Below are 72,089 nucleotides of genomic sequence, written 5' to 3' on the forward strand. Positions count from 1 at the left end.
ATAGAGAGGAGAAATAATAAGAGTGGGTATCCAACAAATAGGCATGAGAAAAAAACATGAGCTTGGGTACAGCTAATAGGAGCAATTTGCTACAGCAGATGGTTTATAAAGTAATAGGTGATTAGAAAGGAAAGAGAAAATTGGGTCAGATTTTGAATGCTATATAATGTTAATGAAAATTTCTGTCTATGGCTATTAAAAAAGGGTTTTTAAAAAGATGAAAATATAGCAATGTGTCGATTAGATTAGCAACCTATTGCTCATTGTGTCAAATCTACTTTTTTCCAGCTAGCATTCAGCACTGCACCTACACACCCTTTCACTCCTTCTTGGCTCCTCCACCACTGACAAACACATCTGCTTAGTGTCTACTGCTAATCATCTACTTCTCTAGCCCTCTCCCTTATAATGAGCGCCTTATTCCTTTTAATTTATATCCATAATGTATTTATTCTAATCATGCCTTTATTCTGTATTCCTTCAGCATGGTAGCATTTTTTTTAATTCCTCTTTTTTGTAAGGGTACTCAGCTGCATCTAATAGTGTCTTTTGTAGGAGAGATGCTCAAAAACCATAAGGGTTCTCTCTTCCTTGTTTTCATTTAACATACTCTGTTAAAAACAAACTTTGCCCTTTGGTTTTGGAGAAGTCTGAAGAATCTTTGAAAACCTAAGTAGGAACTCAAATATTCTGACAAAAACCCATTAATAAATGACTTCAATACCTTAAGTCATTTATTACTTTAATTTGGGTATTGGAGGTTTTTTTTGGGGAAGGGGAATAAACAGTCCAGATCTACGATGTCTTGGGGTGTAATCATATCAACTAGTCTATAACTTGTAAGAGGGAAAATTTAGGTATTTATAGATATATATTAAAATTATGTGGCCGCCAGGAATCAACAATTTAGGTTGATTCCGTAATTAAATCAGACCCAAGTCAGCATCGGGTTGAAGAGTTTATTTACAGTCTGGTAGGTAAAAAGTAGGAATAAAGAGAAAAAGGAAGAGGCTAGTCCAGGCCAAAGGCCTGGACGGAGAGAGAGGAAGGTTATAAAGCTTAATAAATGAAGCTGTAAGCCACAAGGCCCAACAGCCAGATAGGCAGAGTTTAGAATTGGCCCAGCTAGGCCAAGGAAGTCAGCCTAACTTACCCACGTGACAATATAGAGTGTAAGCGTTCTGTGGTCTCAGGAGACGCTTCTTCTTCCAGTTTGAGACGGCAACTGCCCCCACAGGAAGTTCACTAACTTACTTAAAGAGATAGTGTCTTTCATCACTTCCTGTGGTCCACCTCTAATTCAAATGGACAAATGGCAGTTTCTACATTGATTTGGACTGCCCAAAGGGCAGTCCCTTATTCTTGATTTGTTACTTATTGTCACGTGTGGGTAACTCGTCTCCCCTCCCCACTAAGGGAGGTTAGGGTGACATCATTAGCACGCCTAGGTTAAATAGAATTTTGACTATTAATGGGCTCGAGCTAATTCTATTTACACAAACTTAATATATTAGGGAGTTTGGAGAGAGGAGGAGTGTAACAAGAAGCAGGATCTGAACCCAGTATGTTTGAAAATTGATCTTCACAATCATAGCAGAGTTCAATAAACTACAAAAAAGAAAAATCTTTCCAAACTGGGTACTTTCTATTTTAGATGAAGTCATTTAGAATATGGTTTAAGGTACAAATTTAAAGCAATACTGAATTTCTATAGAAAAAAATATTGGAGCAGATAGATGGCTCAGTGGATAGAAAGACAGACCTGGAGTCAGGAGTTGGGTTCAAATCTGGCATCAGATATTTTGCAGTATGACCCTAGGCAAGCCACTTAACCCCAATTGCCTAGCTCTTATGCACTTCTGCCTTGGCACTGATACTTAGAATGGATATTAAGAGAAGGTAAGGGTAAAAAAAAAAGTCAAAATAACTAAGAAATATAATAACCTAAACCCAGAAAATAAAGATCTCCTTGTGTTGCTCATGCATGTGTCTATTTGTGTACATGTGTATAAAACAAGTTAAAGAATGAGGTTAAGGCTTAGGATATTTACGAGTTTTTATATTCATTATAAAATGTTAATAAATTCTTAGAATTAAAGAGTTTACTCTTTTATTAAAATGAGAATTAAGTTATTATTTCTTGATGCTTCTCTACTTCATCACAGTAACAAACTTATTTTGAAACAATACATTTTAATATTGAGTGAAACCATTTATACATCTATTTGCCTGACTTTTTTGTTCTCAAAGGACTTTGCATTTGGTATAAATACATATCAAATTCTTCTCATTATTTCTCTAATTTTCTAACACTAATCTTTCCCTATATAATTTTCAAATATCAATTTATTTATGCCTTACATAATACTTTCCCCACAGCACTTGGAAGTATTCCTCATTTTATTTCCAGTGATCAGATATTTAAGGAATCTAATCATTTTTCCATCTGTCTTTTTTATCAATCAAATATTTCAAATTTATTTATTCAGTGTCTAAAAATGGCAAAAACAGATTAAATGAGGATCACTCTGAAAAATCACCTTAAATCCTGAGCAGGCAATACACTTCTGTAGCCAATAAAAACTGAGGTTACAGAAACTGTACAAATTATATATTATTAAGAAAAACAAAAACACCTGCTCTTCTTTTTACACTGAGCCAATCATAGGGCTTGGAGGGTAGGAAGGTGAAGAAAGCTTTCCTAAAATTCTTCTTCAGCTTGCTTGCTGCGAGACTGCTTCAGCTGTTGCAACCTCTCAATTGTTTCAGAGACCGTCCGTTCTCCATGCACCTTGTTATCTCTTGTACGGATATTCACAGTTCCACTAGTTTTCTCTTTTTCACCAACAACTAAGAGACACAAAACACAAAATCTCCATTAGACTAGACTAAGAATAAATCTAAAGATACTAATTAGGGTTTTCTTGCTTCTTTAAAAGGACATAATAGGCAGCTACATGGCCCAGTAGAAATGGGAGGTTCTGGGTTCAATTCTGGCCCCAGACATTTCCCAACTGTATGACCCTGGGCAAATCACTTAACCTCAACTGCCTAACCCTTACAGTACTTCTGCCTTAGAATCAATACCTACGATACTCTACTGATTCTAAGACAGAAAATAAAGGGTTTAAAAGGGGGGGAAAAAAAGACAAGAAAGACTACCTAGTTATATAAATTTACATCTTGTGATTCACTAAAGAAATGATAACTACTGTATAAACTCTTGCATTCAATCTTTGTAAATGTTACTGGCTCTCTCACTAATGAATGATGGGACCCTGGAGAAATCTTTTCTCCTTGTAACACAGTTCTCTCATACAAAAAAAAAAACAAACAGATGTATTATCTAATTCATAAGGTTATTGTGGGGGAAAAAAAAGCATTTTATAAATCTTAAAGTCCCTTGTAAATATGAACAGCTGACTCTAATTGAGATCCCTATTGCACATTGACATCGAGTTTTGACCTATCAAGCATGAAGACCATCTAACACAGTGATAGGCCACCTTTTAAGCTTGGTGTGTCAAAATTCGCCAACAAACTGAGCATAACTTTGAGGGAAAAAAACCCATAATTTTGCAATATTTATAGTTTAAATAACATACTTCTCTGTATGTGGCCGCATGCGGCCGTGTGTCATCAAAAATGGCTAGAGGTGTCTTAGGTTTGCCATCAGGGATCTAACAGAAAAATCTTGTGTTCACTGAGAAATATATGAGGTGAAAGGATATGAAAAAAAAAAATTAAACATTTAGATATCTTTCTCTACAGCAAAATATTCTGTGATGCTCTGAATTACACAGATTTGTAACAAATATTTAACAAGGCCCTTAAACTGGCCAATTTAAAATGAAATGGTGTTTCTCTCACCCCACCCCCACCTCCTTTTTTTTTTAAACCTTTGCCTTCCGTCTTATATTGATTCCAAGCCAGAAAAGTGGTAAGAGTGGGCAATGGGGGTTAAATGACTTGCCCAGGGTCACACAGCTGGGAAGTGTATGAGGCCAGATTTGAACCTAGGACCTCCCATCTCTAGGCCTCTCTCTCAATCCACTGAGCTACCCATCTGCCCCCGTCCCACCCAACCCTCTTAGGGTATTCAGCCTCTATCCAGCTCAACTTTTTAAGGGACTATAAATGGCCTTTAACAGTTTTTATTTTTACCTAAAATGAAGTTATATTGGGCTAGCTGTGCATTTCTGATCTTCTTGTTCAATGTACAGCCTGGATCCAAATCACTGTCAGTCATTAAATTAGCAGCGTGGAACTGTTGTTGTACCTAGACAAGATAGGTTAAATTTTTAGACTTCATATTCAAACTGTATTTTGATTAATGATTTTATAATTAGTGGCACTTAATCTCCTTAATCTTCAAGAAGGTAGTGTACAAAACAACACTAATATAGCCTGACGGATATACTTTAAATATTGGATTAAAACAATGCTAAAGAATATTTTAATGATAATAAGAAATTTTGCTCTATAAATGAAAGCAATAGCTGAATTAACTGCTCACTTGATGAGATACAAAGCACAAACAGAAGTCATCACTGACCATGAATAAGCTAATATTAGCTTCCATTTGGTATCTATGAAATGGCTCTAATTCTTTACATAGGGCCGCTTTTTCTATTGAATACATTATGAAGATTCATGATATCCAAAGTAATCAACAGTAACTATTTATAGCTGACTCTCTTTAAGAACAACTATTAACTTTTTTTTTTTTGCAAAAAGCAAAAATGCTGAGTATGCACAATCAAAAAATGGTAACAACTTCTATTTTAAACAAAGTGAAGGAACTTCATCTAACAGATTAACAGAAATTTGTCCTGCAGCAAATTACCAGGCAAGGCTATCTCTTGAAATAATTTAAATGAACTTGAAGAACACATCCTAGTTATTATGTTTAAAATATATGTATAAACAGATCTTTTTATTACAAACACAATTTTTCTTATGAAAACAAGATGAGCATTAAATGAAGGCAGCTGCTGTTGCTACTAGGTAATGACATATTTAGTACAATGCATTTCAAATGCAATTTTAAAGAAATTTTAAAGCTTGAAAACCATAATGTGTAAAGAAGAGAAATCAACATTCTGGAACGCTCTTGGCAGGGAGCTCTTTAAATCCCACCCCATGTCCTTGCCGCTGACATACCTCAAACAAACACTCATTTACCTTTATCTCCCAACAACAGCTCAACTAGGTTTCTCTTGTGTTGTTTTTTTTTCCCTTAACTATCCTGTATACTTGGTTATTGTGAATGTTTCTACCTATACAACAAGCTAACACTACTGCTACTTTGAAAGAAGTATTTGAATAAAGCCATTTCACAATGTCTTCTACTTTTTAAAAGTGAAAAATTCCAAATGAGCCATGCTTCAGGAAACTTCTGGGACATGTGACCACTCAAATCTCTTCAAAATAGGAATTATGCATACAAGATAGACACTAAGAAGCCTAAAGAGGTAAAAACTTGATAAATGAACAGCACCAAAGGTAAATCCCTTTCATCACCCACCCAACTCACTCAGCTGTCCATTCCTCGCTGCCCACCATGTTCTAACACAAATGGCCACATAAACCAACCCAAGGATCTTCTAACAAACTTTATTACCCTCCTTCCCATGCCCTCCCAAAAAATTGAGAAACAAAGGCAAAGGTTTGCTCCAGTTGGGACTGCAACACTTGGTGTTAACAGTCTTCTGAAAAGAGGCAAGTCATCAGTGCCAACCTGAAGCTAAGGGCCCAGCATTCAGCAAAAGTCAATTCTGTCTCCTAGAAATCCCTTAAAGGTAGCGAGCACGGCTAGTAAAATGTGAATTCCTCCCAACATGGGAGGAAGCTGAAACAGTTTTGAGGTACATCCCCCTGGGAAGCCACAATCAAAAAGGAAGTGAGTGAGAGAAGAATATTAGGAGAAATTATCACAATTACTAAAGCTCTCGGGAGGAAGAAAACCCAAATAAAGATTCTGAATGGAAGCACATCAACCAACAGAGAAAATAATAATAAAAGATGGGAATACAGTCTCCAGATCAGCTAAATGAGTCTAGATATCCATGAACAAATAATGTAAGACAAAGGAAAATAAATCAATTCTTGATGATGCAGAAGATACTGTGGATTCCTAAGAGAATGTAGAACTAAAGTAGAATATTCCTAAATGGTTTAAGAGAGAAACAAGAATCGTGAAAGAATTAATGACCTACTCAGCTGAAAAAAACTTGAATTTATTGTGGTAAATCTTACCAAAACCAAGCAACCAACCCCAAAACTAATAGGGAATTAAACAGACAAAAGTGAGGAACAATCTAGAAAAGAAGCTAAAATCAGTAACATTAAAAGAAAACAGGTCTTCCACACAAGAAAAATGCATTGATCTTGAAGACTGAATGTAAAGATAAACCTTAAGGATTATCAATCTCCAAGAAAATAAATAAAAAGCCTAAACACCATAATCCAAGAAATACTACATGAAAACTACCCAGAACATTTAGACACAGAAAACAAAGTGTCAAACAAAAGAATCACAGATTTGCTGCTACAGGGACAAAAACAAGCAAACAAATTTCAATGAAGCAAACTCCCAAGACCTGTAGTGGTTAAATTAAACAATTCCAGTGAGGAATGCTTCAGTGAGGAGTTTATTCCTATTTTTAAAAAACCATGAATAATAGGGTAATTTCATAGATCAAGTTCATATGGGGATTAATTTATTTATACCACACTAGTCAAAAACAATCAGGCTCAAAATTTTGATCTGCAATACCCCTAAGTTAATAGATCTGCTTATATACTGCATCAGCAGTATCCAATTTACAAAAGCCCTAACCCTGAAGGTGCAAAGCAGAGGAATCCAAATCTGTAGTTTGTGTAAATGGAATTAGCTCACCCTCATTCATTCTTTAGACTTTAGCCACCAGGAATAATGTCACCCCATCCAACTTGGAATTAAGTGGGGAAAGTCTGTGACCCACATGTGATAGTAAGTGACAAATCAAAAACAAGGGACTGCCCTTTGGGCAGTCCAAAACAGTGTTGAGACTATTTGTCCACGTAAAACTGGAGGTGGACGCAAGAAGTGACAAAAGATGCTATCTCTTAAATATGATGGTAACTTCCTATGGAGAAGTTTGAACTTGATGTAGAAGGATCTCTGGTGAGACCTCAGACTGCTTCCCTTTGAACTGTCACGTGGGTAAGTTAGGCTGACTCTCTTTCTCCTCCCTTGGCGTTTCTGGAGGCTCTACCCTCAAGGAGGCCTCTCTTGCCTCTCTAATTGTAAAAGGCCTTGTGACTAGAAGCCTTGTTTAATTAACCTCTGTGCCCCTCTGCTGGGGCCTCTCAGCCTCCCTGGTTCGGGCCTCCGGTCCAGGCTAGAGTTTCTCTCTTTCATTTTCCCTACCTTCAACCGTCCTAAGTATAAATAAAGCACCATAAAAGTCATCTTGACTTGGGTCTCTTTTATTTTGAAATCGAGTAATCGATTTCTGGTGACCAAACTTTACTATCCAGTCCAACCATAATAATTTTCATTTTCCCCTCTTACAAGTTTTACTTCCCACAGGGTCAATTAAGATTTTCTAATTCAGAATATATGAGGAAAGAGTGACTTGAAGAGGTGGGGTTGCTCTCTTCTATGCAAAGAAGAGATTTTAAAGTTTCCTGGTACCTAGAAGAATACATGCCCAATATAGGTGGTAAAGAGGAAGCCAAGGGAGGATATGTACTGTACAGAGCACTCAAAATGAATTAATAGAAACAGTACCATTACTACACCAACACTATTAATAATAATAATAATAATAATAATCTATTAAAGCCTCCATTTTAAAAGCTAATTGTAGTTTGAGGATCTTGAAATGTGTGGCCCTGGGTTCCTGGAGAATGTTTTAGGGATAAAAGCTTTACTATTAGGTCAGGCACAAAGCTGTAAAGAGTAAGTCTAGGCCTAGATTTGGACTAGATGCCTGCTATATGGAGACCAACCTCTCATTAAGTCTAGAGACAGGCTCACCAAGGGACTGGATGTCACTTTTCAGCCATCACAACTGAAAACCTTCTTACTAAGTTCTGGAAGACCTGAGATCCCCCTCAGTGTGGGAAGTACTTATACTGATAAAATCACAGGTTGTTGAAATGAGTAAAGTTGATAAAAATCTGCATTTAGATGCCACTCTTAAGGTTTACAAATTGCTTTTTCTCAAACAAATAAGGGAGAAGCAACATTAGGTGGCTAAGTAAAAGTGAACTACAGAGGCAGATCATGGACATAAAGGAGAAAGAAAATGGATTCAAGGCCAAGGTTGGTCAATTACTAGTCCTGTGTATGATTCTGGGCAAGTTAGCATCTCTTTTGCATTTCTGTATTCTCATCAGTAAAATGAGGATAGTAGTAAATGTTTGACCAAGCACAGACATTTATTATCAATAAAATATAAGAGTACTCTGAAAACTATAAAGCTCTATAAAAATGATACTGGTATCTCGACTATATTTCAAGCATATTTATTAGTTAACATGGTTTTTGTAGACTTTTCACAAAACCTTATTTCTGTCAGAAAACGTAGCTCAAATTTCCAAATGCCTAACATACACTCATTCATAAACTGTAGCCTACCTGTAGTAGACAATTGTATGACAATGAAATATTTTACAATATTTAGAGTTATCTAGGTACTGTATTAACATTTATTTCCCAATTTAAATGACTTTTAAAATCTTTGCACTTCATGAGTATTGGGATAAGTCAAAAATTTTCAATGAAATCATGTGAAAGGACAAAATATCAGTTAACCAAACTAAAAGTTGACATTGGCAACTGAAGCACAACAGCTAGATGATATATAAATAAGCAAAGTGTTTTCCTTGCTATGGACATTGGTCAAACATGTTTTTACTTACAAGGTCTTCAAAAGGCCAAAAGAGATTTGTGTGGAAAATAAAACAAGATTGATTTTTACATTGCAGTCAGTCTTTAAATTTGTTAACAACAATAACATTTTCAAAATCTAGTGCTAGATAAAGCTTTCTTCTGATCATCCAGCAATTACCTTCCCCAAAGAAAAAAACTGAATATATTTTGACTGTGAGAATCACATTTAGCTTTGATCTGGGCAACCTATAAGAAAATCTACAAACAGTTCACAAAGGTCTGCCAAGGAAAATGTCAGCAGTAAAGCTTATGCCCCCAAATTTGTTTTATGGATTACCTTTTGGGCATATTCATCACATGTTGGTCCCACTGGTACCACCATTACTTGTCGAGGAGACAGCCACAAAGGCCTATGGGAGAAAATGAAAATGTTAGGCATATTAGTTGTTAGTAACAACAGTATAATTTTCCTTAGATCTGCTCTCAATACAATTCTTTTTTTTCCTGAAATACATAATGGGAACTTTAAAGTTGCTGAGCCTTCCACAGATTTTCTTTACAATGCCCAATTAATATCTGAAAAGAATTCTACTCATAATGATGGCAAAGCTTCAAAACCTCTGATTAGGAATAAACTATCACTCACTGACATTTTAACTAAGTTTATGTCTTGTTTTCCACTCTCTCTTTGAAAGCAAAAACTATGCCATATACTTTGCATGTGACTTGGTTGGGGATGATATCCACGTTGTGAACCTGGGCAACAGAGAGGACAGTGGAGTCCTCAACAAAAATAAGAACATTTGTAAGAAGGGCTTGATTTAGGGATGAAGATAATGAACCCCATCGTGGAATGCTGAATTTAAGATGTCAATAGGACATGCAAGCAGGCATGCTAAGAAAAGGCAGTTGAAAATGAGATCCTAAAGTTCAAGAGAGAAAATAGGGTTGAGAACAGACTTGGGAATCATATAGGTAGATATGATCACTAAACACACAGGAGCAGACAAGATGCCCAAATAAAATGTGTAATAAAAGCAGATAGCTCAGGAGAGTTTTAAAGGACATCCATAGCTACTGAGGGGGAAATGGAGGATTTTAAGCAAAAACTGAGAAGGAACGGTATGGTATCTACAGAGGAAAATTATGAGAATAATGACGTGAAAGTTAAGCAATAAGAATATCCAAGTGGTAAAACTTGGTACAGAAAAAAAGGTACAGAAAAGTCAAATAAAATGAGAAACGTGCCCTCAGATTTAGCAACCAAATTCCTGCAAACTTTGGAAAGAATAGTTTTTGTCAAGTAATGAGATCTGAAGTCAAATTATACAGTTTAAAATTGGGACGGAAGTAAGGAGATGGAAGCAATGAGTCAGGAGGGGAGTTTGGCTGTGAAAGGCAGACTAGAAATAGGACAATAATCTTGAAGTGATTAGCAAGGTCAAGTGAAGATTTTTTTTAAGGAGGAGGATTCCTGCATATATTTGTAGGGAAGGGTTCAGGAGAAAAAAAAAAGATTGAAGGTAAAGCTGGAGTGAAGGGCTACTTCCTCAGAAACTAGAGGAAAGGAGGAAGGATAACAGGGCGCCTAATAGGAAAGAACAGAAAACAATTTCATGATATAACAGGGTGTTAAAATCCTCTATTGGGTGAGAGAGAAAAGGATTGTATAGGGGACTTAAGGAAGAGGAAAGAGACAGCTGTCAAGATTATGATAGATGGCATATAATTTTTATTTCACTCTTATTTCAATTGTCTTTCCATCTACTTTTTAAAATGCCTTTTCAGTTATTCAGATTATATTGGGGTAAAGCTTATTTTGCTTTTAATTGAGATTTTTTTTTTTATCAAGCATGTACACAGAACTGTATTTGTGTACTTTCTTAATCTCAGGCATCATAGACACCTTCAAAAAGAAGTGTCTCCTGTACTCATTTTGATTTTGTGGAAAATGCTATGTAACTGAAAAACAGACATGTCTTTTATTTCACTAACAGTACGACAACAAATCATATAAAGTGCAATACGTCAACAAAAAGGCTCTCCACTTCACAAAGCAAAGTACTTAAAATCAGACATTAATTTAGTCACATTTTCTTTCTAAAACAGTTCATGTTTCTTGTATTTGTGTTATTCCAGTTGTTGCTAACCAAGAAAATAAAAGTAAAAAGGTAGTTGGGAAGACTCTGAAGTCAGAGGTTTTAGGTCCAAATAATATATCAGATGGATAATATCCATGAAATCTATGTGGACATACACACAAATGCCACAAATGAATATATGCACATGTATAACACACACCCATTAACATGTTTATGTACATACATACATGCTGTTTGTTATGATTATAATAACAGATAGTTCAGAGAAGCAGCTAAATGTTTCAGGGCCAAATAGCGCTTTAAGTTAAGAGCCAGAGATTGACAGGCTACAGTGAGGAAAGGAGGGGGCTAAACACTCCTGGCTCTCAAACCCCTCCCCCTCTAACTGCTTCTGCTTCAGTTGGTAATGAAGGCAGGAATAGGATTCTTCTGGTAAGTTTCTCTTATGGCTGAAACCCCAATAATGTTCCTTTCTTAAATTTATATTCCTCTCAGGTCAGTTAGAGGAGATATATAGAAATTATTTATCTAACTGTTGAGGACAGAGGAGATCTTAAACTGGCAGCCAACAGGATTCAATCTAGAAGTTCAGACTGAATTGTAAGTATCTTCCAAATAATTATCAGGCACAGATTTGAAGGTAAAAAGTTATATTAGAAATTAACAAGGAAAATTATATAAATCCATGAAGGGTTTAGGATAAATGAAAGGTGACCCTAAACTGTTAAATTGATGCCCCATTCCCCCTCCTCCCTGAAGGGATGAAGCACTTAACTAAAACTGGCTCTCTTGCTATAGATAAATATCTTACTCTCTAATTACTAAATAATTATATAATTATATTAATGAAGAATAGAAATGACAAATAGGCTAACTCTATGAGTAGAACTACTGGCTTAAGCTACAATGGTTTCTCAGGAGAAACCCCAAGTCAGGAGAAACAAGCTAAGTCTCTCCTCACATCCAATCCCACAAATTAACTGTCTTCAACCCTTCTCAACTGCCCCTCCCCCAAAGTTCTCCAGGGGGGTCCCCTGGAATTCTGGGTGAGGCTCTCCCTGTACCTTTGCAGGGATTCCATGCTTTGCATCTGCACACAACACTTTTTAAAAAAAAAATCCTTTTCTAGAATAGCACTTTGAATTAAAAAACCAATACTTATAAGCATGCAAAAAGGCAAAGCTAAGCAGGTTAATTTTCAAAAGTACAATCATTTTTGGCTAGAGATTTTTATCTTTTTCACTACAAAGTACCATATCCTTAGATGTGACGATGGTGACATTTACAAATTACTTTTGAGATTTACAAAGTCTTCCCAATGACCATATGACATAGATACTAGAGGGCTTATTTTCCTTATTTTACAGATAGGAAAACTGAAGGATCAGGTGTTTATACAGAGCTGATGAACTCTGAATGCAGACTGAATTATACTTTTTTAACTTTCTTTGGGTGTTTTCCTTTGCAACACAGCTTACAAAGAAATGTTTTACATGACTTCACATGTAAAACCTCTATCAAATTGCTTGCTTTTTCAAGGAGAGGAGGGGTGGAAGGAAGGAAGAAAATCTGGAGCTCAAAAACATTTTAAATGAATGTTATTTTCTTAAATGTAATTGGAAAATATTTATTTTTAAAAATGAAAAAAAAATATTTTTTAAATCACGAAAAAGCTATGGATCAGAAAAAGCTCAATTAAAATACTCTTTCTTCCCACCCTACAGAAAAACACAAAAGACAAAGATATTCCTGAGGTTACCTTACATATTTAGATATAAGGAGCCGCATGGTATAAGTGGAGAGGGAACAGGTCTTGGAATCAGGAAGACCTAGCTTCAAGTCTTGCCTCTGACACATGCTGGCTATGTGTAACCTTTTGGTGCTCTCGGCAACTCTAAGTTACAGAGAACGTGCCAAACCTGCATCGGTAGAATTAGGTTCTTCACCAGGAAGTTCCCTATACCAAGTGAAATCACAGGTCCAGTTGGCATCCCTATCCAGATACTACCATTTATCTATATAGATGGATATAAATATATACTTAGTATATATGCTTAGTTCCAGCATAAATTTTGTCTTTGTATTCCTATTCCAGGGACACAAAGACTAAAGTAAACTCAAATTTACTAAAGTAAGCTCAAATTCTTAATTTTAATTGATATCACATATTTATATCTAACTTACATTTCCCAATACATCCCTTCCCACCCCTTCCCCAGAGGGCCATACCTTATAACAAAAAATTAAAAAGAGACAAAAAAGTTAAGTAAAACTAATCAATCTATTAACCCAGTTTGACAATTTATGCCAGTATTACAGTAAGTAAACATGCCTTACCATTTGCCTCCATAGTTTTCAGTTAGGATAGCAATCATTCTTTCCACAGATCCTAAAATGGCTCTATGAATAATTACTGGCCTTTTTTTATCATCACCATCATGACTACAAAGGAAAAAAAATCATTTGCTTATTTCATAGTAAATATACACACAAATATATTTCAATACTCTAAGGATCTATAATTTCCTTGATATCAGTGCTCCCTCTACTGGCACAGATCACAACCCCTATATAATTTAGTAGGCAGCTGCTTAGAGATGCCCTGACTAAAAACTTCACATTTTATGACCAACCTAATCATGTGAATCTACAAATTAACCAGATAGGTCCTAGGAAAACAGACAGAGTCCAAACTGGGGCACATAACTCAAAAGATTTCCCAGCTAGATTGGCCCCATGAGCATTAACTTCCATTTATATTGCCTTCAAAAGGCTGATGTTCCCTGTAATATGATGAAACATCACCAGGATGCTTTATTGGATGAGCCTTTAAATATTCCTTAAATAAAAGACTCACCTGGGAAATGACACAGATGTACACTTACCTCACATAAGTAAGATTAAATCTAATTGGCAGTTGAAAATCTAGTTGAATTGTTGCACACTGGTGGTATCGACCAATAGCATCTTTAATCTGAATATCGATCTATGAAAGGAAGACCAAATTTACTATAAAATAATCTCCATAGTAATAAAGAACAGTAAAATGAGTTTTTTGTTGCCAATTTCTCTTTTAATCAAAACTGAGTAATAATTAAATTAAATGTATATTGGATGTACAACACTATGCTAGGTGTTACAGAAAAAAAATATTAATGCTAAGATTCCTGCCCTCAAAGAATATACCTTCTTGAAAAGGGATAAGATGTATACACAAATAAGATAAATTAAAATATACTAAGTACAAGAAAGATACTACAATATTAGCTAATATTCACAAAGTACAAAGTAATTTACACACATCTCATCTAACTTCTTTTTTTTTTTAAACCCTTGTACTTCAGTGTATTGTCTCATAGGTGGAAGAGTAGTAAGGGTGGGCAATGGGGGTCAAGTGACTTGCCCAGGGTCACACAGCTGGGAAGTGGCTGAGGCCGGGTTTGAACCTAGGACCTCTTGTCTCTAGGCCTGACTCTCACTCCACTGAGCTACCCAGCTGCCCCTCTCATCTAACTTCTGAACAAGTTCTACATGAATTATTAGCTTTATTTTACAAGTGAGGAAACTGACATTTGGAGAGTTTAAAGTGACTCAGTCATGGACATCCACAATTGGAGGTTGGAAGCGAACAGATTTTTCCTGACTCTGAATCCAGCTCTCTTTCTACCACATCCCATTACCTGTCAGGTACAAATGAAGGGCTGTGAGAATTCCTGAAAGGGAAAAATCATATCTGGCCTGTGGGTATTCCTGGAGTAGCTTTGGGAAGGATAATGAAGGGAGTCTGAAGAGAGGAAGGTTTAATTGAGGAAGAGATATTTGAAAAAGGCCTTAAAAGATGGACATGTTTTTAGAAGACAGAAATGAGGGCTGGAGGGCACAGGGCACAAAAGCCAAGTGTAGTGGAGGACACCGACAAAGACAGAGGCAGGAAAACATTGGACAGATTAAAAGAATGGTGAATGACAGAGTAGGGCTAAAATATAAGGCAGGTAAATGGGATGAAAGGGGAAAGAGAAAATTGTACACTGAATTTCCCCAACATTAGGAGGATCAGTCCAGGAGCTATGTGCAGAACTGACTTCAGAAGGGAGGGGAGTATGACTCAGCAGGTAACAAGAACCAAGTAAAGGACCTGGCTGAAACCACACTAAAGGATCTGAAGGCATGGAATGTGATATTCCAGAAAGCAAGGGAATTGTGTCTGCAACCAAGAATCAACTACCCAGGAAAATTGACTATATTCTCATAGGGGAAAGTATGGTCATTTAATAAAATAGAAGAATTCCAAGCATTCCTAAAGAAAAGACCTAACTTAAACAGAAAATCTGATGCCCAAACACAGAACTCAAGAGAATCACCAAAAGGTAATTAAGAAAGGGAGGGGAAAAAAAGAACCAAGTAAAAAGTCCTTCAGTCAACATGCAATTACTTAACCCAAAAAAGTACTGTACTAAACACTAGTGATGTAAAGAGAGGCAAAAAGCCCCATCTTTAGAGGAGTTCAGTCTAAGGAGGGAGACAGTGTGTGAACAACTAAAATAATTACATACAAACAGGATATGTGTGTACAGGGCAAGCAGGAGACAAACTTCAGAGAGAAGGTACTAGGACTGAGGGAAGCCATGGAAAGGTTTCTTATAGAATATAAGACTTTAGAAGACATGAAAGCCACTAGACAGAGGTAAGGAGAAGATTAGCCTTGGAGGGCAGTCTGTAAAAATGTCAGGTGTCTGGAATGGAGTGTTTTGTACAAGGAAGAGGTACCATAATAAAGTCAAGAAAGAACAAATTAAGAGTGGTAGCAGTGAGAATGGAAACAGGAGACATGGGAGGGGAGGGGGCCACAAGATTTGTCAACTATTTAGATATGAAGGAAAAAGAAGGAGGTGGGATCAAAAAGAATGAAGTTTTGAGAGACTGATATCATTTGTTGCATGAACATTAAAGAAGTGCCTACTACATACAAAGAAATATAAATTGGAAGTGTGTCATTTCATCTCCATTGCATGTTTCCTCATCTGTAAAAAGAGGACACTGGGATAAGAAATATCTGAGGTTCATTAGCTCCGAAGCTGAATTATAAAGTGCAAGTTTGGAGAGGAAAAACTAAGAAGTTTGTCTTGGATGCGTTAAACTTCAAAGCATAGATAGATGGAACAACCTGAATAGAAATATCTATTTGGCATTTGAAAATACATATCTGGGAGAGATGAGGGCTAAAAGACATGGATTTGGAGGATCATGAGGGAGTGATATTTGAAGCCATAGGAGTAAATAAGAACAGAGATTTGGAAGAGAGAGAAGGAGATATAGACAGACAGAAAGAAAGAAGACTGAGAGCTGGGATTTCTATAATACTTATATTTATGGGATTAGAGAAGTAAAAAGAAGAAGGAGCCAAAATGAGAAGGGTCAAAAGGATCAAGTTCCAGAAGGGAGGACAGAATAAAGTCATAAGAAAGATGAAGCCAATTGTCAAATAATATTGTCTAAAGAAAGAGACTGAGAAAAGACCACTCGATTTGGTGTTTAGCTTTCAAAACCCTTCACCACCTGGTCCCCGCTTATCTTTCCATTACCCTTCTCTGGCACTTTTTCATCCAGCCAAACTGACCTTATCTCTGTTCCTCCTATGTGACTTTTCAATTCCTGTCTCTATACTTTTGCCATTCCCACTGCTTGTGATGTACTCTCTCCCTACCTCCACCTCACAGAATGCCTTTCTTCAAGACACAGCTTAAGCATCACATTCTACATGAAGGTATATTTCCTTTCCTGATCCCAACTACTTTGGTACCCTTCTTCCCTAAATAAGCCATGCAAGGCATTGCTCCTTTAAGATACTGCTCTTTAATACAGAGCCATAAAAATTACTTTTACATAAAGGAAATGACTCAAATCAATTGGTAAAGAATGAAAGACATTGCACCTCTTTGATAGATGAACATGTCAGCATTCAAAAGGAGGTAAAGAAACAAATATTGTGGCAAAAAAGAACAGAAAATGAACTGTGAAATATAAAGACTTAAATCACATTGTAAAGGATGAGGGTGATCATTTGTTTATATATGACCAGTTGGATGGTTAAATGAGAAAGAGAAGAAATCCATTAGTCAAAAACTGAGAAAATATAAATATGAAAAAATAGTTGTCAGGAACATGGACTAAGAGAGAAACTAATATTCAATGAAGCTGAAAATACAGTGTGGATAGGTTGTAAAGAATTTTAAAAGCTAAACTGCTTTTTAAATTTGGTCCTAAAGCCAGAAGGAAGATACTATCCATTGGTTGTTCTTCACTCTCCCTACATGAAAAGCCCACATCCTTCTCTCATATCTTCCTGATGACATACTATTTGCTATCTATATTTTTAGAACTATTATACCATGAAGAGTTAAAACAAAAAAAATTTCAGTGGCATTAAAGATAAATACTTCAGAAGTGAGAATAGGATGAAGGTTATGTTAATTGTCTCTCCCAGTCACCCGATGTTATGTGGAGTGAGGTGGGAAAGGAACAGCTTCCACTGAATAAAATTGTCAAGAATATAATTTCATCAGGGGGCACCTGGGTAGCTCAGTGTGTTGAGAGCCAGGCCTGGAAACAGGAGTACCTAGGTTCAAATCTGGCCTCAGACACTTCCCAGCTGTGTGACCCTGGACAAGTCACTTGACCCCCATTGCCTACCCTTACCACTCTTTTGCCTTGGAGCCAATACACAGTATTGACTCCAAGATGGAAGGTAAGGGTTAAAGAAAAAAAAAAGAATATTATTTCATCAGAGAAAAGCCTTCCTCCAATTGCACACATCAACATTTTCATGTACTAACCTTTGGTCCATAGAATGCTCCATCCCCTGGGTTTAACTCCCACTTTTCACCAAATTCATTAAGGCTGCTTTCAAGTTGCTAAAGTTAACAAAACAGATTAAAAGAAAAATCTGTTTAATTCCCTTCAATTCTAATTTGAAACTAAAGATACTTCCTTATCCATTCACATGCTACAAATACCAGTAAATATAACAATCGCTTCTAAAATAATGTATATGTTTTTTTAAATCAATTAACCAGGCAATAGCTTAATTTTCTGTATTATATGGGTTCCCCAAAGAGAACATCCAACATCCTCCTCAAAGCCTCTTGCTTTGGCTCATTTAAAAACTGGATTTCTTACATAATGCTCAGATCAATTCAATCACAGAAGTTTTCCAATAAAATGAAAATCCCATTACCTTTTCAGCTTGATTCCAGATTTCAACATCTCCAAGGAACTTTTCTGGGCGAGTTGACAGATTCAGTTTAAAGGAAAATCCAAACACATTATATACTGTACGCAAGAAGTCCAAACAATTTTTTATCTCCTCTTCAATCTGTTTTGTTTTTTTAAAAAAAATGGTTGAAAGAATGTATTGGTTACTTGCTTTTACTTAAGTTGTGGCATTTAAAATGTGACTGCATAGGACCTAATGAGTACCTGCTCCATGGTACAAAATATGTGAGCATCATCCTGCTGGAATCGCCTAACTCTAGTGAGCCCTGTGAGAGCACCTGACAGCTCATTTCGATGAAGTACCCCAAAGTCAGCTAATCGCAGGGGTAATTCTCTCCAGGATCTGGGCCGATGATCAAACATAAGGCTGAAAATAAAGAAAAAGCATTAAAATTCATTGATATTCAAGTCTGTAAGTAGCAAATTTCTTCAGTAGCATTGGCCAAAATGTTACATTAAAACAATGGTTCTCAAACTTTCCTATTTCAAGACTCAATACACTTAAAAACTGAGAGCTTTACTTTATGTCGTTATATCTATCCATATTAAATATATGAGAAGTCAAAAGTATCTTGGGATTATAATAAAAAGTCTCACCTTCACAGATCCCCTTTGGCAGTCCTGAGATCACATTTTGAGGACTACTAATTATAATTTGTAGATTCCTATAGAAAACTGACAGAAAGTCTTTTCTATTTCACAGTAATAAAAGCAAATTCTCTCAAACTTTGAGTTACTGAGTTATTCACAGACTATTGTTATCAGACAATTTTAAATGCCTTGTTTAAAGAAGTCTACAGAAAATACATTATGAAACAATCAGCACTAGACAACAGTAATTTATTTGCCTGTGTGAAATTAACATAAAAATATAACTCATAGTTGGTACATCTGCATTAAGGTAGGATGCAGAGTGACAGTGGAGTTTCTGAAATCCAGAATGAGACAAAACGGAAGGCCCACCTGCATGGCTTCTGACCAGGCATGGCATGATTATGTGCCTGGATGTCAGAACACATGACCCAGATTGTCCATTCAAAAGTCAAGTAGGTGTAATGTCATGGGCAAGATATGAGAGCCAAGACAAGAAGGATTTTTTTTTTTTTTTTGCAGGGGTGGGTTGAGAGGGGAGGGAGAGATCTTCACCATTTTATTTGGCTTGTGAAGAAGCAAGCAGTCCTGGCAGTTATATATGTAAGTCATCTCTGGCAAGCTGCTTAGCAGGGGGTCAGCACAAGGCTAAGCCAACGGGGATCACACCAAGCTGGGAATCCAGGAACTAAGCCTTGCAACCATAGCTGTTGACTTTGGATAGTTAGGCTGGTAACCTTATTTCTCTCTTTCTTTCTCTATACTTCCAAATTTAGTATAAAGTCGTAGGGATTAATTTTTATTTTTTACATGCAGAAATCTGAGGAGGCAAGAGAGCAAACTGCAAAAAAATGAGAGGCCCAAGGTTCAAGTCAAGCCTTTGTCTCTAACTGTAAAACCTTGGGCAAATCAATTCCTTTTCCTGGGCCTCAGCTTCCTTATTTAAAATGGGTTATTAGTCCAGATGGTCTTTGAGATCCCACTGAGCTCTAGATCTATATTCCTATAAAGTCAGTCCTTCAGGATCACTGATCATGAATGCATTCAGATCTTATTTTGATTTTTTCCTTTGAAGTTTCAACCATCTGACAAGCCCCTCAAATAGCATCTGCTATTGTGGAACCAGACTGCACAAGTCCTACTATCTTCAGGTTTTAATTTTTTAGTTTTAATTTTTAAACATTTTTTAGTATGTTTTCCATGACTTTACAAGTATAATGGGTATCATTAATACTTCTATTAATAATACTATTAATACACTAATACCCTGCCTTCTCAAAGAGGAAAGGAGAACCTAGAGGGAAAGAATTTTTAACTCAAAATTAAAAAAAAAATTTAAAAAAGAAAACTATTTTTTTGGTTGTAAGGACCTATAGAAATCTTGAAAAGCCTTAGGAAGATGGGTTGATAGTAAACTCCACTTGGTTCTGTGAAATACAGTTCAAGCTCCTTTAGCAGGTTTTGTTACTTCATTTCCTATTTGGGGAGCTAGTTTTCATCTGGAAGGTAATTCTTGTCTTTGTATCTCTAGTTCTAGCATAATTGTAGAAATGAGAAAAGAAAGCCTGGGCAAATTACAGACCCACAGCTCTTCCCAACCCCATGTCAAGCAGCCCTTCCTCCACAGGAGGGGGGGGGGTATAAAAAGGAATACCATTTAAATAAGAATATATATTACTCAATTATTTTCCAAATTTCTAGGGAGTTTTCATATACTTCTCATGAAGGTGTTTATCTCTAGATCCTTGGATCCAAGTCAAAAAAAGACACTTTCATAACATTATACTTAGCCACTTAGCCAATTTCCCAGAAGAACATGTAACATATCTCGAATAGAAAATCTTTCCAGAAAGAGAAAGCAGATTCAGTCTAATTATAATAGTCAATAATATTTTGCTAGAAATTCAAAACAAGCTATATATACCAGTGTCCTGGGCAGTTCATGGGCTTCAGAGCAAATATCTCCTTTTCGACTTCAAAAGAGAACATGTTTTCACTGTAGTGTTGCCAGTGTCCTGAAGTCAGCCAGAGTTTGCTATTATAGATATTTGGAGTGACGACCTCCTGGAACCCCCTTTTCCTATACTCACTCTGAAAAGCAAACACCCAAAATAAAACCAAGATCTTAAAAATAAATAGCTAGAAAAACAATTACATTGTACTTTAAAAGATTTGCAGCATATAAGAATAAACTCACATTCAAGTTGTTTTACCTCCCCCTCCAAAATCAAAATTATTATTCTCTCCCCTCCAATAGTCCTTAAGTTAAGTCAACTTAGACTGTGAATTAATTAAAAATTATTAAATTATTAAATTAAAAATTAATTTAAAAAGTCCTAGGAAGGTGGTTTGGAAATAAATACAATGAAACAATATGATTTACCCTAATGAAATCAACAAGTGTATTATAGATGTAGGCACCCTTTGGCAGGAAAAAACAACTTCCAGGACTGAGCTCATGGAAGAAATAGAGTTCCTGATCCTAGATAAGAGAAGAAAAGGAAAATAATAAATTCATCATTATATACACATATAATATATAAGGTATATTATCTAAATATTCATCATCAAGTATACCATCATCTTTATCAATGTTCATGTAGCATTTAAAATTTTTCAGAGTAATTTAAATAAATTATCTCATTTGATCCTCAACTTTGATATTTTATTTCATAAGTTATCATTTTAAGATATCTCAGTTTTATAGATGAGAAAATACTTATCCATACTTGCAAAGCTAGAGTCAGATACAAAGTCGGACAATCTTAATGCAGACTTTCCTGACTCCAAATCCTGCATATTATCCATTAAATGAATCAATTGATATTTAATAAGCACTTACTATGTGCCAGGTACTGTGCTTAGCTGGAGATACAAAGAGGCAAAACATTCTCTTCCCTCAAGGAGCTCATATTCTAATGCAGGGGACAACATATAAAATAAGCTAAAAAGCTGAAGGAAGTGGGGATTGGAGGATATCTGGCCTGGGGCATGATGAAGTCCTATAGCCAAGTGGGAAATAATGAACTATCTGCCCAGAGCCCTGCTTCTTAGAGGATATGGATGGAGCTCTCTCATGTATACCTTCCACTCTCTCCAATTAGATGTGGGGGCCCAAAGGACAGGGATTTCTGAGTTTCTGGAAATAATGGTGAAGTCCAAGAGATTTAGGGTTCCTATTCTAATCTCCTCTGGTGAAATAGTTTAGGGTACATATCACTGGTATATTACTCAGCCACTAAACCATCTACTTGTGTATACAATAAAACAGGAGAGGAAATGCTGTCCATTCTCCATTATTTATTATTTCAGTTCTTCTGGTTTCTCAGCACAGCTTCACTGGACTGGCCTGCCTTAGAAGCTGAAGCTACTAGATGCCTATCAAAGTGAAAAGTTTCTTTGGTCAAAAAAATGGTAGAAAGCACCATATTCTGAACTCTATTGTAGAGACGGTATCTTAGGAGTCAAAAGTTAAAATGCAGGGGGCAACTGGGTAGCTTAGTGGATTGGGAGCCAGGCCTAGAGATGGGAGGTCCTGGTTTCAAATCCTGCCTCAGACACTTCCCAGCTGTGTGACCCTGGGCAAGTCACTTGACCCCCATTGCCCACCCTTACCACTCTTCCACCTAAGAGCCAAATGCATAGAAGTTAAGGGTTTAAAAAAAGTTAAAATGCAGTAAAATTAGTATGTGTTTGAGTATATTGCAGACAATGTACTATATTCCTGCAGAAAGGATATATTTTTTTTTATTAACATTGATTCATAATCAGAGTTGTTAGTAAAGAAGATATGAAATTTGATACTGTTCCAAATGAAAATACTTTGGGGACACATCTCATTAATTACCAACACACCATATTAGATCATTTAACTTACCCGGCCAATCTTTCTATGATCTCTATTTTTTGCTTCCTCTTGGAATTTCTCCCACTCTTTTAACATTTTAGGATCTGGGAATGAAATGCCATAAACTCTTTGTAGAGTTTCCATATCAGCTTTGCCTTCCCAATATGTAGATGAATTCTGCAAACAAGCATCAGTGACATAATAGTCACTTAAACATTTTTTTGTTGCACTGAAATAGCCTTCCTATTTGCCAACACCTTACAGTCTTCTCTATAGCCATTATAAGTTCTCATGACCACTTTCACTGGTTAGGAAACAGCCATTAAATGGCAATTACTTATTACCTGTCTAAGAACTAACTTTAATTATCTTTGTTCTAATAAAACAGATGAGAACATTCAGTATCAGAAGTAGTACACATCCAGCTGTATCATGACCATTGTTTTCCTTCCATAATACTTAGTGTTCAGCTCTCTACAGCAAAGAAACTTTTGCTTAAAAATTCATTTATAAGATGAATGCTGTATTATTATTATTATAAGCTTACTTTACAAGCAACCATTAAGTTAAACCAGAGGGAAAATACTTGCCATAATATGTGTAACTTTCATGTAAATCAAATCTCATTTTTTAATCCATGTAATATTTAAATAATAGTATTTTTTCATAGATAAATTTCTTTCAAAAGAAAATTTGAATATGTATTAGTTTTACTAAAGTCAGATTACCCATCACTATAACTAGAGTAAATCAATTTTTTTTTAGATAGGAAATTGTGTAGATATTTAATATATTTGATATTGTGCCATAACTCCTCTCTAACAGGGTACTATCTTTTATTTATTGTCTAAACACAATAACAGTTAACTTTTCATCAAGCTTTAAAGTTTATGAAGGAGAAATATTTAATGTTACTTTAAAATTTGTATTAAAATAAATGAGAAAAAAATCTGTTTCAAGAATTTTGCATGAGGAAAATTACCTCCACCCTACTTGGTGGTATCCCCTGACTACAGCTTAACCATCTGGCATCAGGGTAGATGTCTGACATCAGCTTAAGTGTACCCTGTCTGTTGTAATAATGAGATTAAATCTACACTGCCCATCTTTAGATTTAATCACCAAAGGTGAAAACATCTCCACTTAACTCAAAGTTGGGAGGTCTGTAACCCACTTGTGCTAGAATGAGTGACAAATCAGAATTTACTGCCTGCCTCCTGGGTAGTCCTAAGAAAAGTGTCTGTTGTGATTGGACACATAAACTAAGAGGAAGGCACAGGAAGTGATGCAAAAAGAGGCCCCTTTAAAAAGAGAGTTCAGTGAGCTCATGTCTCAATTCTTGACTGGGGCTTGAAGGAGCTCTGGACCTTGGTAAGATTGTTCTTAAAACTTCCCTTTGGAATTCCACATGGTGAGTATTAAGACTGAATCTTCCTGAACTTCTCTTAAGGAACTTCCTTTTTAATAGAGACTCTGTGGCTGAAGCTTTTGCTTCGTTTGCCTTCGAGGACCTTCAGGCCTCTGACTTTCCAGCCTTGGGATCAAGGCTGGATTTCCCTCCGCTGAGGATTAATTAGATCTACTTGGATTGAACTAGGGGATCAGAGCAAATTACCTAGTGTGTTAGATTACTTATCCTATCTTATCCTCTCTCTCATTTCCTTATTTCTTCTTCCTCTCCTCATTTGTAAATAAACTTCCATAAAAGTCATTTTGACTTGAGGTTATTCTCTAATTGGGGATTGACAATTATTCAATTCTCTGGCAACCAACCATTTAATATTAACCCAATCAAACCCCCTTTTTACCCCTTATACTGTCCCCTGGCTGTCAGTGTACAATGCTACTACAGAGGGTGGAGTCAGAAGGGTATATCAGTTCTCAGCCAGGAAGCACAGGGCCTTTTCTACCTCCATATTGGAACTGCCGGGGGGGGAAGGGGGGGGTGTCCCACTCTAAGGCCAGCTAAATGGAGATGCTATAGTTAGAATAAACTTTCTCTAAATTCAATCTACTACAACTTCTCACTCTCTCTTATCTCTTACCTTTGCTTTCTATTAATAAAATATTAAAATCTATAGCCAGAATCCCCATTTTAACCTCAACATTATCTGAGAATTTCTGACCATTCCTCAAGATCATTTAGGATGAGGGAAGAATGTAACAAGAGATTAAAATGACAACGAGGTAGAAATAAAGGAGAAAAGCATTAAACAGAAGAGTAGCAAAAAAGCAAATATTATAATATACTAAGCATATAGGTAAAACTAAAAATGAATTAAATATAAGAGGAAAGAGAGTAAGAAAAATCAAAACAAAGATTCTAATAACATTCAAACCTAGGTTTAGAAATTCTTCTAAAAAACCTTCTAAATAAAATATATTTTAAAATACATTTTGAGGCTTACCTTGTGAATTTTCAAAGTCTTTATCTTGCCAGTATGTCTGACATGAGGACCTCTGCATAAATCTATTAAGGGACCACATCTAAAAGAAATAATGAAGGCAATTTACACAAAATTTTAAATGGATGGATTTCTATTAAACTGAATTAACTATAAATTCTTATTGAGCTATTATTGATCATAAGATATTATAATATCTCACCTATAGACTGTAGTAGTTGGAGTATTCACTTTTTCATTCAATATCCGACACTTGAACTTATTGTACTAAAAAGAGAGAAAAAAGAATAGTATAACTCTCATCTAAATTTTTACCTCTGTATGGCAAATTATCCCTACAAACTATCTCCACTCCTGAAATATACTCCCTTCTCATCTCTATCTCCCAGAATCATAGATTCTCTAGAGCTTAAATCACATATCAACCTTCTCCTTAAAGCCCTTCCTAATACCCTCAGGCTGTTAATGCTATCGCTTTTCTTAAATTAACATGCATTTATTTTCTATATAATTATCATATTTATTGCCTCCCACTCTGTCTATAAAATAGAATATAAGCTTCCTGAAGGCAGGAGTACATTTCACTTTTAGTTTTGTATCTTCTCCTGCAAGTCTATGTACTTAATTTACTTATTATTCAATAAATTATTCAGCAACTATTATTTTAATAAAAATTCATCCAATACATCAGAAAAGCTTCATGTATAAAAGTTAGCATTATTAAAAGTCCCTAAGTTTCCTCATCAATCTTCAACTTAGTACACAAACATCAGGTAGATAACTCCTAACAATAAAAGGAAGAAAATATGCGAGTCAATGTTAAAAAATTAAGCAATGAAATCCCTGAAAATTTGCATCATCTTCTACTAAGTACAACTTACCTTAAACATTTCAAGCAAAGTTTCTTTCTTAACTTCCAGTCTTTCAAATAACTGTTTCTCTTTAATGATTTTCTTACATAAAGCCTCCAAAGCAGAGAAATCATTGCTAGATACACCTCTGGGGTGGGTGTGAAAAATAGGTAAAAAGAAAAAAGATAAATTTGTCTTCATTTCATTTTAAAGACAACAGAGAGTACAAAGATGCAATAATATTTTAACATCAAATTTTTAAAATTTCATTAGGAAAATTAGCACACATATAAATATATACATAGTTGTATATGAACATATAGATATATGCATAAACTCACATATATGTATGTATACACATACACACAAACACTCCCCTCACATAAACACACTGTTTTTATCCAGTCATTTGAGTCGTATCTGACTTTGTGACACCAATTGGGATTATCTTGGCAAAGACATTGGAGTGGTTTGCCATTTCCTTCCTAGCTCATTTTACAGATGAGGAAACTGAGGCAAAGTTAAATGATTTGCCCCGGACACACAGCAAGTTAAGTGTCTGAGGCAGATGATTTGAACTCATCTTCTCTCTACACACACATACACACACACACCCCTATCCCACCCCCTACTTTTTAGCATGAGTTTTTATGTTTCACGTCAGACACAACTTTTACTCTGTGTGTAAATAGAATCAGCTTTAGTCCATTCATAGCCTAAACTCTATCTACCCGAGAATTATCATCCCCGCCTCCCTCAGTGGGGAGGGAGATGAGTTATGCACACGTGACATTAAGTAACAAATCAAGAACAAGGGTCTGCCCTTTGGGCAGTCCAAATCAGTGTAGAGGCTGCCATTTGTCCACTTGAATTAGAGGTGGACCCAAAGGAAGTGAGGAAAGACACTATCTCTTCAAGTATGTTGGTTACTTCCTGCAAGGGGTAGTTCCCGCTTTGAACTTGGCGCTCAAGGATCTCTGAGGAGACCTCAGGCAGCTTCTACTCAGCATGGTCACGTGGGTAAGTTAGGTTGACTTCCTTGGGCCTACCTTGGCATTTCCAAACTCTACCTTTAAGTAGGCTCTAGCCTATCTGGTTGCTAGGCCTTGTGACTTGTAGCCTCATTTATTTAGCCTTCTAACCTTCTCTCTCCATCCAGGCCTCCGCAGGCCTGGACTAGACTCCCTCACTCTATTTCCTTACCTTTTACCCTCCTAACTGTAAATAAACTACCTTAAACCCAGTCCTGACTTGGGTCTAATTTAATTATGGAATCAACCTGAATTGTTGATTCCTGGCGGTCACACTTTAAATATATATCTATAAAATACCTAAAATCTCCCTCTTACATCTGGAGATATTAAGAACCTTGGTAAGGAAGTAAAAGTTGCTCAGTGAGAAAAGTCAATTAGCTCTGGAGGAAGCAAGGTATAGTTCTCAAGCTGAAGACAGAAGAATTGGGTTTGAAATATGACTCACTTTTAGGTGGGGAAATGTAAGAAATTCATTTAACTCTGGGAGCCTCAGTTTCCTTATTTGTAAAAATGAATTACATTTGCAATGCCTATTTGATAGGGTCATTGTGAGGAAAGCACTCTGACAATTATAAAATGCTATCCATATATATAAGTTGTTATTCTCCCCTCCGACAAAGTCAAGCTCCTTGTGGGTTTTAAGGCTTTTAAAAAGCCTCAGAGCCAGCACTGCTTCAAACACAGAGAATAGGGTTCAAGTTGTTTACTGTGAAAATATAAGTGTAACTAGAGTAACTAAACATTCTAAAGCAAAATAAGGGAAAAGAACAATCTGCCTCATCCCTTTAATCATGTCTCATCTTTTGCAAAGTCTTTAAACTTACATAATTACATAAACAGATCATGATTTTACTGTATTCAGCTAAAGTACTTACCCATTCTCAAGGTACATATCATAATAAAAGCCATTTTCTATTGGTGGGCCATAGCACAAGCATCCACCATAGACTCTCTCCATGGCTTCACCCATAATATGAGCACTTGAGTGCCAGTATACCTGAAAAATGAAAGATGAAATATAAGGGTATAAGTTTGAGGAATACATTACAATATCTTCCAAAAAACATGAAGAAAAAAATTGGGTATTATGAATGTAGTAAATTGTTTAAACCAGTGATTTCCAAAGTGGGCGCTACCGCCCCCTGGTGGGTGCTGCAGCAATCCAGGAGAGCAGTGATGGCCACAGGTGCATTTATCTTTCCTATTAATTGCTATTAAAATTTTTAAAACATTAATTTCCAGGGGGCTAAGTAATATTTTTTCTGGAAAGGGGGTGATAGGCCAAAAAAGTTTGGGAACCACTGGTTGAAACTATCCCAAATAGATGAAAAAAAATTTAAAGCAAAAGGAAAATCTAAGAGAATCTTTCATTTAGAGATAAATCATTTTGTTGCTATATTGCAAGCTTCCCAAGCACATTTAAAAACAGTCAATTTATAAAAATTATAATTGTTAATTGGCATTTTATTTTTATTTTCAATTCCAAATTCTCTCCCTCCACCATTCTCCTACCCATTAAGAAAGGAAGTATGCTATCCATTATACAAATGAAGTCATACAAAACAAATTCTGACAATCATTTTCTGGAGGAAAACTAAGGGAAAAAACATGGCATAATGAAAGTTATTTTAGAAAAAAGATCTTAATCTGCAGTTCAAAAAACTGAAAGTATTTAAGCAGATTCTCACTACTGAGGTAGATTCCGTTTTTCTTTGAAAGAAAAAGCAAATGAGCAAAAAACATGCTTGTGGTAAATTCAATCAATAATGCAGCATAGCTACATATTTATTCTGTTCAAAAACTCTAGAAAGTATAGCTAAGAATTCTTTAATTTGCATAGGAATAAGCCAAATTAAACTAAACTATATAGAAACAAGTCACCAAAGACTCTTTTTAAGCTATATTGCTGAAAAAATATACAGATAGGCAGCATCTTAAGGAGAAACTTTAGAATTCATTTCATTATATTCTGTGTACATGTTTTCAGAAGGAAGGATGCACAAAAGAATATGCATTGAATTGCACAATGATGGGAAAACAACATTTATTTCCTTGGTTACTGCTCAAATTAATATGCTGATTTATATATCTTGATCCAAAATACAAGGGATAATATATAACATTGAAGAAATTTGATAGTTTGCCTTTATTCAACATGATATTGATTAATCAATTTTAAAATCATTTTCATTGACCTCTTTTTATCTTGTGAATTTCTGCTAATATACACCACCTTCCCAACCTCCCACAGAGCTATCCTTCACAACCAAAAGCTTTCTTTTTAAAGTAAAAAAAAAATTCAGCAAAATCTATCAACCCAATAAAAAAAATTGATGTTATATAAGATGTTCCCTTGGATCTCGTCATCTGGAAAGGAACAAAGGGAAGTATCTTCTCATAACTCTTCTCTAGAGTCAAACTTGTTCTTTATAAATTTTCAACATTCGGTTTAAACTGTTTTGTAGTTGTGCTTTCTATTTTCATTTTTGTCATCATTCTGTATATTGTTTTCCTGGCTCTGATTACTTCACTTCGCATCAGTTCACAATTAATTATGGTTTTAAAAATTATCTAGATCCCTTCTCTCTCCTTCCCATATTTTATGATAATAAAAAGAATTCATTTTAACTCCACATCTTGACTTTTTAATGTACATAAGCACATCTGGCTAGCTCTCCACCCTCCCACTCCCCAACTCAAGAACAAAAACAAATATAAACTCAAAAGTGAGGTCAAGTTTTAATGTTAAATTCAGTATACAGAAATTGGAAATCAGTTTAATAAGTTTTAACTACTCATTTACAGAACTTTGCTTGGGCAAGAATTTAAAAATGAATATGGAAAAAGACAGCAAACATAAATATTAGTATTAAACTACAATGATATGACAACTAAAAACTTACCGCTTGAGCTTCTTCATCATCAAATTTAAGAAGCTCTAAGGTACAGTCTTCCTCTAGAGGGCGGTCTAGATCCCAAACAACTTTGTTTACTTTGGCAATTACTGTATTATCAGCAAGGCCTTGACTGGAAAATAAATAAATAAATAATCCATTTGGAATGTGGATTATTAGCTTGTACAGGGTACAGTAATGTGTATTGTGAGGCAGATTCAAGAAAACTAAGAGTAACCAAAATCAGAGAAATAAAAGGGGAAAAACTCAATCAAAGATAGTTCAATACTGGATGAACTTCAGATCTTGCCAATCCTAAAATTCTGAGGTTATAGTCTCTCATATTAACCTGGAAAGTCAGTTCAACTAGAAGATAATTTGTGTGTGTGATTTAATTAATCTCTCACTACATAAAATTCACTTAGCAAAAAGAAAATCAGTTCTGACTGATTCAGGTCCCAATGATAGGTTTCTTAAGATGCTTTAATAACTTCCTATGACTTTTTAAAAATCATACTTTTGATCTCCTAGGAAAACAGACAAAACACTAAAGAAACTTTGCAGATGACCATAAAAACATTTATTTAATTATGTATAGAAACATCCTTTTTGAAGGTATAATAAACAATGTTCCCATAATTTACATCAACAATTAATAAAGTTTGAGAGGATACTTAAATTTTCAAAAGACATTATTTTCTCTGTTAAGTGACATAAAGCTTATAAAACTTGCATTAACCTTGGACTATTCTGAGTTAATAATTATACAATGTAAAAAGATACTGCATTACTGTCATCAAGCTTTGGATGTAATAAAAGTATTTCATTACATTTATAAAAAAATATAGCTAAAGTCTAAGTGAGGGGAGGGAGTGTGTGAAGGCACTGACTATGAATGACCTTAATCTAAAGGGTTTTTTAAAAAGTCAACCAAATTACTCATAGTTTATCAAACATTACTTCCAAGACACTACAGGTAAACACACCACCCTTAAGGAGCTTACAATGTTGCTGAAGAGCTAGGAAGAAACAGGACAATTTAGAACACAATACAAGTAAGAACATTTCACGATGATAAAAAAAAATGACACTGCAGGATGAAATTGTCAAATGCAAAATATATATACACCTAATTCAAAGATTCCTCTTTCATTAAACACATATAATCTTTAACCATAGGAGAGGAAGCTGAAGGTCTTTATCTTAATGTAAATATGAGGCTTTGGTAACTACTTTTAGAGCTCAAAGAATGAAGAGCTGAATGGTCTGAAAAAACTACTATGAGGGAGAAGGAATGGAGAGTTGGATCTTGAGAGACAAGAAAAATTTGAATAGGAAGAAAGAAAGATTCAACAAGACCTTCGAGATAAGATCATCAGGAACAAGAGTCTAGCTATATAAAAAAACACAGATAGCATATTTGAAGGAGAATGTACCTCAAATAAGACTGAGGAGCTAGGTAAGACCAGATTGCAAAAGGTTCTAAAATCTACTGTACCCTGTACAAGCTAATTTTTAGTATCATTATATTTGTATAATGGGAAGGTATGAAATAAAGAGGCACAAAACTGTCACTCCTTTAAACTTTATGTCACCATCACCACATGATACATCACCAGAAGGCTTTGTATAGTATCACTCAAGTTTCTTTTTCTTTTTGTTCTTTGTAGGGGATTCTTTGATTACAAGTGGGATGTAGTGGAAAGAGAATTAAATTGAAAGCTAGAAAATGAGACCCTAGTCCTAGCTTTAACATTTATGTATTGTGTAATCTTGGGTAAGTCATAATTCTACTTCATTTTTTTTTTAATTTTTTTTTTAAACCCTTAACTTCTGTGTATTGACTTATAGGTGGAAGAGTGGTAAGGGTAGGCAATGGGGGTCAAGTGACTTGCCCAGGGCCACACAGCTGGGAAGTGTCTGAGGCCGGATTTGAACCTAGGACCTCCCGTCTCTAGGTCTGGCTCTCAATCCACTGAGCTACCCAGCTGCCCCCTCTACTTCATTTTTAATATAACCCCAGGTAATACCTGTGTGGCAAAATTGTGCTGAGGAAAGCACAAACTGTATTGCATCACATAATTGTGAGCTACTAATTTATTATCAGTATATAATACTAATATATTACCATTGTAGGGTGACAAAGAATGGAAAAAACAGAAAAATTCCAATCCATTTTCCCCAATGCTCCAAAGAGCCTTATGTAATTCCAGGAAAGCAAACTATAATGTTTTCTTTCCACCTGAATCAACAGAGTCAAAAAAACTAATAAAATCCATGGATCCCATAATAAGAAATGTAAATCTGTACCAAAGCAACAAATTAAATGTAATTTACAGGAAAGAGTCTTAGAATTTAAGAGGTTAAACCAAAGTTAATTAAAGCCAGTAACAGGATCAAAGACTTAGAGCTGGAAAGAACCTCAGGGATCATCTAATCCAATTCCACCTGGAAAGAACCTCAGGGACTATCTAATCCAATTCTCTCATTTCACAGGTGAGGAAACTGAGGCCCAGAAAGAGGAAGAGACTTGTCCTGGGTCACAGAGGAATAACAAGCAGAAGCAGAATTCAAACCTCTCTGACTCCAAATTTATAACTCTTTTTCCCTTCGTCTTGCTATCTCTAATTCGCTGTGTCCTTTAGAGAATAACTAATTCATTTAGCGAATAAGAAAAAAGAATGACTTGGGGGGGGGGAGGTGTTAAACTTCATTCAGTTACAGAAAACAGGTACTTCCCTTTTAGAATACCGTCTGAGTTGGAAGCAACATTAGAAATCAAGATCAATCCTTCATACACAAAGGAGGAGCAAGTGAGATATAACAAGCCTCAGGTCATAAACAAACTCAGGAGCCAGAGGATCACAGGCCTCCAGTGCCCTAGAAACAAACACTTCATCTCACCAGGCTCTCTTTTCATACATCATTTTAACTTTTGGCTTTAAGAGTATAGATAAAAAACCAGAACTCTATTCTGATTTTTATTACAAAAAGACTTGTGAACAAGTCTTTAATGTCATAAAATTTGATTTTAAATTTTGCAGCAAAACAAAAATATCCTTCCAGAAAGACATATCAAATTTTCCTAAAAGAACCTGACTTTTCTTTTCTTGCTTATGTTCATAATTAGCTACTTTTACCTCTACACAATCATTTCTAAAGTGATAGTTTTTCAGCAGAGTTCCACACAACTGGGAAATTGCAAACCAAAGTAAGAAAGTCTCTTTTGGATTTTCTACTTTAATCTTTTCCTCTGATCACTAACAATATAAAGATTGGTTTTTAATCACTTCAATTTGGATTCAATTAAATCTCTACAAAAGACATTTAATTCTTCTTTAATCCTGAACATCAAAACAATATGGAAGCCAGCATGGTTTCTCAAGCACAGAACAGGAGTAGAAAAAAAGTGACTTCTGACCTTGTCACTAATTTACTTTATGACTTATGGCAAGTATTTTATTCTTTTTGAACCTTAATTTCTAACCTATAAAACAAAGGTTTAAGTATACAATCAATTCTGCTATAACATAGCATACATATTCCTAAAAATCACAGGGCTATGTAGAACTGCTCAATAAAAACCACAGAGCTTATGTAGACAAGAGGAGAACAATAGCACAATACTTCCAGCCACAAATGTTTCTTTGATTTTTATAGCATTGACTCTAATGGTCCAAATGTGGATTCCTTTATGCCTGCTGCTTGGAAGATATCACATCTTCCCCTGTTTCTTTCCAAACATTTTATTACTTCAAGCTTCACCTCAGTACTTAAAAAGTTTTCCTTTTACATGTATTGCTTGGTATTTTCAAACTATGACTCTTTAGACATACCTGTGAGATTTTTTTTTTTAATATAGAAAAGTTAACAAATGCAAAAGAAAAGCAAAACCCAATCATGTAAGATAATTCACATGGTGAACTGAGACATCTGAGGTAGATGTTTGAAATGTGTGTACATTTTGTAGATTCTTAGAGCTAGATTAAGCTGGGTGGTTTTCTCCTTTCACCTAGTGTTTCTCAGGTAAGAGCATACATAGCCAAATAGGAAATTCAAATCATGCTCAAATGATTCCTTAACATATAAATTGTGTTGGAACAACTACATCTTTTCAAAACAAGTATTATAGCATAACTAACTGTATTAAATGAGTAGATATCTTCCAGATACAAAATTTTCCAATTTAATAAGAGAAATTGCTTCATCTACCAGCTTTCTTCTGTTTTGTTTTGTTTTTTAACTGTACTTTGGGTACTACGGGAAAATAGGCTTATAACTATTATACTATTATGATTAATAGATACCTAAACACTTCCAAATTTCTATTCAACTTTAGATATGATCAAGTCTTGAGAATATCTTAAACCTGTATGTAACTTTCTACCTCCAATGACGGTTTTATTAACTTTAAACAAGATGACTGGTAAGTTTCTCTGAATATATGACACTTGTTTCTGTTCATAATTAGATTAAGTAAACAAAAATGTCTTTTAAGAGGGATAAAATTAACATGCATTATGGAAAGACGGCAGAGAAACATCACTCTTCCTTACTCTTAATGCCCTCCACAAACAACCAAAATTATATGCAAAAAAGACAGGGGTCCAGAGTGAAGCTGAACAGCCAGACAACTAGGGAAAAAGGTTTCTGACTTCCCTGGCCCTGGAGACAGTAACAGAGCAAACAGAGTGAAATCAGCAAGGTAGCTCCTGCGGGGAGGAGGCCATCTCACCTTGTTTGCTGAGCCCCTGAGCTTTCCTGACTGAGGATACCAAGGAAATTCACAGGTGGAGGGCCCTGGGAGTAGCTGTGTTTGTAGCCTCTGCTCTGGAGACCTCCCACTGACCCACAGATGGGAACTGAAGGTGTGGACACAGAGTCTATAGGGGACAAGCCCTGGGGGCAGGATTTCAACCTTAACAAATGAGGGACTCTGGAGACAGGAGGAACATAAACTGGACACACCTGCTCTTTCCCAGGCTATAGTTGAAGAAGAGGAGGAGTGAGGAAGGAGTGCAGACTGGTAAGTATGGTCCGAGGGAGTGGGACCCTGTCAGCTGTCACCATCACCAGGAGTGTGGAGTCCCTGGCTGGGTGGTGGACTATGTGTTTGCAGTGGCAGAACTGCCTTCAAGTTTGGTTGGAGCACCTGAGTACAACCGACTCTGGACTATTCAAAAGCTGAATAACTAAACAGATTCCAGGAAAAAACCAAACACACACACGCAAAAATCTTGAAGCCCGAAGTAACATACGTCAACACACTAAGAATCCTAGGATTCCAGCAAAAAGTAAATAATTAAGTCTATTGGCCTATATGCAAAAAAATAAAATGAATGAAAATAAGCAAAGAAAGGAAAAAGAATCCAGCTATTGATAGCTATTATGGAAACAGAGAAGACCTCCACTCAAACTCAAGAGGATAGGGAAATAAAAATATCTACTTCAAAAACAGCAAAGTAATACAATAATTGGTCACAAGCTCAAAAAGCTTTTAGAAGAGTTTAAACAAAAAACAACAACTCAAAAAACAAATGAGAGAGGTTGAGGAAAAATGAGATAAAAAAATAAAAGCAATGAAAGAAAGTCAAGAAATTATTGAAAAGATCACTCAAATGGAAAGAGATCCAGAAACCCACAGAAGAAAATAATGTATTAAACTACTATTGGGCAAGGGGAAGCTAACGATTTCCTAAGGCAATAATAGTTTCAACTATTCCTGGAGAAAAACCCAGAACTCAGAAGAAAATTTCATCTATAAGAAACATACAAAGGTAATGAAAAACTAATCATAAGCAGTCCAAAAAGTCCAATTGTTTGATTCCTATATGGGAAAATGTTATCTATGACCTCTGGAAATTACATCATTGCCTGGATATTTTGAAGGGATATGTATGGATAGAAGACTTGCAGTTAAGGTGAATGTAATAGAATGAGCCAAAATGGAAGTGGATATACCAGGTAGAGGCAGGGTAGAATGGCTATCTCATATGGAGGAGGAATGAGTGGTGGAATGGCCATGGAGAAGGGGAGGAGAGGGTAGAAGGCTGGTAGTACTAGAACCTTACTCTCATCAAACCTAGGATAAAGAGAGAACAACACACAATTTAGAAGGGTAAAAATCTTAATGTATAGAGAAACAGGAGACAAGGGGGATATGATAAGGGAGGGGCTGAGAGCCCCCGTTGAGAGATTGAGGGAATAAAGGAAAGAAAGGTGGGTTAAGAGAAAGGAGGGCAAGGGGATAAGGAATAGGAAGGAAAGAAGGGATACCTAGAGGAGAGTACATATCAAGAGGTAGAGGGTGAAGTGAGGGGATAAGGGAAGGACTCTTAGGGCAAAAAAGGAGAGGGATTTTTAGACTTCAACTCATTACCAAGTAGTAGGAGGGCACAGCTGAGGGGAATAAGGCAGGGATTTTTGGAATGGTAGTTAGAATAAGAATTAAAATGTAAGGAGAAAGGGACCTTTGGAAAGGTGGGCCAATTTGAACTAGGAGGGCATGGGAAGAGGATAAAGGAGGATTTGGAGGAAGGGGTATGAATTAGATAGGTATTGGTCAAAGGAAATTGGATAGTTGAAGAATACGTGGAAGGGAAGGAAGAGGGGGAAAACAGTGAAAAAGAACAGAATAGATGGAAATCCATCACTACTAACTATGATACTGAAGTAAACAGGATGGATTCACCCTACACTCATGGGAAGAAAACAGATAGCAGAAAGGGCCAAAAACCAGAACCTGACAATGTATTGTTCACAAGAAACACACTGAAAATGAGACACATACATAGAGTGAAGGTGAGGGCCTGAAACAGAATACACTATGCTTCAGCTAATCCACAAAAGGGGTAGCAATCATGATCTTTGAAGACTTGTGGCTAAAATGAATATAAATGAAAGGGACGAATAGGGTAATTGTTATCTTGGGGTTACTATGGATAACCAAGCATTATCAGCATTGGACCTGTATGCACTGAGAGTTATAGCATCCAGATTTTTAAAGGAAAAACTAAATGAGATACAGATGGAATAGATAAAATTAAAGTGAGGGACTTTAATTTTTTTCCCTTTTCAGAATTAGATAAACCTAACCAAAAAATAAGTTAAGAAGTTAAGGAGATGAATAGAACCTTAGATAAATATGATAGCTATGTGGAAAGCCTACACACACCTGCATGAGGTTAGCTGTAGATCTAAGCCTGGATATACATAATAATATATAGTTTCTGGTGGGACAACAATGGTTGAAAGAGCATAAATATTTTGCAGAAATCTTACTTTAATACTCATCACACTATGGAGATAGTCCTGCATTCCTCAGGGGTTGTGGCATTAGAACAAAAGTTCCACTGGGTATGACCAAGCTGAAAACTTGGTTTTGGAAAAAGTGTGGTCCTGGCAACAGATTGTATCTGCAGATTAAGGTCCCATCTAGCAAAATATGGCCCTGGTAATGTATATTAACTAAGAACCAGATCAATTAAGTCGGTCAAATTAAATGCTTTTAAGAATGTGGAGAAAAAGGTCTACTATTACATTGCCAGAACAGCTGTGAATTGTTTTTTAGAAAACAAGATGGAAATATATATTAAGAGTTGTAATGCTGTTCATATGTTCATTGACTCAGGGATCCCATTATTAGGGTTAGACCCTAAGGACATCATTGAGAGGGTAAAAAACTGCATTTATGCAAATATTCATAGAAGTTTTATTTGTTATAACAATAACTGGAAATAACACAAATGACTGAGAGAAATGGCTGAATAGATTGTGATATGATTGTAATGAATTATGTGATATGAATGTAAGGAAACATGACAAATAACAGAAATATTTAAAAAACAAGAAAAACATATGGAGATTAAAAGAAAATAAGAATATATACTATGATTACTTTTTAAAAATAGCTACCAAATCAAGAGAAAAAGTATCAAAGTAAAACAAATCCATAGGGATATGAAAAGTAGAGGATAATTATTTTAGCACACACATATAATTTACATATTTTAAACTAATTGTAAACAGTGTGGCATTTGTAGTTTTCTATATAATTTTTATGCACTTGTTTATTAAAAATTTTTTATTGTTGGTGATGGTTACTAAGTATAAAATTTTTTTAAATTAAAAAAAATTTAAAAGGATGAAATTAGAAATTTCTTTTTTTGAAAATAAATTTACTCTTAAATCCATAAAACTATATAGATTTTTTTAACTTCAAAGAGTTATTTTATCTTTTGCATTATAAATAACCAATGAAGTGAAGAAAATATAAAAATATATTCGACAATCTAAGTTGATTAAAAGAGTAAAAAAGGAAATAAATGTGCTTCATACCTAATTCCACAAGCCACTTGGTATGGAGTAGTCTTCCAGGATTCAGCATCAACTTGTTTACCATCAGGTAATGTAACTTTGATTGGCTGGCTATCTTTTGAAGCTTTCTCTAACAAAATGGCATCATGTTCTGCTTTAAGTTTATTGTACATCTCAAGACGTTTGTTGATATATTCAGGCCAAGGATTCAGCTGCAAGGCAAATAAGATGGGGAAAATAAAGGAAAGATAAACATGCCCTTCTTTAGATAAACCATCACTTTAGCTCAAAAGTTTTATTGTGTTTTGATGCAAAGTGCCTTGTATAAAAAGGCAGCAACTGCACTAATGCAAAATGTTAAAAATAGGTCACTCTTACAAGCAATAATTCAAGATGGTTTAAGCTGAAAAGGGGAAATGGGCTAAGATGGGCTAGATTGCCTCTTTAAAATCTTTTAATCCTAAGATTTTATTTACATATATATCTATACATATACATATATACATGCATGCAACATATATCTAAGAATAAGAAAAAAGATATGAAATTCAAAGCTGGTTTCTTCAAGCTGATTCTCAAAATCTCCACAGAACTGGAAACCCAAGAGGCTATTCAGTTTAAATTATATCTGAACAAGAATCCCTACTAGAAAATATGCAATAGTAATTTAAACTTTGCTCAAAGACTCTACCAGTGTAATAAAGCCCACTATCTCCAAAGTATTCTGTAATGCCCATATTATGAATGCTTTCCCTTTGTTGGACCTATACTTTGCCATTTTGCAACTTCCAACAACTACTCCTAATTCTGGTCTCTGAGGCAAAAGCAAAATAAATGTAGTCTATATACTCTCTCCCCTTCTCCCACACATTATATCTTATTATCCAGGCTAACTAGCCAAAATTACTTCAACCAACTCTTATAAGACAATCTCTAGTCCTTTCATCATCCTGATTTTCCTCCTTTAGATGCTCTCTGATTTGCAAATAGCATACTTTCCAGCCATCTCCAAGTTAAGTCATTTGAACTTAAGCCTCTTCCCACAGGTACTTGGACTCTTCCTCAGGGTCTTTAGTTCAAATAGAGGAGATTTCACCTTTACCTAGTCTAGTCCCCAAGACCATATACCCACAGGATACTATTTATACCCTTCCATTCCCTGCAACCAATTTTTCACCTCTATGAATTGTTTCCACCTATTAAAGTGTAAGAGATAATCTTGCTTGTTTTTGTATCCCCAGAGCTTAGCATAGTGTCTGTCACACATTAAACAATAAATACTCATCATTTATTCATACATACAACTGAACACAATGTTTTAAAAGTGATCTTGATGGTCAGGTACTTGGCCAGATACTGTGCTAAGCAGTGGGGATTCAAAAAAAGATAAACAGTCCCTGATGTTAAGAAGCTTACAGTCTAATGATAGAGGCTACCTGCAAACAACTATGTACAAATAAACTATATACAAGAAAATCCAGAAATTATCAAGAGGGAAACCACTTGCATTAAGTAAGATTGAAGGAAGTTTCCTATTAAAGGTATTTTAGCTGGGACTTGAAGGAAGCTAGAAGGGAGAAGGGTGAATATTTCAGGAATGGGACACAGAAAGTAAATATGCTCAGGCAGGAGATGGAGTGGAAAAGAAAGGGGTAGATGGGTGTTGTGGGATGAGATAATGGAGGACTTCTAAAATCCAAAAGATTTTAAATTTGATTCTTAAGGTGATAAGGAGTCACTGGAGTTTAGGAAGAATAAAATGGTCAGAACTAGGCTTTAGGATGATCACTTTGATAAATGATTGGAAGATGAACTAGAGTGAGACTATACTTTAGGTAGGCAGATCCACCAGCTACTGCAATGGTTCAGGTATAGGGTGGTAGTAGCAACATCAGAAGAGAAAAGGGGGCAAACTCAAAAAAATGTTATGAATGTAAAACTGACATGACTTAGCAATAGATTGGATTTGATGGGAGGAAGAGAAGAAGAAGACAACATCTAGATCACAGCTTGGGAGACTGGTGGTATCTAATAATAGAGAATCTAATCAGATAGAGAGTAAATTTTTTGGAAAAAGATAATGAGTTCAGTTTTCAAAATGGTAAGTTTAGAATGTCTTCAGGATATCCAATTCAAGTTATCCAACAGGCAGGTGAAGATGCTACATTGCAGGTCAGCAGAGAGGTTAGGGTTGTATAAGTAGATTTGAGAACCAATACAGAGATGACCACTGAATCCATGGGAGCCATGAAATCACCAAATATTATAGAGGAAGAAAAGGGACCGAAGCAGAGCAATGCAGGCCATGATCTAGATGAAGATACAAAAGAGGCTGAAAAGGGGCAGTCAAACAAGTAAGGATAAATTCAGGGTCACCTCTCTAGTCCTAAACACAAGCTTTGGCAATCTCTGTGATGCTGGAAAAGACTGGTAGTTTTGACAACAGCTGTCTATTTTCTAAGGACTAATCTATCTATCTTGCTATGGTAAAGATTCATCAACTATATCAGTGAGTTTTCATGAACTGCCTTTACCTCTCTTTTTAAATTTTTTATTACAAATAATAAATGGAAGAGGAATATTTGTAAATTGAAGTAATACAAAAATTAAAATAACAATAACAAAATTTTTAAAAGAAACATTCATTATTTGTGCATTGGCTGTGGGAGGGTGGGGGAGTTTGAGGTAGAGGGAAAGAAACAGTCAAAATTAAAAATTAAAAAAAAAAAGCAACATTCATCATTAGTAACCTATCCACTCTAGGATGTATTCTTTGGTCACAGCAACCCTGAGAATAGTAAAGTCCAATGGCACTCAGTACTGATGGCCAAAGGAAAGAAATTTATTGCATGAAATTATTTCCTTCTGCTTCTTCAGAAAAACCAGTTTTTGATGGTTTACGAACATCTAATTTATGTTTGTGCTTTAAGTAAGAAATCACTGTTCGGGGCAGCTGGGTAGCTCAGTGGAGTGAGAGTCAGACCTAGAGACAGGAGGTCCTAGATTCAAACCCGGCCTCAGACACTTCCCAGCTGTGTGACCCTGGGCAAGTCACTTGACCCCCATTGCCCACCCTTACCAATCTTCCAACTATGAGACAATACACCAAAGTACAAGGGTTTAAAAAAAAAAAAAAGAAAAAAAAGAAATCACTGTTGATCAACCAATAAGTAGATGCACTAGAAGAAAGAAATCATATCCACTATGAAATTCATATAAAATTTGAAGACAGAAAGGGATTTGAAGCTACAACAACTTCTTTCCATCTACAATTTCAGAACCACCACATTTCGACTTTGATATCAGTCCCTCATGTGCTATGTAAGGAAGATGAAATGACAAAGAACACAAGCTGGAAAAAACAAGGGGTATAAGGACTAAAAATTTGATAATTTTTTAAAATTACAATTATATAAATATCTAAAATTTAAACATAAGACAATATAATTTAGCATGCATAAATGTTTATAAAAAATTATGATAATAATGTTAAAACTATTGAGTGAACTTGTTTTTGGTGAAGTTTCTCAAAAACGTGGTGTCTTTATGACACTATTTCTTAAAATTCTTTTTCAACCACTACTTTTTTCCCTTTAATTTATCCAATCCTCATACTATCCCACATTGAGCAAAATAACAACAATAATAATATAATGTCTTCAATACATAAATGCAGTCTAGAAAAACAAATTCTAACAGTCATAGATGAAAATCTTATGTCTTTTTCTGCATTTTAAATTCATCACCCCTCTGTTAAGAAGTGTGTTGCTTATTATCTTCATTCTTTTTCAACCTATGGCTTATAATTGTGTTGATCAGAACTATAAAGTCTTCCAAAGTTGTTTTTTCTGATACCGTTAATATATTTTTTTTAAACCCTTAACTTTTGTGTATTGGCTCATAGGTGAAAGAGTGGTAAGGGTGGGCAATGAGGGTCAAGTGACTTGCCCAGGGTCACACAGCTGGGAAGTGTCTGAGGCCACATTTGAACCTAGGACCTCCCGTCTCTAGGGCTGATTCTCAATCCACTTAGCTACCCAGGTGCTCCCTACTGTTAATATTTTAATGATTGTTCTCCTATTTTTGCTTACTTTATTCCATATCACTTCATAAGGTCCTCTCATATTCCTCTAAGGGAAACTGGCTATTTCATCATACTTATGGCACAATAATATTCCATTACATTCCTAGATTATAATATGTTTAGCCATTTCCCATATAAGATACCATTAGTTGCTAATTGGGAGCAACCATAAAAAGATCTTTGTATGAATAGACCTTTTTTCCCCGTTGGGGTTGAGAGGATAAATCTAATAGTGACATACCTGGATCAAAGGATATACAGTTTAATAATTTCAGGGGAAGAGTACTAAATTGCTTTCCAGAATGACCAGACTAATTCAGAGTTCTACCAGTAGTGCACTGGTATACCAGTTTTCCTGGAGCCCTTCCAACATCATTTGTCATTTTCTTTTGTCATCTTTGCCCATTTGATGAGTGAGAGGTAGAAACTCAATGCCGCTTTAATTTGTATTGCTCCTATTATTAATGATTTAGAGTGATTCTTCCTATGGTTGTTAATAGCACAGATGTCTTTCTGTTCACATCCTTTGAGCACTGACCGAAGAACTGATTCTTATGTTATCTAAGAAATTCTTAAAGGGAAAACATTTAGATTTTATACTGTGATATGAGGAGGTTGAACCTCTACAGTCTCTTCGAGATATCTGATACCAAAAACAAAGGTGAACAAGAAAACATCAAACAACTGACTCACAGCTACTTTCCCACTGCTACAAAATCTTTATGAGAATAACCTGTAGAATTTATGGACATTACTGATTAATGTTTGAAAAATGTTTGAATTTTTTGAAAAAAAAAATAGGATTTCACAAACAAAATCCTACAGCAGCCCATATCTTTGGAGTCACACGTCATCATCATTTTCACTATCACAAATTTGAAAGAGTCCTCAGTGATCTCCCTGAGAGGTTCCCAGCAATCAGTTCTTCTTTGTTGGTGAAAATGATATGCAGACTAGCATTTCCTTCCTTGTTTCTTCCACAATTTAAAGGAAGAAGTACCTATCATTAAGGCAAGCTACCAAATCATTAGCAGCTCTGTTTTGAGCAGAAAAAAAGCTCTAGCTTTTTTTCCAGATAATTGAGGTCCTCCCATTACTTCTAAATCATGCCTTCATGCCAGGTTTGTAATATATTTACCAAACTCCTCATATATTTCACTGATTGATTAGTAACACATTATTCCAATGATACTACTTCTGACTCCATTATTCTTCACTAAGTATTTTTCCCCCTGAATTTCCAAAATTAGATGTTTCATTTTAATAATTCTATTTATGCCCCCAAAGAAGCATTTACAGCAAAATATTAAGAGTAGCACTCTTGTGGTAGGAAAGAACTAGATACAAAATTAATTACCTAATATTTGGGAATGCCTAATCAAATCATGGCACATGAATGTATTACCATGCCATAAACAAATATGAAAAATTAAGAGATATACACATAACAGATTTTCACAAACCGATATAGAATGAAGTGAACTGAACTAGGAATTTAATATATATAATGCAAATGGAAAGAACAAAAGGAATAATTTTTAAAATCCAATATGTATATAATGGTGCTGTTAATTTGATATCATATCCAGAGGAAACAAGGTATTGGGAGAACACTGGATAGTTGGATGGGATATAAAGATAAAGTATCAAGTAGTATCTGGGATTAGCTAGTTGATAATGCTCAGAAGTTCAAAAGGATAAAAAAAAAAAAATCTTAAGAAACTGACTTCACCTGTTGCCAAAGTCACTACTGTTATGAACATGTGTCACAATTCAAAGAAACTATAATCAGGCAGCAGTGACGCTCAAACAACTGACGAGTTAAATTCCAATTATTTACATATTACCATTCATCTAAAACAACATATACTTTCAGCATACATTTGTAATTATAAGGAATGTGTACGACAGCTGTGTAAATGATTAGAGAATTGTTATAATTTTCCCTAAGCTTCTATTTCCAAATTGCTTTTTGGGACATTAGCTATGATTATGAATTATTCAAATATGCCCATTGATACTTACACTATATTCAGTGATGCTCTACAATATATCATTGTGGAAAATTTAAACAAATTTAAAAGTTCAATTTGAAAATTGCACCTGTTCTTGAGAAAACAATCTTTAGGTAAAAATAGCATCTTGACAAAATTAATCCAGGATCTCACTGAGGAATACAGGTGACCATGGGTTCCTAAGGGTTCTGATAGATGGGCAAATAAGTGTAGGCCCTACCAAGTAGGATAAACTTCAAGTAGAACAGGCCCAATGACAGAAAGTATCTGAGGTCAGATCAGACTCATTAAGCATTAAGGAGCTCAACAGCAGCAGGTTAGTCATGAGGTGATTAATTAATTCCATGGCTTTGAGATCTCATGCACTAGATAAAAATACAACTAGTCTTTGGCCTTGTAAGACTTCCAAAATGATGGTGGCAAAATAGAAAAGGAGACAGTCTGAGAATCATATGGCTTGAAAATATCTATAAACATTAATTTAAATTCTTATTACTACTCTAAATGTGAGGTTTCTGTCCAACCAAATGAAAGATACATTCCTAGAGAAACTGAATTATAGCCCTACTAATATTCCCACTATAAATAAAAGCAAAATAGACACATGTTACTATCTTGAAGAATTGTTCAAGAGTTTTCCTCAGAAAAGCAAAGGAACCAGTTTCACTATACATACAAAAGCCACTAAGAAACATCACTTCACAAAACACTCGGTTATCACATTTGGCTCTGAAGAAGTACTGCACAAATAAAAAGGTCACAAGGATGATTACTGTTCGTGTAACAATGCCTGCAGTAAAGGTAAGGAAGAACAGACATTTTATAAAGATTTTGAGAGAATCCATAAAGAATTGCTAAAATAATCTAATGCATAAGGTCTGACCTCGCTCCCCTGCTCAAAAACTGAACTTGCACCTACTTTTGTGGTTTCTTTCAAATTATTCTCTCATACTCTATTCTAGTCAAAATGGGGTGGAAGAGCTATTTCCCAAATGTGGTCTCCATCATGTATGTCATCTTCCATCCCTGAGATGTACACTCTCTTTATTTTTAACTTTAACTCTCATCTTTAAGGCTTACCTTTTATTTCTCCTATAGTCTCACTGAAGTTTAAAGGTACCCTTATTACTGCAATTTGGAATTTAGTAACTAAGGCTGTGATCACATAATCCAAATGAATTATGACTTCATAGGTTTCAATTATATCCCCTATTGATCTTTGTTCCTATTGAAAACAACTATGTTTTAGACACTACTTTAGTCATTATCATCATGCAAGCCTCTTAATGCTTGATTAACTTGATTCTTCCCTTACTGGAACATTTCTGAGTCAGCATTTCTGATGTGTTTTGTATTTTTGTTTCAAGTTCATGAGTTTTGCTCAAGAATAAGAGACAGAAACATCTTTATGGCTCATTGGATAGGGAGCCAGGTCTGGAGACGAGAGGTTCTGGTTTCAAATGTGGCCTGAGATAATTCATGGTCATGTGACCCAGGGCAAGTCACTTGATACCCTTGCCAAGCCCTTACCTCACTCTTCTGCACTGAAACCAATATCTAGTATTGATTCTAAGATGGAAAGTAAGGGTTTGGGAAAAAAAAAAAAAGATGATGAGGCATTTTGGTTTTTTTTGGTCTCTGCTAGTTCCTAAAGTTACCAATAAATATACATATATACATGTAGGGGGCTGGAGGGAAGAGTCTCTTAGTTATACAACTCAGTTTCCTTTTCCTGGGTTTTAACTAAGGGCTTAGCTAGCTGACTATTAATACTGGCTTCACTACTTTAAGGATACATTACTTATTCAGTGTGGATACTGACTCATTGCAATCACTTTACACCATATTAGATGGTATTCAGATGTCAAGGTCAAAAAACAAAACAAAAAATCTTTTGTCACCTGCTGGCCAACTGTCTAGGGATGACTCTTTCTGGACATAGATTAGCTAGTTCTCAGACAACAGACATGTAATATATCATTAGGTATCTCAAACATGTCCAAGCTCTGTAAAAAAGGCCAAGCTTGTGCTCCTACTAGCATAGCCTTGAGGAATTGATGGTCACTAAAAAAACATGAAGAACATTTCAATGAAATGGTTCTGATTTTTTTTAGGTTTATTAAACCCTAAGTTGAAACATCAAAATATCTGCCACTCGCCAGTCCAAGTTGCTTGCCAAAATCTTTTTTGCAGTTTATCCTCACTGGCTTGCCATCCTCTGAAAACTTAAGAAATTTCACTATGAACTACTTCTTCCAGATCATTTATAAAAATGTTTTTTAAAGATTCATATTAGAATGACACACATAAAACCCAGTGGAATTGCTCATTGGCTATGGGGGAAGAGGGGAGGAAAGAACATGAATCATGTAACCATGGGAAAATATTCCTAATTAACTAATTAATTAATTAATTAGTTTAGCTTGATTTTTTCTTGATTTTCTTGATTTCTGAGAAGCCCCAAATGTTTACACATCTCTATCTCTACAGTGAACCACAGTTATAGCACATTAAGTATACAGCACTGACTATTTTTAATCCTACTCTCTTCAGATATGAGATCTATAAGGGCAAAGAACTCTGACAACTTTCTATACCACCAAGGACCTCAAAAGCACTATACTCTGCCTCTAGTAGGTGCTTTAAAATGCTCTGATTAACAAATCACTTATCTTAGCCTCTTGGTAGCTATACTTAAACCATTGGTTTTTCAGAAACTAAATAGCTACTTTACTTTAAAAAGTATTGACTTCAGGGCAGCTGGGTAGCTCAGTGGATTGAGAGCCAGGCCTAGAGACGGGAGGTCCTAGGTTCAAATCAGGCCTCAGACACTTCCCAGCTGTGTGACCCTGGGCAAGTCTCTTGGCCCCAATTGCCTACCCTTACCACTCTTCCACCTATAAGTCAATACACAGAAGTTAAGGGTTAAAAAAAAAAAAGTATTGATTTCTGGGTTAAAATGGGTGCAGACTAGTAGTAGGTCTCTTTACTCTCCTCACCACTAACCATATATGATATATCAAAAGGACAAAAAAAAAAAACAAAAACAAATCCAGATGAACAAAGGGGCTCCACAATAGGGCGCAGCATCAAAGGTACGTAGAATTTGGGCATTTCCATGTTATAAGGGGGTGAAATAGCTCCCACCAAAATGAGAGCTGATTAACCCTCCCACACCCTACCTACTGTGCCAGAGTCAGAGCCATCTAGCCATAATTACAGCAAGCGTGGGACAATCTCTAAGTTCTTGGCAGCTGATTTAAGAGCACCAGGGACGTAGCCCCGGGAGCAGCTGGATTCGAGACCCAAGGAAGCTAAAGAGCATGGATCTTGGACACAGAGTTGAAGCTCAGAAGGGGAGCAGGAGTAAGCAAAGGCCAGGGGGAGACTCAAAAAGTAGCCTCAGGCAAAAGAGCATGTGGGAGGCAATCTCTGAGTTCTTGGCAGCTGACCAAGAGTACCAAGGACATACCCTGGGGAGCAGCTAGACTTGAGACCCCAGGAGATTAAAGAGCGGAGATAGAGGCAGCACACAATAGAAGCCACATTGACCTGAAAAGCAGCATCAAGCAAAAACTGTTCCATAGCTCCATAAACACTCAGACTTTTAGCTGTGAAGGAAAAACCAGCATAGTGACGGCCAGCAATGAAATACAACCTTCTACCACCAGAAAGAACAAGAGAAAGGCACTGACCCTGGATAATTTTTATGGAGAAAAAATCCAGACCACAGAGCAGACAGCAGAGGAGGACAAACAAGTAAACACATCCAAACCTTCCCCAAAAAATGGAAATTGGTCACAAGCTCTTGAAGAGTTCAAATCTGAGATCATGAGAAAGGTGGAAGAAACCTGGCAAGAAAAGTGGGAAATAGCTCAAAAAGAAATTAACATTGTATAAGACACAAACTCTCAATTGGAGAAAGAAGCCCCCAAATCAAAGTAAATGATAAGCAAATTGGAGACCAAAATAAAACAGCTGGAACCCATGAAAAACAAGATAGACCAAACCAAAAAGGGAAATCAAAAGATTATAGTAGAAAAGAAGTCTTTAAAGACCAGAATTGGGCACACAGAAGCCAACAATCTCACAAGACAGCAAGAATTAATAAAGCAAAGTCAAAAAAGTGACAAAATAGAAGGAAACATGAAATATCTCACTGAAAAAATTAATGACCTTGAAAACAGATTTAGAAGAGACAATTTGAGAATCTTGACACCATACTACAAGAAATTATCTAAGAAAAATGCCCTGATGTTCTTCAACAAGAGGACAATATAAACATTGAAAGAATCCATAAGTAATCCTCTACATTAAATCCTCAAAAGACAACCCCTAGGAATAAAATTGCCAAATTCAAGAACTTCCAAGCTAAGGAGAAAATTTTACAAGAAGCCAAAAAGAAACAATTCAGATATCAAAGAGTACCAATCAGGATTACACAGGATCTGGCAGCCTCCACAATAAAAGATCTCAAGGCTTGGAATATGATATTCAGAAAGGCAAGAGAATTGGGTCTACAACCAGATAACTTACCCATCAAAACTGACTATATACTTCCAGGGGAAAGTATGGGCATTCAACAAAATAGAAGATTTCCAAGTATTTGTAAAGAAAAGCCCAGAACTAAGTGGAAAGTTTCATATCTAACCACAAAATTCAAGAGAAACATGAAAAGGTAAATAAGAAAGAGAGGGGAAAGAAAAATTTTTTTTTTAAATTTCCTTCTTTAAGGGCTTCAATAAGATCAAATTATTTGTATTCCTATATGAAAAAATGTTATGTGTAACTCTCAAAAATTTTATTCACTATTATAGTAAGTAGAAGAATTAGTCATAGGGAGAGGGTTGGGATACTAAGTGGTCTTAAAAAGATATGCAAAAAAAAGAAAAGGGGAAGAGAGGATTGAAGATGACACCAAGAGAAACTTGAAGGAATAAGAAAAATAGGATTATCTATACCACACAAAGAGGAACATGGAAAGGGGAGGGGATGAATACTATTATAAGAAGGAGAGGAAGACAGTGTTAATAGATAATACTTAAACCTTACCCTCATTGGAATCAATTCCAAGAGGGAAGAGCAGCTAGATCCATTAGGATATCGAAATCTATCTTATCCTACAGGGAAAGTCAGAAGGGAAAAACCAAGAGAGGTAGTGGGGTGGGGAGTTCAAAAAGGAAGGGAAAGGGGGCAGCTGGGTAGCTCAGTGGATTGAGAGTCAGGCCTAGAGATGGGAGGTCCTAGGTTCAAATCTGGCCTCAGACATTCCCAGCTGTGTGACCCTGGGCAAGTCACTTGACCCCCATTGCCCACCCTTACCACTCTTCTGCCTTGGAGTCAATACACAGAAGTTAAGGGTGTAAAATAAAAAAAAATTAAAAAAAAAAAAGGAAGGGAAAGAGATGGGGGAGGGAATTTAATAGACCCTAAAAAAAAAAAAAAAAAGAATACTAGGGGAACAAAAAGGGATGGGGCAGAAAGAGGAGTAAGCTAAGGGTGGCGATAAGGGAGACTGATTAAAAGCAAACTACTGGTTTAAAAGGAAATAGCAAAAAAGAAAGGGCAGAACTAGGGGAAGATATCAAAATGTTGGGGAATACACAGATGACAACCATAACTCTGAATGTAAATGGGATGAACTCACCCATAAAACAGAAGCAAATAGCAGAGTGGACTAGAAACCAAAATCTTACCATATGTTGTCTACAAGAAACACACATGAGGAAGGTAGACATACACGGGGTAAAGATTAAAGGCTAGAGTAAAATCTATTGGGCTTCAACTGAGAAAAAGAAGGCAGGAGTTACAATCATGATATGTGACAAAGCCAAAGTAAAAATAGATCTGATTAAAAGGGATAGGGAAGGGGGCAGCTGGGTAGCTCAGTGGATTGAGAGCCAGGCCTAGAGACAGGAGATCCTAGGTTCAAATCTGGTCTCAGACACTTCCTAGCTGTGTGACCCTGGGCAAGTCACTTGACCCCCATTGCCTACCCTTACCACTCTTCTGCCTTGGAGCCAATACTAAGTATTGGCTCCAAGACAGAAGGTAAGGGTTTAAAAAAAAAAAAAAAAAGGGGGGATAGGGAAGATAATTACATCCTGATAAAAGGCAGTATAGACAGTATAGACAATGAGGAAATATCAGTACTCAACATGTATGTAACAAATGGTATAGCATCCAAATTTCTAAAGGAGAAACTGGCAAAGCTCAAGGACGAAATAGATAGTAAAACTATACTAGTGTGAGATCTAAACCTTCCTCTGTCAGATCTAGATAAATCAAACCAAAAAATAAATAAGAAAGGTAAGAGAGGTGAATGAAATCCTAGAAAAATTAGAGTTAATAGATATGAGGAGAAAAATGAATAGGGACTAAAAAGGAATATACCTTCTTTTCAGCAGCACATGGTACATTCACAAAGATTGACAATGTACTAGGACACAGAAACTTGGCAAAAAAAAGGAAAAGGGCAGAAATAATAAATCCAACCTTTTTCAGATCATAATGCAATAAAAATAATAATTAGTAAGGGTACATGGATAGGCAAATCAAAAATTAATTGGAAATTAAATAATATGATTCTGAAAAATCAGTTAAAAAACAAATCATAGAAACAATAAATAATTTCATTGGAGAGAATGACAATGATAAGACATCCTACCAAAACCTGTGAGATGCAGCCAAAGCAGTACTCAGGGGGAAATTTATATCATTGAGTGCATATATTAACAAATTAGGGAGGGCAAAGATCAATGAATTGGGCATGCAAATCTAAAAACTAGAAAGGGAACAAATTAAAAATCTCAAGTTAAAAACTAAATTAGAGATCATAAAAATGAAAGGAGAAATTTATAAAATCAAAAATAAAAGAACTATTGAATTAATAAATAAGACTAGAAGCTGGTACTTTGAAGAAAAATAAAATTGACAAAGTACTGGTCAATCTAATAAAAAAAAGGAAAGAAGAAAATCAAATTAACAGATTCAAAGATAAAAAGGGAGTCCTCACCTCTAATGAAGAGGAAATTAAGGCAATCATTAAAAGTTATTTTCCCCTGTTATATGGCAATAAATATAGCAATTTAGGTTATATGGAGGAATATTTACAAATATATAACTTGCCTAGATTAATAGCAGAAGAAATAGAATACCTAAACACCTAAATAAATACCCATCTCAGAGAAGAAATTGAACAAGCCATCAAAGAACTCCCTAAGGAAAAAAAAACTCTAGAACCAGATTCACAAGTGAATTCTATCAAACATTTAAAGAACAATTAATTGCAATATTATAATAAAATATAACAATTAATATGCAATATCATTTGACATAATGAGCAAAGGAGTTCTACCAAATTCATTTTATGACACAAATATGGTACTAATCCCAAAGCCAGGTAGATCAAAAACAGAGAAAGAAAACTACAGACCAATCTCCTTAATGAACATAGATGCAAAAATTTTAAATAGAATACTAGCAAAGACTCTGGCAAGTAATCATGAGGGTCATTCATTATGATAAGGTGGGATTTATATCAGGAATGCAAGGATGGTTCAATATTAGAAAAACCATTAACATAATTGACCATATCAACAAGCAAATCAACAAAAATCACATGATCATCTCAACAGATGCTGAAAAAGCCTTTGATGAAATACAACACCCATTCCTATTGAAAACACTAGAAAGTATAGGAATAGAAGGCCCTTTCCTAAAAAATAATAAACAGTAAATATCTAAAACCATCAACAAAGCATTATCTGCAATGGGGATAAATTAGAAGCATTCCCAATAAGATCAGGCGTGAAACAAGGATGCCCATTATCACCTCTATTTTTTAACATTGTACTAGAAACACCAGCAGTAGCATTTAGAGAAGAAAAAGAAATTGAAGGTATTAAAATAGGCAATGAGGAGACCAAGCTATCACTCTTTGCAGATGACATGATGGTCTACTTAAAAAATCCTAGAAAATCAACTAAAAAGCTAGTGGAAATAATCAACAACTTTAGCAAAGTTTCAGGATACAAAATAAAACCACATAAATCATCAGCATTTCTATGTATTTCCAACACACCTCAGCAGCAAGAGTTAGAAAGAAAAATTCCATTTAAAATCACCCCAGATCAGTGATGGGCCAGATGCCATCTCCTGAAACGTTCTATCCAGCTGTACAACATTATTCCTAATCTGACAAATAAAATGTGTAGGATACAATACAATGAAACTTCGAAAGAGTTGCCTTAGTAACAGACTGACAGATGAGCATTTCCTTTCCTTTCGCCCCTCTTTAAAAAGTTTGCCCATCACTGCCCTAGACAACTTATTTTGTGCCATACCTATCAAACTACCAAGAAACTTTTTTTACTGAATTGGAAAAAACTATAATAAAGTTCATTTGGAAGAACAAAAGATCAAGAATATCAAGGAAAATAATGAAAAAAAAATGTGAAGGAAGGTAGCCTAGCAGTACCAGATATTAAACTGTATTGTAAACCAGTGGTCATCAAAACAATATGGTACTGGCTAAGGGACAGAAGGGAGGATCAGTGGAATAGACTTCGGGTAACTGACCTCAGCAAGACAGTCTATGATAAACCCAAAGAGCCCAACTTTTGGGGACAAAAATCCACTATTTGACAAAAACTGCTGGGAAAATTGGAAAACAGAATGGGAGAGATTGGGTCCAGATTAACATCTTACACCCTAAACCAAGATAAATTCAGAATGGGTGAATGACTTGAATATAAAGAAGGAAACTACAAACAAATTAGGTGGAAACAGAATAGTATATTTGTCAGATCTTTGGAAAAAGAAAGATTTTAAGACCAACACCCATTTTTGTCAATGAGGTAGGAAAAAATTACAAAATGTTCAATAAATAATTTTGATTACATTAAATAAAAAAAAAGGTTTTGTATAAACAAAACCAAAGTAACCAAAATTAGAAGGGAAGCAACAAATTGGGAAAAAAATCTTTATAACAAAAACTTCTGACAAAGGTCTAATTACTCAAATTTATAAGGAGCTAAATCAATTGTACAAAAAAAATCAAACCATTCCCCAACTGATAAATGGGCAAGGTACATGAAAAGGCAATTTTCAGATAAAGAAATCAAAACTATCAATAAGTACATGAAAAAGTGTTCTAAATCTCTCATAATTAGAGAAATGCAAATCAAAACAACTCTGAGGTACCACCTCACACCTAGCAGATTGGTTAACATGACAGTAAAGGAAAGTAATAAATGTTGGAGGGGATGTGGCAAAATTGGGACATTAATGCATTGCTGGTGGAGTTGTGAATTAATCCAACCATTCTGGATGGCAATTTGGAACTATGCCCAAAGGCCTTTAAAAGACTTGCCTGCCTTTTGATCCAGCCATACCACTGCTGGGTTTGTACCCCAAAGAGATCAAAGATAAACAGACTTGCACAAAAAAATTATAATGGATGACTTCAGGGTTACAAAACTGGAGGAATAGGAAGGTAAGTGCCTTTGAAACAACTAGGCAAGTTGAGAGGAATAGGTTTCTAGGTGAAGATGAGTTCTGCTTTAGACATTCAGTTTGAGATGAGAAGGGATATCCAGGTACAGATGTCCAACAGGCAGATAGTTGGTGTTATTAAAATGGATCTTAAAAAAGAATAGGGGGGGGCAGCTGGGTAGCTCAGTGGAGTGAGAGTCAGGCCTAGAGACAGGAGGGCCTAGGTTCAAACCCTGCCTCAGCCACTTCCCAGCTGTGTGACCCTGGGCAAGTCACTTGACCCCCAATGCCCACCCTTAACAATCTTCCACCTATGAGACAATACACCGAAGTACAAGGGTTTAAAAAAAAAAAAAAGAATGGGGGGGGGGGGGGAGCTGGGTAGCTCAGTGGATTGAAAGCCAGGCCTAGAGACAGGAGGTCCTAGGTTCAAATCCAGCCTCAGACACATCCCAGCTGTGTGACCCTGGGCAAGTCACTTGATCCCCATTGCCTACCCTTACCACTCTTCTACCAAGGAGCCAATACACAGAAGTTAAGGGTTAAAAAAAAAAAAAAAGAATAGGGCTAGATATACAGATTTTGTCACTCATTGACAAAAATGATCATTAGAACACATGTGGACTAATGAGATCACCTAGACAGAGGCTGTCAAGAAAGACAGGAGAGAACATGCATGACAATTTAGCACAGGAGACTTAAGATAGTCGGGATTCAAGAAAACTAAAAGAACTGAAGTATCACCAATAGCAAGGAAAAAGAGCTAGGAGGGGTGTTCACCAGTAGCAAAAGAAGCAGAAAGTTCAAGATGGATGAAGACTGAGAAAAGGCTACTGGATATATCTAAAGAGTCCTAGCCTCGAAGCAAGAAAGGAAACAATGACTGTGGACAGTTTCCTCCAAAGGTCTGGGTGTGAAACATAGGATAGAGTTACAATGATAGATTAAGGAGATGGTACTATTAGGGTTTTAGAAGATGGAAATGTTTGTAGAAAATATCAGGATAGAACTAGATAAGGCAAAATGGTCAAAAAAACAAGCTGGAAAGTGCATAAGTAAAAGAGTTGCTCTTGGCAGGAAAGACCAGCTCTTTGTCAAAGAAAGGAGTAAAAAAAAAGAGAATGGAGAATGATGTTTAGGAGTTTTGAGGTAGAGAAAGAAAAGTTCACAATATCAAGCAATAGCACAAGGGATAGTCTCTATATTCTTATTAAAGAGGAGGTATAGTTTCTTTGCTGAGAGGGAGGAGTTGGAGGAAGTAAGTTAGTTATATTATGGTGGAGAAAACTCACTCTATAAAAAAAGCTAGAGGAACCTGTTCTAACATAGAGCTAAAAATTTTGCTTTGCTGCTTTCCACTAGAGATCTGTATTGGCTTCTAGTAAAATGACTAAAGCAGAAAGCAGAATATTGCTCATAAGTAGTTAACATCAAACAGTACACAAAAATGGTATAAGGCTAGCTAATTATACCTTGTCACACTATACCCACAGACAAGTTTAAACATGAGTTGGCTCTCTAAGTCTAAGTCCAATGACATATGGGTCTCAGAAAAAGAGAAATTTTATAGGTTTTAGAGCTAGAAGGGACTGAGGAGATCATCTATTACAAATGCCTCTTTTTAGAGATAATAAAACTCAGACCCATGAAGATGAAATGATTTTCCTAGTCATCCAAAGCTGGCATTTGAACCCAGGTCCTCAAATTCCAGTGCAATTCGTCTTTCCACAGAATAAGTGTTCACTGTAGGTCTTGAGAAATCCTAAAAGGATCTAAATCACATTCAAAGTAACCTCTGGTCTATACCAACCTCCACATGTCATAAAACTGTTTTCCTTTTAAACTCTCTTTCTTTCCAATATAAGTTTATGAACTTCATTAATATTTTTTAAGTCTTCAGTGAAAACCATCCCCTTTGGGCCATAAATGCCTCTTGAAATCCAATTTTTTTTCCTGTTTCCTTTCTATTTAAAAATTTTTAGAATTTTATTTTTTGTTATTCAATGCCTCACAACAAAATTTAGCAATCATTTCCAGCAGAAGGTGAGAGAACTCTATACAAAACTGTAAACCTCTATTTCAAACAGCTTTCTTAAAAAAAAAAAAATGATTTCAACAAATTAGTTTTAAACTTCTCTTGCCTGTATCTTCTGTGAACCTCCTGTTCTAATTTGTTTTGTTTTATTAATTTAAAATAATCCTTTTCCTTTCCTTTTTTCTTTGATGTCACTAACATCTTTTTCACCTCCCATTTAAAAAACACAATAACTTCCCACCCTTCTTTGTGAAAAACAAGGTAGTCAAAACAAACCAATCCATAGAACCCACACCTAAAATTTTCTGGTCCTCTCCATTTTAGCATTTCTTTACAGATTTCTCCTGCCCTCAGTTCCATAATCAGAACATCTTTAACTTTGACATCCTAACCCTTTTCAAATGCCTCTATAAACAGCTTCTAATCTCAATTCTCTTCTTTTTAGAAAATGTTTTTTCCCTGATTTCCTTTTCCCTTTAGCATTCTATAATTATAATTAGCAGAACATAAATTCCTAAATATTAAAACTCCTAGACCTAACTTCAGATATCAAAGGAAAAAATTCCTTCCTTCTCCTCCAACAGATTGCCCTCTTTGTCACCTTTATTCTTTTGCTTATTTTTAATTTCTGTCTATTGGCTAATTCCCCACTGCCCCCCATATGCCCATGTCTCTTCCACCTTCAATAATCTGATATGGTATCTATCTTTAAAATTTACCTCTGTTCGACCTCCATCAGCAGATCCTTCTTTATTTTTCTTTTTTCCACCTTCCTTTCGCTTTTCTTCACCTCCACCTAACTGGATAAGAAAAAAATAAAATTTAGGGATTTACATTTTAAATCTTTTCCTAAGTAATTGTAGGAATGTTTTTTAGAAGCTAAAATTAGCAAAAATTTCAACCTTAAAAAATTAGTTTTATTAGTAATGAGAAGCTACCATCTAACATGACAAATTTGTTTAGGTAAAAGGGTTATAGGTGCAAGTTTGTAATATTTTATATGCATTAGCTTTGCCTAATCTCATCTGAGTAAGCTTCTATTTGAATAAAGTATTGGGTATATTCCCCAAAAAAACAAGTATAGAACTTATTTCCTATAAAACTGGTAGATCATTCTTCCCTATCTTAATTCTGTATTTATTTGTCTATTGATTGACTGAAACTGGGTCTCCCGTGGCTACTCAAAGGCCAGATGCCACTGCAGAATGGCAGAGAAGCCTTGATATGCTCCATTTCTGACCTGGACTGATTTGGGGACAGATTAAGAGCTATCACTTATAATATAAAGGAGCAGTCATCAAAACCGTATGGTACTGGTTAATAGAGAGGAAAAGCAAAGAAACAAGCTAGACAAGGGAGAATCAGAAATAAGAGAAATCAGTAAATCAGTTTGACAAAACGGACAACAAATTATTAAGGAAATATTCTATTTTGATTAAAAGTTCTGAAAAAATTAAAAGGTAGAGTGGTAGAAATTAGGCTTAGACTAATATATTACATCACATTCCACAATACTTTCTAAATGGATACATGACTTTAATATTAAAGATTATATTATTAAAACAATTACAAGAGAAACAAATCATATATACCTCCCCCAGCTATGAAGAGAAGCTGTATTTTTAACCAAACAAAAGATAGACGGAATTATGAAAGCTAAAAGATAGCTTTGATTTTATGAAACTGAAAAGCTTCTTGACAGACAAAAATTAATGCACCTAGCATGGGAAGTGAAGTGGTCAAATGGGGAGGAAATCTTTGTTATAAATTCATCTGTTAAAAATTTGATATTCAAGATAAATCAATAAATAACAAATATGACTAATAGCCATTCTCCAATAGATAAGTGGTTGCATGATTCATGACTATTCCCACCCCTCTTCCCTCTCCCCTCCCCAGAGCTGCCAAGCAATCCCACTGGGTTATACATATATCATTGTTCAAAACCTATTTCCATGGTATTCCTATCTGCAATAGAATGATCTTTTAACACCAAAACCCTAATCATATCCCCATTGAACCACGTGATCAATCCTTTTTCTTCTGTGTCTCTGTACCCACAGTTCTTTCTCTGGATGTGGATAGCATTCTTTCCTCATAAGTCCCTCTGTATTGTCCTTGGACATTGCATTGCTGCTAGTAAAAAAGTCTATTATGTTTGATTGTGCCAGTGTCTTAGTCTCTGTGTACAATGTTCTTGTTCTGCTCCTTTCACTCTGCATCAATTCCTGGAGGTCTTCCCAGTTCACATGGAATTCCTCTAGTTCATTATTCCTTTCAGCACAATAGTTTTCCATCACCAACCAATACCACAATTTGTTCAGCCATTCCCCAATTGAAGGGCATACCCTCATTTTCCTATTTTTTGCCACCACAATGAGCACAGCTATAAATATTTTTGTACAAGTCTTTTTTCCTTATGATCTCTTTGGGGTGGCTCAAAAGGTAGGCAAGTCTTTTAAGGGCCTTTGGGCATAGTTCCAAATTGCCATCCAGAATGGTTGGATCAATTCACAACTCCACCAGCAATGCATTAATGTCCCAATTTTGCCACATCCCCTCCAACATTTATCACTTTCCTTTGCTGTCATATTGGCCAGTTGGCTAGGTATGAGGTTGTATTTCAGCTAAATTTTAATTTGCATTTCTCTAGTCAGGAGGAATTTAGAACACTTTTCTTGTTCACTGTAATAGCAATATCATAGGATGAATATTTAGGAATGGCTTAACGATTCTTGGCAATACAATGATCCAAGCCAACCCTCAAGAATTCATGATGAAAAACTCTATCCACCTTCAGAAAAAGAAATGATGGCATGTGAATGCAAATAAAAACATACTATATTTCTCTTTATTTCTTTTTCTTTTGAGTTCTTCCATAAAAAAAAAAAAAACTAATATGGAAAGATTTTTACACAGATTGCTAGTTTTTCTCGGAATGGTGAGGTGAGAAAGATGGGAATTTGTCTCAAACTTGTTTTTAAAAAAGTTAAAAATTGTTTTTTTTTCCCATATAATTGAGGAAAAAATATTTATTTTTAGGCAAAAAAAAAAATACTGGGAGGACGCTTGATCTTTAATTTCCAGTGCCTTCTGTCTGTTATTTCCTATTTATCGTATATGTAGCTTTCTTTGTACATATCTGGGAGTGTTGTTTTTCCTCATTAGACTGTAAGCTTCAGGGGTAGAGCCTGGTTTTTGTTTGTGGTTTTGGTTGTTGTTTTTTGCCTGGTAAACTGCTTAGCACCGTGCTTGGGCATACAGTAAGCTCTTAAAAATTTATTTACGTCAGTCCCCTCCCAACCCACCCCCACTTTACCCCCAAGGTAGGTACTGTCTTTTGCCTTTCTTTGTATCCCCAGTGCTTAACACACTACCTGGTAAATAGTATAAGCTTAATAAATGTTTGACTGGTTGGTATCCTGTTGCAAAACCATATTGAAGAGGATGCCATAAGTTCAAATCAGAAATAAGTCTGTCACTAAACTCCCTGGACCTCAGTTTAAAATTAGGAGGTTGAACTAGATAACCTGTGGGGTCCTTCTGGGTGTGTAGGAATGCATTCTAATCGAGAAATCCTCTTCTCCCGGTACTTGAACTATCGTCCAGTCCTATTCCATCCCCCACCCCCAGCCTTGGTCCCGCCAAGATCAATAGTCCCAAAAAAGAGCCAAAGGGCCCGGGCACCCATCACTTTCAGGGGCCTCCTCTTCTCCCCAGGGATAGGCTCCGGGTCCCAGGAACAAGGACTCGCCCTCCATGGCTACCTGCATCCCTTCCCCGAAAATCCCCAGGACTCACCTGCTTTTCTTCCCCACTCATCTTTCCCGCGGGATCGACTGCCACTTCCTGGGACATCTTCAGACACTACGGGGGCCGCGGAGGAAGAGAGGTCCACAAAGACCCTTTATAGAAGAAAGACTGGCGTGAAAGTCCCCAGGGAATCCGAAAGAATAAGGGTTGGGGTAGAGGACAGCCACGCACCTACACTGCGCTTGCGCCACGTGGCCACAACCCCGCACCAGCTGATGCAACAGGAGTGCACCCCAGATTCTTCCTCGTCTCCTACCGCTTTCAGTAGCCAATAATCAAGACAGTAGGCGGTCCTTTTCTTATCAGCCAATGGAGTGACTGGTTTCGAAGTCGGGATGGTCAAGGATTGGAAAGGTGGGACTTATGCGGATAAGGCAAGATTCTGACTGAACTGGCCGCGGGAAGACCAAGGAAGAGAGAAGTGGTGTGCGCTCTTGCGCCTGCGCAGTGGTCGGAGAATCTTCCGGCTCTGGGTAATTTGCCTTCTCGGCTACCGTAGCAATTGGGCAGAACCCCAGGAATTGAAAGAGTTCAGGAAGAAGCCACGCCACTTTTTGCTTCCAGTTGCGGGAGAGGCTTTTGTGGATGAACGGTTGGTTCCGCCCTTGTGAGAGTCTCAGATCGGTCCAGATCCATGAGGCAGCGTAATACAATATTAGGAGTGAAAGGACTAAATCTTGCCTTGGCTGTTGTGGATTCCAGCACCTGTGTATTTCCTCCTCTGGAAAATTAAGGGGAAGGAGACTAGATTAGAGGGGTCTCCGAGGCCCTTCCCAGGTCCAAGGCTCTGTTTGTACCGCTGCTGGTAAAGAGAAGACTAAAAGGAGGGGAGACGGGGGTACTGGATTGGGACATATGCGGAACTGGGAATAAACACCCTCTTCCCACCTGCCCACAAACCGGAAGTGTGGATCAAGAGTAGATTCCAGGGCAAGTTGCTGGACACGTCTTTGCTGCTTCCGTTTTCTTTGAAGATTTCGCAACTCTGCTCTATACTCTTATATTGAGGTAGCTGCCCAGATTTGCTTTTATTGGGCAACTTAAGTGCATCATCCTAGGAGTACAGTGGATACATTCTCCATCTCTGCCAAAACAAGAGATACAGGTTATTCCCTTTTTAAAATGTGCCACTGTACGCTGCTATTAATAGGAATTAATAATTTAATTGATGAGGGACCACCTCTTACAACCGTGCTTAACAAAATCCAACCAAATCTCTCATTCTGTTGGGCTCTAACTGGTCCCTTCCTTAAATCAACTCAACATGCTAATGATCTTCCTTTACATCTCAACATCTGTCCAACACAAATATGTTAGAGCATTTGTCTCAGCAGAGAGTCCCTGTGCTATTGGAAAGGCTTTAAAGTTTCCAGATATAATTGGTATCTACAAGTAATAGGTTTTTTCTTCCCCAGTTGTTTGTTCTACAGACCAAACTAAAATCACAAATACTTTACTGTAATCTGAGGCTGAATTTCATGTATATTTTGCAATAATTAGAATTACTAACAATTTTAGAATAAGATTGTGAAGAAACTGCCCTCTTAATTTGAAAGAATAAAAGTCATAAAAAAAACCATCATAAGAGAAAGTTGAATGAATTTGAGTCTTTTGCTTGGAAGTATTTTTGTTTTGTTTTTTAGCTAAAAAAGGACCTTGGAGGTCATCTGGTCCAATACATTCTTACACAGTTGATGAAATATTTAGGCATAGATAGATAGATAGATAGATAGATAGATAGATTTTTTTTTTTGCTTAAAACCATATAATCAATACTTGGCAAAGCTAAACCCAAATCTTCTGACTCCTAATTTACTCTCCACAAGTCCTTTTCTATGGTGTTAGGAAAGTTTTTATATATATATATATATAAAATCTCCATTTCGGTTATACAGAAACTCATGTAGCTAACAGAGGCTTTCCTCGTGTAATTTAGCTGAGACTTCTAAATTTTTTAACCTAGATAAGAAACTGGTCAGGGGTAGAAGAATTTTTGGCTTAGCTTTATGATAACCATCTGCTAGTTGCAAATCCTAGACTATTCCCTCTATTTGTTGATCATTTTATCTGGTGTAATTTTTCTTCAGCTGTCTTTGGACACGAAAACTTACTCCATTTGCCTGCTATAATAATAAATTTTGCAGGCTATCTTTGAAATGTAAATCTTTGCCTTTCTCTTTTGGGGGCAAATATAAATATTAATCCTCTCTCTCTCTCTCTTTCTCTCTCTCTCTCTCTCTCTCTCTCTCTCTCTCTCTCTCTCTCTCTCTCTCTCTCGTAACTCGAAACTGGATAAGTCTTAGTAAAAACTTTATTGCCTAGACATAATTTAGAAACTCAGTCTGTGCTCTGAGCATATGATAAAATCTGGTTTTAAAATGTCTCTGTGTGTTGTTAAATATGATGGGCAGCAGAACTCAATTTCTGTGCATTGCCCTCATCTTGATGCTTTCTTCTCTTTAAATTTTGGGACACCTCTCTCTCCTAACTATTTTTCTCAGTCTCTTTTGCTGCATCTTCATCCAGATCATGTCGTTTAATTGAACTCATTTTTCTCCTAAATCCTCCCCAACTCTTAGCTTTTCAATTAAGGGCAACACCATCCTCACAGTCAGTCCTTCTTGCTACCTACCAGCCATTCTTGACTGCTCACTATCTCTTAACCCCCATATCCAGTCAATTGCCAAAGTCTATTTGTCATTTGCAACATTTCTTAAATATATCCCCCTTCTCTCCTGATGTGGGATTTTACACTTGGATTCCTGCCTCAACTCTCTCACCATCCAGTTTATCCTCCATTCAGCCACTAAAATAGTTTTCCTAAAGCCCACTCCAGGTTCAGCCTGGGACTAGAAATTTACTTACATATTCCAATGACTTCTTGACAACATATTTTGTAGGTATTTCTTCCACTGGAGATGATCATAACCAGGAATGTGTTGGAGCCAATTTATACCAGCTTGGGAAACCTGATTATTACATTTTCAGTTTTATACCTCTGGAGCAGGACTTGGAAAACCCAGAAGGGGACAAATGGTCTTGCCAGAGAAAGCCATCTCTGATGACCAGCAATAAAAGGATAGAGATAGCATGCATCTTCTACTTCCTGAGACCTGCATGTCCCCTGATAAACAGTTTCTTCAAACCCAGGCCTTCCCCTGACCTCAGTCACAGTGTCAGCCTCAAACATACTCCCTCCCCAAAACTATCCATCCTTGAGGATAAATGTCAACCTCAAGCCCATTCCAAAGTCACAAAAATCACCTGCTCCAACCCTTCCCCCCAAAATCACTTGTAAGTCACATGTCTCCTGCTCCTTTATTTGTCAAGTACTCAACCCTCCTATAAAGCCAATTAAAACCCCACTTTTTGTTACTTGAGGTGGGCAGACTACCACTGGGGAACTGCCTTCTGGCCACCAATCTTCCTAATAAGCCTTTTTAACTTTATTGGGGCACTTGTAATTCTTTAGGTGAGAAAATCCTTGTAAATCAGAGCAGCTCTCCCCATAACACCTCTGTAATTGGAAAATGTTACGAATCAAAGCTTGATAAATTGTATTGTGGAAGTGACAAAGAAAATGTTAATACAGATTCAACTTAAAAGAGTGTCCCAATCACTTTTTTTTCCCCCAGAAAAGCATTATATAAGCGTACTCCTGAACATAACCATCCATGATCTTTTTGTTAAACTCATCTTTAATTTTTATTATTCAAATTGCCTTCTCAGATTCTTCATAGAAGGTCTACCTAACATACTGGGCACCTTCTAGGTCTTTTAACATTTTCTGCATTCCCATGAAAAATGATATGCATTTTGTCCTTTTCCTTTTCTGATCCTATATTTCCTGAGTATCATTCTATTTATATAAAAGTCATCATTTTTATTAATGCTGCCTAATTATGGCAACCCTGAATTCTTCCATGGCCCCCTTGGATCACCTACAATTTTGATATTTCAAAAACTGTGGTGCATCATGATTTTTATGTAGAAAATATGCCTGGAATAATAGTGGAATTTTTTGTGCCAGCGAGGAGCTCAGATTATTTGGAAGTGCTGGATTATTTGAATTTGGCTTCTTTCTACATAGTTCTAAGCCCAGCTCTTCTGTCTGCAGTGAGAAGAAGCAGGAAACACATAAACCAGAATAGATTCTGAAGCAGAAGAGCACAATACATAATATTAATTCAGAACTGTTATGGTAAAGAGATACAATTTGCTTAGTTTATAGTGCCCTCTGGTGTCCTTTTGACAATGTGCAACCTAGAGCCCAAGTCAAAAAAAAGTTTTTTTTAAATCATCTAAAATTTCAAGATCTTGTGTCCTGGTCCAAAGAAATTCAATAGCTCAGGCCTTGAACACCCCAAAAAGGAAATTTCTCACTATTATTTTACCAATATATCTGTTGTTTATATTGTCCCAAAACTACTTTTTTACTATTATTCTTTAAGTACATTTAAAATTCACTATTTTTTAAATGTAGCACACCTTAGGAAAATATTTCATTGATAGTTTCATAGACTAAAAAAAGTAGACAGTGAATATACCTGATTATAAGAAGGTTATTATTCATCTGAAAGTGCTATCAGTTATTTACTACTGGAATATTGAGTATGTCTTCTAAAATCTGAAATATAGATTTTCACTTAATCATCATGGCAGTTTTTCTGGTAAAAATACTGCCTTCCAAACTAATGAATATATACTAACAATACTGTTAAATTATATAATGTAGAAAGATGTTATTTACCATTCCTGATGACAAAAAATTTAGCTCACTAACATCCTAAAATTTTAAAGCCATAAATAACATACTAGGTAAACACATGTAATTAAATGACAGTAAAATTTTTAACATAATTCTTCATAAGGATATAGACTCAAAGAACTAGAGGTAAAAGATTTATGATGGAGATGTGAAATTCAAATAGAAATGGGACTACTAAATTGTAGGTAAGTATTCCCATAGACCCCATATTGACTTAGGAAATCACATAATAATGTTTACATTTTATTATGTTTTTATTTTGTTTCCAATTACATATGAATCTGGTTCTTGCCAGACTCAGGAGTGTTGCAGGTCTCCATGTATTTATTACCTCTGACTTATAGCATCGTCTCATATAAGAAAGGTTAAAAAAAAAGTGTTTTTCAGAAGCACATAGCATTTTTATAAAAATTCAACACATAGCAGGCCCTAGAAATATTACTAATAAATAAGGCAGAAATAGTTAATATCCTTTTTGTCCATAGTGTAGTAATAATAGTAATCATCTGAGGAAGCACAAACAAAAAGAACAAAATGGAGAAAATATTAAAATCCTAAATAATAAATAGACCAAAGAAAAAATCATATAAATAATGAAAGAGGGAGTCATGATGGCAGCAAAAGCCTAAGCCTCTCTGACTATCATTGCATACCAATCGTTAAAAAGCACTTTAAAAAGACAGGAATCCAGACCCCACAACAAGATGAAGTCATGGAAGTCTCCTGCTGAATGCAACTTGAAAGGTAGGCAAAGAGAGTCAGTTAGGGACTGGAAACAAGATTGTGCTGGCTGAACCATCTCCTTCCCCTCCCCATCCCACTTACCACACTGAGACCTATGAGTAAATATCGACTGACTTTGGGATCCTGGGGCAACTCTGAGGGAGCACCTCAGACCCACTGCTTGAGGTCCCAGACTCTGTCAGTGGCTGGTAGAGAGGGATGGGGACCATCTGGCTGGGCACCTTCTGCTGACTATAGTGAAGATTTGGCCCCAGGGAAGATTAACTCAACCAGCCTAATCCAGTATCCCCCAGCAGAGGAGAGAGAAGATTAAAGATGCAAGAAAAAGCAGTTCAAATAGCCTAATCCAATAAACTAGCAGAGGGGCTAGTTTACAGTCCACAGAAAAAAAAAAAAAAGAGAGAGAAAATAAGTAAACAACAGAAAAGAAGGTAACCATCCAGAGCTTCTAAGGGGATAAAGACCAAAGAACAGAAGCAACAGAGGATGATGGAATTCTAGGAAATTCAAGTAAAACCTCAAAAAAAAAAATTGTGAATTAAACTCAGACTCTGGAAGAGCTCAAAAAGGAATTAAAAAATCAAATGAGACGGGTTAAAAATATGAGAAAAAGAAAACAACAGCTTAGAAATCAAAATAGGTCATCCAGAAAAAGAGGTACATAAATCAAAGGAAGAAAGCTATTTTAAAAACCAGAATTGGCCTACTGGAAAAAGTCAAAAAAAGTCAAATGAAGAAAAGAGTAACTAGGAAAGAAGAATGAACCAAATGGAAAAAGAGGATCAAAGGGTCATGGAAGAGATTCAGTCTTTAAAAATTAGAATTAGCAAATAGGAGCTACTGACTTCATGAGACATCAAGAAATAATAAAACAAAATCAAAAGAATAAAAAATAGAAAAAATATTAAATATCTCATTGAAAAAACATCTGACTTGGGACGGAAGCAGGAAAGACAATTTAAGAATTATTGAACTACCCAAAAGTCATGACCAAAAAAAAAGAAAAAAGCCTAGACATCATACTACTACAGGAAATTATCCAAGAAAATTGCCCTGATATAGGATAAAATAGAGATTGAAAAAATCCACAGATCATCTCCTGCATTAAATCCCCAAATGGCAACTCCCAGGAATGTTATAGCCAAGTTAAAGAGCTCCCAGGCCAAAGAAAAAATATTAAAAAGCAGCTAGAAAGCAACAACTCATGTATATTGGAGTCCCAGTCAGGATGACACAGGATCTGACAGCCTCCACATTGAAAGACCAGAAGGCTTGGAATATGATATTCCTGAAGGCAAGGGAACTAGGTTACAACCAAGAATTAACTGCCCAGCAAAACTGATTATATTCCTTCAGGGGAAAGTATGATCATTTAATAAAATAGAAGATTTCCAAGCATTCCTGAAGAAAAGACCAGACATAAATAGAAAAGTTGATGCCCAAATACAAAAATCAAGAGAAGCATATAAAGATACATAAGACAAAGAAAATATTTAAGAGTTTCAATAAGGTCAAATGGTTTATATTTCTATATGGAAAGGTAATATCTGTAACTCTTAAAAATTGTTATCATTATCATAGTAGTTAGAATAAGTATACATAGAGGATGTGGTAGGATGATATGTCAAAAATAATAATAAAACTAGGGGTGAAAAAGAGGATAATACAAAGAGAAATGGGAAAAGAGAAGTAAAATGGGAGAAATTATATCACATAAAGAAACACAGGAGGTGGAGAAGACTAATACAATAGAAGGGAGGAAAAGGTTAGTGACAAGTAATACTTAAACCTTACTTCATTGGAATTGACTCAGAGAGGGAAGAACAACCAGATTCATTGGGATATAGAATTGTAGCTCATCCTATAGAGAAGCAAAAAGGAAATAAGAAATGGGGTGGTGGAGAGGGGAGTAATACAAGGGAGGGAGAGGTTGAGAGGGACAATTAAAAGACTCTATAGTAAGATGGGAATAAGAAGGGAGTTGGTGGGAAGGGTAGTAATATAAGGAGGAGGAAGGGAGGAGACTGACTAAAAGTAAAACACTGGAGGGGAGGGAAAGAGTGAAAGTAGAAAGGTCAGTATTAAAGGAAGAAGTCAAAATTGAGAGGAATGCATGGATGGTAATCTTAATTGTGAATATAAAAGCAATGAATTCACCCATAAAGGACAGCAGAATGGCTTAAAAATCAGAATCCTATCATATGTTATTTACAAGAAATACACTTGAGACAAGTAGACACACACAGGGTAAAGGTTAGAGGCTGGATCTATTGGGCTTCAACTGAGACAAAAAAGACAGGAGTAGCAATCACAATCTCAGACAAAGCTAAAGTAAGAATAGATTTGATTAAAAGAGATAAGGAAAGGGGCAGCTAGGTGGCTCACTGGATTGAGAACCAGACCCAGAGATGGAAGGTCCTGGGTTCAAATCTGGCCTCAGACACTTCTTAGCTGTGTGACCCTGGGCAAGTCACTTGACCCCCATTGCCTAGCCCTTCTTCTACTTTGGAACCAATACATAGTATTAATTCCAAGATGGAAGGTTAGGGTTTTAAATTTTAAAGAAAAGAGAGTGAGAGATAAGGAAGATAATTACATCTTGGTAAAAGGCAGTATAGAAAATGAGGAAATATTAATACTCAACATATATGCACCAAGTGGTATAGCATCCAGATTTTTAAAGGAGAAACCAAAAGATCTTAAGGAGAAAATACATAGTAAAATTATACTAGTGGGGGACCTCAACCTTCCCCTATCAGAACTAGATAAACCAAACCAAAAAATAAGAAAGAAGAAAGAAATAAGGGAAGTGAATGAAATGTTAGAAAAATTAGTTAATAGATATCTGGAGAAAATTGAATAGGAATAAAGAACAATATACTTTTTTTCAGAAGCACATTGATCTCAAAGTTTTTATATCCTAATGTATGATAAATTTTTATGAAGATTTCATATTCTGCTGAAAAGAAGGTATATTCCTTTTTATTTCCATTCCGTTTTTTCCACAGCTCTTAGTTCTAAATTTTCTAAAATTTTATTCATTTCCTTCATGTCTTTCTTGTTTATTTTTTGCTTCAATCTATCTAGATCTGAAAGGGGAAAAGTTGAAGTCCCCCACTAGTGTTATGATGATAAAACTGTTAGGATGAAGAGAAACCCTATATGGTATAAATGGTTGACTGGGGTTTAACTATACCCAGTCTGACCAGATGATCTCTTCAGGGCAGAGAGCAAAGATTGCTGCCCTCTTTGCCTCGGCCTCCAGTCTGACTGCTTCTTCAATGATAACAAGGTTTATTAAAAGTTGTTCATGGAGATGGGGTTAGGAATGTGCGTTGTGGATATTTCCTTAACACTAATAAATCTAACTTATTACCCACCAGTCTGACTTTGCTTTAAAATCTCTTCAGTCCTAGACAAAGTCAAGGCTACACTGATTATACTCTCTGCCTAATGATTCCCCTTCTATTCTAATCTAATTATAGGCTAAGCCCACACAGGAATAAGTCTCTAGAGAGTATATGGAGTAGAGTCAAAATCAGATATTAGGAGTGACCGAGACCAACCCAGTGAGGCTAAAGCCTCCCTAAAGGTAAACTAAGCAGTTCAGTCAACTCCCTTGGAGATTTGGTCTTTGCAGAGTAACAGTAGAGCCAGGCACTTGAAGGACTTCAGGATCTTTGTAAAAAATCTCTCTGGAACAAATTGAATTATCACAGAAGGCTGGATCTGGGTCTTGGAGATGTCTTGGCTCCAGAGTCTCCAACCAACTCCCCTGACTGGCTGTTGGTTTCCCAGAATTCTCTTTCCCCCCAAGATTCTAAAAGAGTTTGCTGTTGCTTCTCCTGGTTCCATTGCATTCCATGTCACTCTGCCTTGTCTACTCTGTAATCTTGTTACCTTTCCAAAATCTATCACACTAGTACAGATTTACTGTCCATTTCCTCCTGAAACTCATTTAATTTCTTCTTTAAAAATCTGTAGGCTATGCCCTTCAGTACATAAATGTTTACTATTGATATTACTTCATTGTCTATAGTACCTTTTATCAAAATGTAATTTCCTTCCTTATCTCTTTTAACTACATCTATTTTTGCTTTAGCTTTTTCCGAGGTCGTGATTGTCACTCGTGCTTTTTTTTTACTTCAAATAATGACCAATAAATTCTGCTTTAGCTCCTTACCTTTACTCTGTGTGTAAACAACATATCATAGGATTCTGGTTTTTAATCTACTCTGCAATTCACTCCCATTTTATATGTGAATTCATCCCATTCATATTCACAGTTATGATTACCAATTGCATATTCCCCTCTAGCTTATGTCCCCATTTTGATCCTACTCTTTCTCTCTCATTTCACTCCACCCCTCCTCACAAGTGTTTTGTTTTTAAGCACTACTCCCTTCCCTTTCCTTCTATTAACCATCTTGTCTTATTCATCACCCCCTACTTCTCCAGAGGGTAAGATAGGATTCTATACTCAAATTTCTTTTGTTATTCCCTCTCTGAATCAATTACAATGACAGTAAAGTCAAAGCATTGCCCATTACCACCCTCATACTCTCCTCCACTGTAGTAGTTTTTTTTTTTAACATTTATTAATATACATTTTTAACATGGTTACCTGATTCATGCTCCTCCTATCCCCTTCACCCCCACCCCCCCCCGCACTTCCCCCACCCATGGCCGATGCACATTTCCACTAGTTTTGTCATGTGTCCTTGATCAAGACCAATTTCCAAATTGTTGGTAGTTGCATTGGTATGGTAGTTTCGAGTCCACACCCTCAATCATGTCCACCCCGACCCTTGCGTTCAAGCAGTTGTTTTTCTTATATGTTTCCTCTCCTACAGTCCTTCCTCTGAATGTGGGTAGCATCTTTACCATAAATCCCTCAGAGCTGTCCTGGGTCATTGTATTGCTGCTGGTACAGAGGTCCATTACATTCAATTTTACCACAGTATATCAGTCTCTGTGTACAATGTTCTTCTGGCTCTGCTCCTTTCGCTCTGCATCAGTTCCCAGAGGTCTCTCCAGTTCACCTGGAACTTCTCCAGTTTATTATTCCTTTTAGCACAATAGTATTCCAGCATTCATTACTCTCCCCTTCTTTCATTTTGGCCAATCTGCTAGGTGTGAGGTGATACCTCAGAGTTGTTTTGATTTGCATTTCTCTAATTATTAGAGATTTGGAACACTTTCTCATGTACTTATTGATACTTTTGATTTCTTTACCTGAAAATTGCCTATTCATGTCTCTTGCCCATTTATCAATTGGGGAATGGCTTGATTTTTTATACAATTGCTTTAACTCCTTGTATATTTGAGTAATTAGACCCCTGTCAGAGTTTTTCGTTATAAAGATTTTTTCCCAGTTTGTTGTTTCCCTTCTGATTTTGACTACATTGTTTTTGTTTGTACAAAAATTTTTTAGTTTAATATAATCAAAACCATTTAATTTACATTTTGTGATTTTCTCTAACTCTTGCTTGGTTTTTAAAGTCTTTCCTTTCCCAGAGATCTGAGAAGTATACTATTCTGTGTTCACTTAACTTGTTTATAGTTTCCCTCTTTATATTCAAGTCGTTCACTCATTCTGAATTTATCTTGGTGTAGGGTGTGAGATGTTGATCTAGACCTAATCTCTCTCATATTGTTTTCCAAAGTTCCCAGCAGTTTTTGTCAAATAGTGGATTCATGCCCCAAAAGTTGGGCTCTTTGGGTTTATCATACACTGTCTTGCTGATGTCATGTATCCCAAGTCTATTCCATTGATCCTCCTCTCTATCTCTTAGCCAGTACCATATTGTTTTGATGACTGCTGCTTTATAGTATAGTTTAATATCTGGTACTGCTAGGCCCCCTTCCTTCACATTTTTTTTCATTATTTCCCTTGATATTCTTGATCTTTTGTTATTCCAAATGAAATTTGTTATAGTTTTTTCTAATTCAGTAAAGAAGTTTTTTGGTAGCTTGATAGGTATGGTGCTAAATAGGTAAATTAATTTGGGTAGAATTGTCATTTTTATTATGTTAGCTTGACCTACCCATGAGCAATCAATGGCTTTCCAATTGTTTAAATCCAGTTTTATTTGTTTGGAAAGTGTTTTGTAGTTGTTTTCATATAATTGCTGTGTTTGTTTTGGTAGGTAGATTCCTAAGTATTTTATATTGTCTAGGGTGATTTTAAATGGTGTTTCTCTTTCTACTTCTTGCTGCTCTAGTGTGTTGGAGATGTATAGAAATGCTGATGATTTATGTGCATTTATTTTGTATCCTGCAACTTTGCTAAAGTTGTTGATTATTTCTACAAGCTTCTTAGTTGATTTTCTAGGATTTTTTAAGTAGACCATCATATCATCTGCAAAGAGTGATAGCTTAGTTTCCTCCTTGCCCACTTTGATACCTTCAATTTCTTTTTCTTCTCTAAGTACAATGTTAAATAATAGAGGTGATAATGGGCATCCTTGTTTCACTCCTGATCTTATTGGGAAGGCTTCTAATTTATCCCCATTGCATATGATGTTTGTTGATGGTTTTAGGTATATACTGTTTATTATTTTTAGGAAAGGTCCTTCTATTCCTATACTTTTCAGTGTTTTCAATAGGAATGGATGCTGTATTTTGTCAAAGGCTTTTTCAGCATCTATTGAGATAATCATGTGATTTTTGTTTCTTAGACTGTTGATATGGTCAATTATGTGGATGGTTTTCCTAATGTTGAACCAACCTTGCATTCCTGGTATAAATCCCACCTGATCATGGTGGATGATCTTCTTAATTACTTGCTGGAGTCTCTTTGCTAGTATTCTATTTAAGATTTTTGCATCTATGTTCATTAGGGAGATTGGTCTATAGTTTTCTTTCTCTGCTTTTGATCTCCCTGGCTTTGGAATCAGTACCATATTTGTGTCATAAAAGGAATTTGGTAGGACTCCT

General features: G+C 36.0%; 1 protein-coding gene across 1 annotated transcript; it reads right to left on the bottom strand.

Annotated features, from left to right (window-relative positions):
* Window positions 1–2,093: 2,093 nt before the first annotated feature.
* On the bottom strand, window positions 2,094–59,999 carry TARS1 (threonyl-tRNA synthetase 1). Its single transcript, XM_044664422.1, has 19 exons — window positions 59,627–59,999; window positions 56,545–56,625; window positions 38,218–38,408; window positions 29,890–30,013; window positions 27,862–27,983; window positions 25,983–26,100; window positions 25,304–25,368; window positions 25,105–25,183; window positions 22,727–22,873; window positions 21,233–21,331; window positions 20,774–20,940; window positions 18,463–18,625; window positions 18,221–18,358; window positions 17,820–17,897; window positions 13,872–13,972; window positions 13,324–13,428; window positions 9,222–9,294; window positions 4,165–4,279; window positions 2,094–2,850 (listed from the first exon to the last, which is right to left on the bottom strand). Exons 1-19 carry the CDS (start codon window positions 59,681–59,683, stop codon window positions 2,702–2,704), a joined length of 2,172 nt encoding a protein of 723 aa, XP_044520357.1. The 5' UTR covers window positions 59,684–59,999; the 3' UTR covers window positions 2,094–2,701.
* Window positions 60,000–72,089: the final 12,090 nt, after the last annotated feature.

Source organism: Gracilinanus agilis, chromosome 1 (genome assembly GCF_016433145.1).
Source record: "Gracilinanus agilis isolate LMUSP501 chromosome 1, AgileGrace, whole genome shotgun sequence".
NCBI classification, from domain to species: Eukaryota; Metazoa; Chordata; class Mammalia; order Didelphimorphia; family Didelphidae; genus Gracilinanus; species Gracilinanus agilis.

Coding starts and splice junctions, on each gene's coding strand:
- TARS1 (XM_044664422.1), bottom strand. CDS start 59,683: ATGTCCCAGGAAGTGGCAGTCGATCCCGCGGGAAAGATGAGTGGGGAA. Junction 22,874..25,104: donor AGACTTTGAAAATTCACAAG/GTAAGCCTCAAA, acceptor GCTTGTTTGCAG/AATTCATCTACATATTGGGA. Junction 21,332..22,726: donor ATCATAGAAAGATTGGCCGG/GTAAGTTAAATG, acceptor TCTCTTATCTAG/GATCAGGAACTCTATTTCTT.